The sequence below is a fragment of the Cricetulus griseus genome, chromosome 2 (genome assembly GCF_003668045.3).
Source record: "Cricetulus griseus strain 17A/GY chromosome 2, alternate assembly CriGri-PICRH-1.0, whole genome shotgun sequence".
NCBI classification, from domain to species: domain Eukaryota; kingdom Metazoa; phylum Chordata; class Mammalia; order Rodentia; family Cricetidae; genus Cricetulus; species Cricetulus griseus.
Window position 1 is genome coordinate 117,787 of NC_048595.1, and position 54,206 is coordinate 171,992.

The 54,206-nt window shown below is 49.0% G+C and overlaps 2 protein-coding genes, 1 long non-coding RNA gene and 1 pseudogene across 8 annotated transcripts; 3 read left to right on the forward strand and 1 right to left on the reverse strand.

Moving 5' to 3' along the window:
• Nucleotides 1–5,003: 5,003 nt before the first annotated feature.
• On the forward strand, nt 5,004–6,347 carry Isg15 (ISG15 ubiquitin like modifier). Its single transcript, XM_027398633.2, has 2 exons — nt 5,004–5,160; nt 5,807–6,347. Exons 1-2 carry the CDS (start codon nt 5,158–5,160, stop codon nt 6,296–6,298), a joined length of 495 nt encoding a protein of 164 aa, XP_027254434.1. The 5' UTR covers nt 5,004–5,157; the 3' UTR covers nt 6,299–6,347.
• Nucleotides 5,685–8,224, reverse strand: LOC118238266. The gene is made up of 2 exons (XR_004768068.1): nt 7,182–8,224; nt 5,685–6,469 (listed from the first exon to the last, which is right to left on the reverse strand). It is a non-coding gene; the product is annotated as an uncharacterized LOC118238266 (long non-coding RNA).
• Nucleotides 8,225–8,316: 92 nt separating this feature from the next.
• On the forward strand, nt 8,317–41,289 carry Agrn (agrin). Of its 6 annotated transcripts, XM_027398629.2 has the most exons (36): nt 8,317–8,614; nt 10,411–10,672; nt 20,529–20,576; nt 26,120–26,335; nt 26,404–26,628; nt 26,718–26,942; nt 27,110–27,316; nt 28,219–28,437; nt 28,510–28,704; nt 28,789–28,989; nt 29,072–29,220; nt 29,306–29,411; nt 30,992–31,108; nt 31,188–31,352; nt 31,490–31,633; nt 31,724–31,848; nt 31,925–32,030; nt 32,117–32,449; nt 32,554–32,691; nt 33,115–33,242; nt 33,358–33,472; nt 33,555–33,674; nt 33,790–34,113; nt 34,211–34,403; nt 34,799–35,014; nt 35,405–35,634; nt 35,726–35,860; nt 36,028–36,127; nt 36,212–36,376; nt 36,553–36,664; nt 37,112–37,228; nt 37,371–37,563; nt 37,647–37,734; nt 39,002–39,226; nt 39,503–39,606; nt 39,874–41,289. In XM_027398629.2, exons 1-36 carry the CDS (start codon nt 8,408–8,410, stop codon nt 40,029–40,031), a joined length of 6,111 nt encoding a protein of 2,036 aa, XP_027254430.1. In that variant the 5' UTR covers nt 8,317–8,407; the 3' UTR covers nt 40,032–41,289. The 6 variants fall into 6 exon arrangements, 5 of the variants coding, with proteins under 5 accessions (XP_027254430.1, XP_035295200.1, XP_035295201.1 ...); XM_035439309.1 differs by lacking the exon at nt 28,510–28,704; XM_035439310.1 differs by lacking the exon at nt 28,219–28,437.
• A 1,779-nt stretch (nt 41,290–43,068) lies between these two features.
• On the forward strand, nt 43,069–47,615 carry LOC100772876 (annotated as a pseudogene).
• The last annotated feature ends 6,591 nt before the right edge of the window (nt 47,616–54,206 follow it).

Below are 54,206 nucleotides of genomic sequence, written 5' to 3' on the forward strand. Positions count from 1 at the left end.
TCTCACTGGCCTGAAATTCACTATGCAGACCTTGCTGACCTCAAAATCACAGTGATCCACCTGCCTCTGCCTGCCTGTCGGTGGATTAAAGGCATGTGCCACCATGTCCAGTAGAACCAGGGCTAAGGATGGTTCAGTGAGTAAGACAGCTTGTTCTACAAGCAATGGGAACTGAGTCCAAACCCTAGCACCCATGTAAAAAGCCAGACATTACTGCACTGCCTAGAACCCCGGGGTGGCAGACAGAGTTTGACATATTCTAAGAGCTTGCAGGCCAGTCAGCCTAGCAAAGAGGACCACCTTTCAGTTCAATGAGAGATCCTCTCTTAAGGCAATAATCCAGAGAACCACAGAAGACAGCCAATGTCTTACTCTGTCTTCTCATGTGTGTCCATGGATACATACTAGCACAGTCACATGCATACACACACTTTTTTTTTTAATTAGAAAAAAAATGTCGTCTCCCCAGTCACCTTCCCTCACTGAGAAACATTCCGCAAAGCTTGGTGACTGTCACCTTCCTACCTGCCCTTCTTGGGGCACCTATTATATCTGAGTGTGGGTTGCAAACTCTACCACTAACCAAAGAAAACCAACCCTGGAGTACCAGGGGAACATCCATATATGCTCAGGCTGGCTGAAGAGCAGTCTTGCAGTGACTGGGGCCTGGGAAATGAGCTGGGTCAGGGCTGCTGGAGGCCGGAAGGGGTACTACAGAACCACAGCATTCACAAGATGAAACAAAACAAAACCACAACACAACTCTGTAAATATTCTCTGCTAACAGTCTAGGCCTCAAGCCTGCAGCCCTAGGACAGGCCACACTTCATTCAGCCACAATCTGGTGAAGGCACTCACCGGCTGGGATACGTCACAGCCAGTCAGGAAACAGTTCAAAGAGAAGCACTCTTTGAAAACAGCCCAATACTTGGTCAGGATCTCAGGGCTGGCACAGGGCCGCTGCTGCAGCACAGAAAGTGGAAATTGGTTCCTGCGGGGCGATCCTACTACACACCTCTCACCTCCACACAGTGTCACCCACACCCCACCTGTCACTGGGCCATGTAGGTTCTGCAGATGTCTCAAGGTCATCTCCAGGATGCCAGCTGTCTCAAGTTTTGTGTGCTGGGAGCTCTGGAGGCAGGAACGCAGGATGGATGGCAAGCTAGAGGTATCCTACATTCTGGATCTTAGGATCTGAGGGCAATAGTAAGCCCTGAGAACTGGAGACCCTTCGAGTGCTTCATCCCAGCCCGGCTCACATCCTTCCCATGCGCGCTCAGGATAACGGCCTGGAGCAGAACAAGGCTTATGTTGATGAACGCAAACCGCCACTTCTCCATGATCCGCTTGGAGGACTAATAGGTGGACCAGCGGTTGAATCCGGTGTTTCATTGTCCCTTTTAACCTTACGGTTTTCAGCTGCGTGGTCCGACTTGTCTGGAGTCCAGCTAGGGCTAGTCAGAACTCCTCCGAGTGGTGAAGCGCTCGGCTTCCCTGGAATGTCTACCGGCATAATGCACCAGGCGGGCTAGTGAGCGCAGAGTTGGTGCGCTCCTACAAACTTGAACCTCGAGCCCGTGCACTGAAAGCTTTAAAAAGGCAGTCCAACGGCGGGGCCTGTGAATCCTACTTGGCTACAGTTCCCACACTACTCTCAACCAATGGGAGGGCCAGCTTCCGGCCCGGCCTGCGGCCCGCCCTCTCTGACTGTTACTGTAGCCAACCACTCCTCACCTCTCCACTCCCTACCCCTCCCCTGCCTGACCAGTGACACTGCGAGGGCAGAGCACCAAAAGGAGCTCTCTAGTTAGAGGAGGGAAGTAAGCGAGTCCGGTGGAGGCTCCTGGCTTACTTCCCTTCGAAGAGGAAGCACCGGTGGATATGGGAGGCAGTTCATGATTTCTCCAAAGGCTAGAAGACAAATTCTCAGGTCTGCAAAGCCTGGACCCATTGCATCTCCTCGCGGTCCCACCCCTCAAGGCTTTTGTAGTTTAAAGTCTGCCCCTTGTCTGCACAGTTGAACACCATCTGCTCATGTGCAATGCAGTTTCTAACAAGGAGCCTGAAACAGGCCTAGGAACAAACTTTGGTAGAAAGATGAACTAACACCGGCCACTGAAACTAGAGGGAGGTCAGATGGTTCCTGTCAGCTATCTGATAGGTGGTATCAGCTGATACTGCAGGGCAAGTGGAAGGACAATTTCATGCAATGTAAGGATAAAGATGTCAGTGGTGATACAAACTAGATGGGATGATGTCACAGAGCTAATGATAATATTCTGCATTAGCCCACTGCTAACTAGGTTCAGGGGGGAAAAAAAGGCAAGGAGGGTGTAGTTGCACATGCCTTTAATCCCAGTATGAAGGAGACAGTGGTAAGGAGATCTCTGTGAGTCTGAGGCCAGCCTGATCTACACAGTAAGTTAATAAGTTTCCAGACAATCAGAGCTACATGGTAAGATCCTATCTCAAAACACCCACCCCCAAAATATGGCAAATTTAAAATCTGTGTTTTTCAAAGGAGAACAACAGGGCCGTGGGCTGAAGAGATGGCTCATCTAACTGCTCTTCTACAGGTCCTGAGTTCAATTCCCAGCAACCACATAGTAACTCACAACCAACTATAATGAGATCTGTTGCCCTCTTTTGGCCTGCAAGGACAAATGCAGGCAGCAAACTGTATACATAATAAATAAATATTTTAAAAATTAAAAAAAAGAAAAAAGGGCCATTATTATTTCATGGTTGCTATTGTTTTCATTCTGAGTTACACTGCAGGGCATACAGACATTACAATCACAGACTAGCACTGGCACTCTGTATTAACTCAATGGTGGTTCCCTGAGACCACAGTGGAGGCTAAATGTCCTAATTCTGTTTCAAATCTGTCTTAGTAAGCCACAGAAAGTAAGTGACTAGTTTGTTGGGTTAGAGAAAATGCCACTTCTTCACAATTGGTTCTTCAGAGAGAAGGAAGCTTTTAAGAGGCCAAGTAGAGGGAATGACACTCCCAGGGTATTCTAGAAAGGGAACTCAGTGAAGAAGGGAAGGGATACTCTAGGGACTGTAGGACAGAGGCTTCTGACCCCAGAAAGGGTCTGGGGAACTCTGAGGAGCTTTTCTAGATAACAGAGTAAGCCAGCTGGTTCTGGAAAAAGTCTTCATCCGCCTAGTGTGTGAGGTTGATGGCTGGAAGGTGGCCACTAATGAATGCCTGTTCCAGAATCCCTGAAAAGGACCATATCTAGGTACCTTCCCAGAAGTGGTCTCTCTTTCTCTGAGGCCAGTTCTAGTCTGGTCCTAGTTTATACCTAAAAGAATTCTGCTTCTCAGCTCTAGGAAGCTCCTTTATGATCCCAGTGCTGAACTATACCTCAAAAGCCACTCCTTCTAAGACTGGAGATAAGTGGAGAGCAGAAGTCCAACGTGCCCCCCACACACACACCCATGCCTTGGGGTTGACAGCAAGGCTGGGCTGTTATGTTCTCAGATGTGGCATTATGCTGAGCCCGAGGAAGGAGTCTATGTGGAATCCCCCTGCTCTCTGAAGACTGCAGAAACCAAACAAGAAACCCGGTGGTGGCGGCACATGCCTTTGATCCCAGCACTTGGGAGGCAGAGGCAGACAGATTTCTGTGAGTTGAAGGCCAATTCCAGATCCATCAGGGCTGTTACACAGAGAAACTCTGTCCAGAAAAACAAAGCAAAAAGAAAGAAAGAAAGGAAGGAAGGAAGGAAGGAAGGAAGGAAGGAAGGAAGGAAAAGAAAGAAAACCAGACAAGCAGGGGACATAGAAGGAAGAGGCCTCAGGAACTCCATCCCATCTCTGGTTGCCATACTGATGGTTAAGGTTAACTTGTGAAATGGGCTGTCTTCATTCATATAGTCATTGGAAAGAAAAATAAGATCCTACTCCTTTAAAAATGTTTGCTATTGGGCTGGGAAGATGGCTATGTGGAAAGTAATTGAAGAAGACACTCAACATTAATGTTGACCTCCACATGTACAAGCACACATATGCATACATACATGCAACATAAATACATAAACAAAATTTATATATCCGATTCCTTCTTCTAGACTCTAAGGGCATCTGTACTCACATATGCACATCTGAACCCACACCCCATATCCAATCTACATAATTAAAAATAAACCTTAGGAAAAAATCTGAGGAGTAAGTATATAACTCAGTAGTTAGAGTACTTACTTAGCATGCATGAAGCTCTGGGTTCCCCATCACTGCAGAAATTGGCATAGAACATGTGTAACTGTAATCTCAGGATTTGGACAGGAAAGAAAGGAGGATCAGTTTAAGGCCAGTTTCATAGTGAGTTTGAAGTCAGCACGGACTGCATAGAAGGACTAGCTCAAAAACCATCTGACTCAATTATTACCTCTTCATGTAAACAATAAGGTCTTAATAAATTGTCCTAGGATAGAAATACTTCCTACTGGCCAGATGGTGGTGGTGGCCGAAGTGCATGCCTTTAATCCCAGCACTCAGTGGGCAGATCTCTGTGAATTTGAGGCCAGTCTGGTCTACAGAGCAAGTTCTAGGACACCCAGGGCAACACAGAGAAGTCTGAAAACAACAACAAAATGCTTCCTATAACCCCCCCCAGTACATTCTAATAATTATTGTCCTAAACAAATAACCAATAGTTGTTGTCTTTGGGCAGTTTTGATTGTCACTACTTTGTGCAGTTTCTGAATTAATTATTGTGGCATTTTTCCAAGATAACTAATTTTCAAGCTGATAAATGAAAAATAAGTTTCCTATTATTAGTTCCTATTATGACTTTTACATGCCTTATAAAGGATCTGAAATGCTGGATATTTAGGGGGTTTCATAGTACACAGGTCTCAGTTGTGATCTTGACCCTGGAGAGCCAGTCCCTTTTCTTCTCAGCTACAGTTTCTTTTCCTTTGGCTTTGGTTTTGGTTTTCCCATTCATTTAAGGTATGCCTTGGGAAAATGAAACCGAAACAGAAGGCTGCTCTGACTCCGCCCCTTGACACCCACAGCTCATACACTTAAAAGAGCTGCCCTCTCACACATCTGTCTCTGGATGTGAGAGAGAGAGCAGCCAGAAGCCTCAACAAGCAAACTCCTCAGTTCCTGCAGGGGACCTAGTGATAAAGCCTACAGCCATGGTGAGTCCTATTTGGGGCAGGAGCAGATGGTTTCCATTCTAGTTGGCTTTCCTCCATTCCTTGAGAGGGTCTTCAAGAGGTAGAATAGTCACAGTGTGGAAACAGAATATAGTTGCTCAAAGATCACTATGAGGGAGGGATTTAGGTTCCTTGTCTGCTCAGCTACCAGCCCTAGATCCCTTAGGGCTGGACCCAGAAGGATATCTTGGTGGGTAAACTGAAATGTGATGGTTGTAGGAGTTTGGTCCTTTAGAACTGACTCCTCTGTATCATCCCCATACCTGGATGGTCCCCTCTGATGGAGGAGAGGATGGGGGTGGGTATGGGAACTGGTCCTGTGACCAGTGCTTCAGATGTAGTAACTACCAGTACTGGTGCCAGAGGAGTCTTTAAACCTTTAAAGTGGTTCTCAACCTGTGGGTGAAGACCCCATTGGGGTCAAATGACCCTTTCACAAGGGTTGCATATAGAATATCCTGTATATCAGATATTTAAATTATGATTCATAACAGTAGCAAAATTAATTATGAAGTAGCAATGAAAATAATTTTATGGTTGGGGGTCACCACAACATGAGGAACTGTATTAAAGAGTAGCAGCATTAGGAAGGTTGAGAATCATTGCTAAACCCATGTGATGCCTGCAGACCTGGAACCTGAAGGTGAAGATGCTGGGGGGTGACGAGTTCCTGGTGCCCCTGACTAACTCCATGACGTTATCGGGACTGAAGAGGCAGATTTTCCACAAGACTGGTGTTCCAGCTTTCCAGCAACGCTTGGCCCATGAAAGTGGCAACATGCTACAAGAGAACATTGCCCTCATCAGCCAGGGCCTGGGCCCTGACAGCATTGTCATGTTGATTGTACAGAATTGCAACAACCCTTTGAGCATCCTGGTTCGGAATGATCGGGGCCGAAGCAGTATCTATGAGGTCCGGCTGACACAGACCGTAGCAGAGCTTAAGAGGCAGGTGTCCCAGAAGGAGCACATACAGGAGGACCAATTCTGGCTGAGCTTTGAGGGAAGGCCCATGGAGGACCAACAGCCACTGGGGGAGTATGACCTAAAGCCCCAGTGCATAGTGTTCATGAATTTGCGCCTTCGGGGTGGGGGGGTAAGGAGGGTATGCTATGCCTGAGGCCTCTATCCATAGCCTATGTTGGTAATAAAAGGTGATCCAATGAGAAGTTCTGCCTCCTGTGCTTGTCCTTCAAAAATGTCCATCAGTTGCCTTCTCTTCTACATTCCTGCTGAGGTCAGGTGAAAGAACCCAAGTCCATCCATTGTGACAAGGCCTTATGTTGCCAAGCTAAGGGACAAGGATTTCACAGTTAGAGCCTAGTCAGAGAATTCCCCTTCCAAACCCTTTGGGTAGTTCACATCTAGAGAAAGACACTTTTTCTGGGACCCAGTTCTGAGACTCATCCAGCCCCTCAACAACTAGTCCTGATCTCTGTATCTGGCTTAGGGACAGGTCGGGGTAGGTCTGTAAGTAATAGGATGAGGCTCCTAATGGGACCAGTTGCTCCCCAGATCCTTTGGAAATAGTGAAGGAATGTTCTCGGACCTGCCTGGGTGGGTTGTGAAGGAGGGTGCTGTATTTTTCTGTGGGTGTTTCTAGTCCCACCAGCACTAGTCCACAGAAGGGTAGGGCAGGGCCTCCCTACTCACATCAACCAGTTGCTATTTAGGACATGGGTGTTTAGCAAGTACACCTCATCAGGGCTATAAAGAGGGCCATTACTGGCATGTAAGGGGGCACCTGGATTCGGGGCCTCACTTGTCCACAAAGGAAATCCTATCTCAGATAGGAGGCACCCAATTGGAAAGCCTTCATCCCCTTCCTGCCTGATATTCCTTTCTCTTGTCTTTTCCTACTCTAGTTACTTACTCATGCTTTGAGGCAGCCTAAGGCACAAGCAAGTCAGGACAAGTACCTTTATGGTCCTGGGGGACCATAACATTTCAACCTTCAGACTTTAATTTATTTGTTTTTGGTTTTTTGAGACAAGGTTACTTACTCTGTGTAGCTTTGGAGGCTGTCCTGGAACTCACTCAGTAGATCCACCTGCCTCTGCCTCCTGAGTGCTGGGATTAAAGACGTGGGCAACTACCGACCGGCTCAACCTTCAGACTTTTAAAGAGAATTTGAGTGGAGACTCAGAAGCCCCCACTTTTGGTTGGTGTGTTTGTGCATACCTGGGTCAGGTGACTCCAGATCTAGGGTGTTGGTGTCCACTGTATAGACGTGATACCAAACCTTCACTGACCACCCCCTTCCCTGAAGCCTGTCAGGGTCCTGGTGGTAGTACCTTTTTCAGGAGGAAACGCTTCTGCCACACACACTTTATTCTAGCTTCTGGTTCAAAGGCCTGTGGCCCAGGCACAGCAATCCCAGTATTGTGAAGACAGAGCTGTCTTCTGTTTTTCTTTCAACCTTCTGTAGATCCGGAGCTAGCTTAGCTCTCCTGGGCCTCAGTTTGTACCCTGTACCTAGCCAGGCGAAGCTGGATAAGCGCCGGTCCACAGAGGGGGAGGGGAAGGAGGAGGAGCTGTGGTAGGTTCCGCAGCAAGACAAGAGAAGGTAGCCATAGGTCGATAAGAAGCATCCCACCGTCCTACCAAGCTAGAGGGCTGGTAGGCGGGTCTGAGCGCAATTCAGGCCAGTCACCGCAGACCGGCCACCGGCAGGGGGCGTAGTCCCTCTAGTCCACCTTAGAGCCTATGGCGGGGCCCTAAGGCCGCGGGAGCTCTGAGCAATCCTGCTGTGGGGCCGAAACAAGGGGAAAGAGAGGTCCAGCTCCGGTAGCCTCTCCTATCCAGAGAACCCTGCCGCTCCCGGCGAGTCCCTTGGAAGTCCCGGCACGTCGTCCCTAGATTATACATTAACCTGATTTCAGCTGCATTTCCTGGTGGGAGGACAGTTTGGGCGGACGGGGGAAGGGCGCCTGGCGCCCCACCTTCCCCTCCCCCAAGGCGGCCTGCCACCCACCCAGCTGAGGCCCCCGCCTCAGCTCGGCGCCGCAGTCTCCGGGCTTTGTTCGCTGCCCGCGCTGGTCGTAGGGAGCGGAGGCGGGCCGAGCTCCCAGGGGGAGGGGCGGTGCTGCTCAGTTCCCGCCCCTGGCCCGCCCCCACGCCGTCCGCCCTCCCACCTCCTCCGCCTAGCTGCGGTCCAGTTCTGTCCTGCCCCCTGAACGGTCCATCCCGCGCGCTCTCCCGGCTGCCTTCCGCCGTTCTAGGCTGCGCCATGGCCAGCCTGCGGCTATGTTGCCCGGCCCCTCTGCTACCACTGCTGCTGCTCTTGGTGGTGGCCGAGCGCACTCTGCCCGGCGCCAGCGGGACGTGCCCGGAGCGCGCCCTGGAGCGGCGCGAGGAGGAGGCGAATGTGGTGCTCACCGGTACGGTGGAGGAGATTCTCAACGTGGACCCGGTGCAGCACACGTACTCGTGCAAGGTGGGCCCCGGCAAAACCCCACGAGACCCCAGCCCTCTGGAATCCCAGCCGGGGGCCCTATTCCCCCGTGGTTCCCAGCCCCGAGGCCCGCCCTTCGCGTGCTGGCCGCCCTGCTGGGACCCCGGCCCCAAGCCGTGGGAACGAGACCGGAACGCTTCTGTAGCTCCAGCTCGAGCTCCCTTGGCGACCGCCAAGCCTGCGGGTGGGGCACCAGGTCCCGGAAAACTCTGCAGCTCCGGGCGAAAGTTACTGCCGGGCCGCTGTGGTTGTTCTCGTGGTGCCCAGGCCCTAGTTGCAGTGGTGGCTGCCCCCAACCTTGTCCAAAGCCCCTCTTGTTGAAAACAAGTGTACACTCTCGTCAAAGGAAAGGAATAGGGTTTGGGGAGGTGTGAATTGGGGACGAACTCGGACTGTGGTGAGGCCCTCTACCAGGGCGAGAAGGGGTGGTCCGCGGAGAGGAAGGGTGCCTAGTCTAATCCACAAGTACAGGGAGCCTTCGTAAGGTGCTGCAGTGATTGGGTTTCGGTGAAGCAAGAGCAGAGAGATAGGCAGAGAACTATGGCTGAGTCTTCCGTGCACAGAGAGCAAGGGCAGGTGCTCAGTTCTCCTGGAAGAACTGGGTCTCCTCTACCATACAGTAGAAGAGTCGACTCTGCTTCAACTAAAGCTGGATTTGAAAGCACCTTGGAATAGGTATAGTGGGTAACCTCAGAATACCCGTTGCTGGTTCTCCTAGCTCCTCAAACCACTTCACTAGAAATAGGATCGTTCTTGCTCCTATGGGAAGGATGGTGACTTTCTGAGTAGCGTGTGTTCATGGGATCCCCTGGCTGGGCCCCCCTCCTCTCACTGCCAAGGCACTTTGCCAAGTCCCTGCAGGATTTTCCCGACTTCCTCCCCGCTGCTCCTGGGTGTGGCTGGGGTGGGGGAGGTGTGAAAACTGTGAGCTTCCCCCCGTTTGGATTATCTCCCTCAATAGTTTACTGTTGTGGGGGGCGGTGGCAGGCAGGTAAATGAGGTTCCTCAAATCCATAGGTGTTGCGCTTCTGAGGTGCCTAGCAGGAGCTCGGCAGGTGGACAAGCTGCCCATTGTCTTTTTGCTCCCTTCATTCCAAGAGCCTAAACCCCAAGAGCACCCAAAGAAGGGGCCCCTTCCAAGAACTCCTTTCCTAAAAGCGTCTGGGCTCCTGGATTTGTCCTGTGGGTGCTGCAGGCTACACCCTCCAACTATGTCTGTCAGAGGGGTTGCCCTCAGGGCCCCAAAGGAGAAGGTGGAGGGTGGGGCCGACTTGCATTGCCCCAACTTGACTTTGTGGTTCAGAGCTGCCTTGGCTGTACAGACTCGGGCAGACTGTGGAGCAAAGTGGGTCTATACTTCCTGGGGGAGGTGTCAGCCCACACACAGGGTTGTGAAGATTCCAGCTGGGTTCTTGCTCTTAAGTCCCTTCATCTAAAGTTTCTGGTCCTGAGTGGTAGTGAGCTAGGGGGTCTAGAATATTGGCACTGCATACCAGACAAGCCCTGACTGAGATGGACCCTTGTAGTTTGACTTGGGCTGGGAATATGCTTAGGTGGTATGCCTTCTTATTTATGTGTCATACAGTAGGTGGCTACTTCCCTGCAGCTTTTCCTGAGGGGCTGACTCACAGAATTTTGAACATCTCTGCCCAAGGCTGGAGTCCACTATGGACATTGGCTTGAGCAAGTGAGACCAAAAGAGGGGAAAGGACCCAGGTGTCCAGTCTGGCATCCTGTCCCTGTTAGACCAATACACTTTTACCTCCATGTCCACTCAGGTTCGAGTGTGGCGGTACTTGAAAGGCAAAGATGTAGTGGCCCAGGAGAGTCTGCTGGATGGTGGCAACAAGGTGGTGATTGGTGGCTTCGGAGACCCCCTTATCTGTGACAACCAGGTGTCTACTGGGGACACTAGAATCTTTTTTGTGAACCCAGCACCACCCTACCTGTGGCCAGCCCACAAGAATGAACTGATGCTCAACTCCAGCCTTATGCGGATCACTTTGAGGAACCTGGAAGAGGTGGAGTTCTGTGTAGAAGGTGCGTGCATGGTGAGGGTGTTCCTTTAAGGGCTATTGCCTTGCTGATGGTGACAAATTTTATGGGATGGGGGCAGGATACAGAGGAGAGCTTACCATGGGCAGAAGAATAACCATTCTGCTACCTACCTGTGATACAACATAATTGCTCTTGGCTACATCTCTAGCTACAAAGATTAGACACCCTAACCTCTGATATTAGCTGTCTTTGAGCCATAAACAAGGTGCTGCCCTGCAAAGAGACAGGTGTATCTGCTCTCTCTTTTTCAGCACTCTCCACATTACCCTTTGAAAGGCCCTTTGGTATGGGACAACCTGGGACCCACCTGTCTTATCCTTCCAGAAGTCCAAAAATCTGTCTTGATCTATACATTTGAGTAAACTCCTGTGACTAGGCATAGGGGTTTGGAAGGTAGAGACTGGCCTTTGTGTTCCAGAGGCCCACAGTTTGTAGAAGAGCAGCTTTGTGGGATTAGGATGCGATCCATCCTCTAGAAGGTGACTAGAATCACATGACCACCCAGGTCTCCCCTCTGTCCTCCTCAGGACAGCCCCTGTTGGTGACTGAGACCCTTGAGGGGAAATGTGGTAAAGAATGCTTTTTTTCTCTTGTTGCTGCTGCATCCTGTCTGTTCCCTCATGGCTGGCTGTAAAGGGATGTGGGGCTGGGGACAGAAACTTCCTTCTCAGAGCAGTGGCAAGGGTCATGACTTATGGTTCTCTGATGTGATGTGTTTGCCAGCTCTGAAGACTTCTCTCCTGTCTTTCTGCTTTGATGATGGTTGGGCTCTTGGGGGGGGGGTTGTCTCTAGAACCCTTCCTTGGGTGTAAGAGGGACAGGGCCAGAACAGAAAACCCTGTGACCTCTCAGTCAGATATAACCAGCTTCTGAGCTCTTGCCGCCGGGACCCTATCTAGAAAAGAACCAGAGGTTCTGGCACTAGTGTGGAAGTTTTGTGCTTTGGAAAATTAGGGAGCAGGAAAGGCAGGGAAGGATGTGAATGTGAGGCCAAAGGCAGATATGTCAACTTTGGATTAAGTAGGGGGCTGAGAAGATCAAGATAAAGAGGGTGAATCATTAATAGTTGGGTGAATCTAGTAGTCTGAGGGTCCATGACTCAGTAACTGAGGACATCCCTGAGATCAGAGGTCATGGTAGGGAGTAACAGAACAAGGTTTAGCATCACACCAAAGCCGGCTATCCCCATGCTGCACTCTGGCTTTGGTGCTAGCAGAGCCCAATTTGGAGGAGAACAGCTAGGAAGAAGAATCATGGAAAGAAGGCCTTCCTTCCTGTGCTCTTGTCTATGGCCGACACTTAGGAATACTTAGTTCCCAAGACTCAAAGACCAGCATTTTACCAGAGGAGAGCCCAGAAGTAGGTGTGTGTGTGGTGGGGGTGGAGGGGAGGGCAGATATAGGACCGAAGACTCATAGGTACAGCCAAGGAGGCTGAAGAGATGTCTTAAGGTTTGTGGAAGATGGGGTGGGGCAGAGCAAGGACCCTGGACATCACTGTAAGAAGCTTGAAATGGTGTCTTAGATCTGTTTGGAAAGCAGACCAGAATGCTAAGTTAAGACAAGGTCAGAACACCCAAAGAGCTTAGGTCTAGAATGGAAGTGAGGTATCTTCTTGCCCACCCCATTTCCTGATCTGTAAGTGATGAGGCTTTTGAGCCTCATCCTAGGTCCTCACACTTGGAAACCAGCCCATCCCTCCAGTCTTCCCAATCTGTCTCCAGGCCCTCTACACCTGTACCACTCACACTGGAAACTGGGTGAAATCTGGGCCACTTTCTGACCTCTTGTTCACTTTTGAAACACCCCTGAGCCAGCCAGCACCTCCCCCACCCCCCAGAAAGGCTCCTTTGGTCCTCTGCCTGGGGAGCCACATTCCTGGCATAACTGGGGCAGGTATGTGCCCCTCCCTTTGCATCACCTTTGGGCAAGAGTGGTTGTTGCTCCTTCTGGAAAGGGACCTCTCACTCTGACAAAGCTTTGTCAAGGAAGTGGAGAATCATCTTCACTGCCAGTTAAGGGTGCTGAACATAGGCCCACAACACTGTGTCTTTAGAGAAGGTTGGATTGGCACCTTCCTGAAGCCCCCAGGAGACACAAGCCTGACTGGGGATCTATAGTTCCTTGCAAAAAGCCAGGAGCAGAGAAAAGAAGTGTTGTCTGTTCCAGCCAGCACTTGGCACGAGGACAGGGCAGGGGGCCTGGGTTGAGTGAATCTGGCACCTGACCAGCCTGGCCCTTCTCAATTCTGAAGCTGGGGTCTTGGTGACTCCTTTGTCCTGGGCCGGCCAAATTGGTTCTGCCCTTTCTCTCTGCTAGGTCAGCTATCCAGGGCTTTCAGGAAGAGAATCCCCAGGTCCCAAGGCAGTGGATAGGAGCAGCCTGATCTATTAAGACTAACTTCTGGTACTGGGATTGCCTAGGATATTGTGAAGGTCCCTAGAGTGTTGGGAGGACTGCCCTCCAGGCTAAGATTAGACTCCCATTGCCATTTTCTTTCCCCTCACCTCCCCCACATTCCTTCTGCTGAGGGAGGAGGTGGCTCTCCCTTTGGACTCCAGGTTCTCTACCACTCTACAACCCCACCCACAGTCCTTTGAGGGCCCCTCCCCCAGACATGTCCAGGCTGGAGCCTGCTAGAGCTGGAGGGTTACTATCCCCACTGCCTTTTGCCCATAGAGAAGGGCCTGCCCAGGTAGGAGTTTGAGTGAGAAGTTGGCTGCAGGAATGGACATGTCTTATCTTTGGGCTCACAGAGGCAGCTTGGTGGGGTGGGCTTTGCTTGCTGGAATCAATGGGTGCTTACAGGTGGGTGACAGGCAGGTAATTGGTTCTGTGGAGATGGCCTCCCTTTAGGCAGTGAGTAGGCAAGATGGAGCTGGTGGAAGTTACTCTTGATTTTTTCCAGATCTATACTACTCTCCTATCCCTACCCAGAGAAGATGCCCCCCATCTCCCCTGTCAATTAGAAATGAGGACGGTGTGTCCAGAAGTGGTTACTTCTGTTACATGGATCTTTCTGGACAAAGCAAATTCTGTTCCCACCTGCTTGAGCACCCATGGTAATCCTACTGGCATGGGAACCCCTATTGCTGACCACAGGAATTGGGAGACCCAGGTCTAAGGCTACTCCCAACCCAGTTCAGGTCTATGGTTACTCATTAGTTCATACAAGCTAAAGTAGGAGAGAATAGGGTGGAGGTATTCAGAGAGGAAGTGGACACACTCAGGACCTCAGGTTCACTGATTGATAAGGACCCTTTATTGTTTCCTATGCCTGGTTGCTATGCATAAGAGGCTGGAGTCACAAAAGGGTAGAAAACAGCTGTCTTTTTTTCTCTTCCTGTGAGACTCAAGTCAGCTGTTTACCTCAGGGAGGAAATAAAGCCCTAAGCTATTGAAGCCTTGGTGGTCTGGACTAAGGGCTACCATAACAGTCCTTATCAGGGCAGACCAGCTAGAAGAGGACTCTATGGCCCCCTGTAACTCTAGGCCATATGTGAACCATATTGGAAGCTGAGAGAGCTGATAAGGTCTGTGGTGGAGGATGGGCATCAAGGGATCTCACCCCGCCCATCCTCAGCACAGATCCTGAGAATTTCCTCTGAGGAAGGCCCCCTGCAGGGGCAATTTAACCGGCAATAGAGATGGCTCCTCCCAGGCCTGGAGGAAGGGAAGACAGGGAGGCTCTATCCTCATAGGCTGGGCTGTTTCCAGCTGTGTGAACTTTATAGATGTGTATGCCTAGTTCTGCAACTTGGGGGTGGGATAGTTGTCACTATTTTGTTTTTTCTGGGTTTATGTCGAAGTGGTCAGGTCCTGGTTGCTGTCTTCACGTGCATGTGAATCTCAGCATCTGTTCACTATTAGTTCTGTTGGGTCCAGTTGTGCTGGAGGTCCAGGGGCACCTTTTGTGAGGGCTGCCTCTAGGAGTGACTGGAGTGTATTGCAAACATTAAAATGAGGGATGTGTGGGTCAGGAGACAAGGGAACTTAGTCACTGACCTTTACAAGCCTGTCAGACCCAGAGACTGACACACCCCTCTTCTTCCCCTCTGCCCTCTATCTTTTGCTAGCCTCAGGTAAGCCACCACATCCTAGATCCCAGAAAATATAGGCTCGCATTATGCTTGTGCAGGCCCCTGTACCCACAAGTGAGGTTCCAGCACATATAGAACAAAGCACAAACACTATATTGGTAGAAAGATTGAGATATCTGTCCCCTACTCTGGAAAGGAAGCCATCAGGTGTAAGGAGTGGCTTGTGATGCCTTCCATCATTCATTCCATCAGTTCCTTCTTGCACATGTCCAATCACCATTCTACAACCATTCCCTATAGGGTTTCATGGGGCAACTGCTGTTGCTGGTTCCCTCAACGGAGTCCGGATGGTGTTTTAGTGACTTCCTAAGGAGCAGTGAGTTGAGATAAAGGTAAATGAAAGGAACAGGTGGTTGCTGCTACCTGGGAAAGAGAGTGTGAGGAAAGGAGAGGACTACTCTCCAGTAGCCTGTCCCCTGGCTGAGAGAGCAACCTAATCTCTTTCTGGGCTGGCCTTCCTGCCTATCTGCTGATCCCAAGCACTACTCCAATAGGAAAGTTCCTCCTTGTTTGCCCTAGGCTCCTTACTCTCTGGATCTGTCTCTGCTCCCTCCTTCCTGCACCTCTAGTCAGTCCTCTGTCCCCCTTATTGTCTTTCCTTCTCATCCTAACAGCGGGCTGTCCACCATCTCCATGAAGCCCTCTGGAACTAAGCCTGTGTCTTTGGGCCATAGGACCCCTGCTGTATTCATCCCTCTCCTGTGTCTGATGTCTCGAACCTAACTCATCACAGCTGGAGTATTAAGCAGGGTACCAAGGTCTCCTGACTCACCAAGCATTGATCACATGTGGGTGTCACCTAGCTCCTTCCTTTTCTTCCTGGAGATAGGTAGGGCCTAACAAACAGGTACACCTAAGGAGCAGTAGGGACAGTATGAATGTCCCTACCCTCACTGCCTTTTCACCAGCTCAGCTGCTCTTGGTCATTCTAGAAAATGCCCAGGTCCATATGGAATTCCCCAAATCTGAAAGGTTTAGGATATGTATTAAAGACTCTGACCCTGTGACAGCTGTGACCCCACTCATCACTTGGACAATATGCAAATTTCACTTCACCCATCTGACCTTCTTTTGAAACTGCCAGGATGTCTTCTGGAAGTCAGACAGACACATACTTAGCTTCTCAGAGAGATATAGACCAGTTGATTAGTTTTTTTCCTTTGTTTGTTTGGTTTTGGTTTTTCGAGACAGGGTTTCTGTGTGGCTTTGGAGGCTGACCTGGTCTTGTAGACCAGGCTGGTCTTGAACTCAGAGATCCACCTGCCTCAGCCTCCCAAGTGCTGGGATTAAAGGCGTGCGCCACCACCGCCCAGCTCAGTTGATTGGTTTGTCAGCCTTAGGTTGAGGAGCCTAGCCAGCCAAGGAATGGAAAAGGGGCAATCTGGCAGCATATTGGCTACCCTAAAAGACAGTGCTATTGTATCCCAAATTGTAATTTAATCCAACCAACCTGTAAAGCAGGATAACTGTCCAGGTGGGTGGGTAGGTACAGTTCTGACCTAGGCCTGAAGCTGGCAAGAACTCTGGAGGCCACTCATGCTGGCAGTAGGGCTGAGTACCTCTGCCCTGCTGTGAGGTGCCTATTATCTAAGGCTGAGGGGAGGAGGGGAGAAAGAAAAAACAAGGTACAGTTTGAGGCTAGACATCAGAGGTCTAGGATGGTACTGCCCTGCCTCCACCGGAGCAGCCAGAACTGAGTCCATCAGGTACCTCCTCTATTAACGTGAGCAATGCATGCCTAGAAATCCCCAGCACCAAAGAGAGCAGGGAGCCTCACCCTGGCCTGACCAGAGGTCAGAGGGTGGGGCATGTCTACTTGCTGGGTGAGACCTATGCATTGGAGAATGAATGTGTGTGCTGAATGTCTGGGTAGGCAGCTTTTTCAATGGGCTCCTTTCAGTCATCCAACCTCTAACTCTTTACCTTCTTTTCTAAGGAAGTTGAAAGCTATCTAGAAAAAGAGGAGTTATCTGCATGAGAATGGGACCAGTGAGCTAACTGTGACTGGACTCTGTACCCTCTTGAGGCCCCATCCCCCAACCTCCTCTGGTCCTGAGAAGTACCAGAGCATAGGGCCACACCCATCATGAGGGAATGAGGGACAAGCTTTGTTACACAAAGAATGTCTAGTGTGTTTGTTGGCAGGTAGGGGACTCAATTCCTGCGAGTTTGAGTGACTGCTGGAAAGCAGAAGTACTAAGTGTCTTGGCTCATATGTGTGGTTGCATGTTAGTAGGGTGTGATCCCAGAGGGTTAAGTCTGGATCAGCATCCTGTTCATTGCTGGGGCAGTCTAGGCTGAATGATTTTGTCTAAAGATCCCAAAATAACTCCAGTAGCCTGTGCTCCCCTCCCCCCACTGGCCTAGAGCCTCAAAGGCTCTTTGTTTTTTGAAGGCATCCTGCCCCTGCAGGGGGCTCAGACACTGACTGGGGTTTGGTGCGGCCAGGCTGCCTGCCTAGTTAGTTCCCTTTCCCATGGCTAGGCCCATTAGACCTCAAGCCCCATTCCAGTGTTGCCCAGGACTGATGAGAGCCCCATATGAGCACTGAAAAAATTATTGAGACCTCTTCAGTGGCAGATCTCAGGGTTTCTGCTTGGTGAATGGGGGTAGGCAAAGGCTACAGCAAATTTCCCAAGATCAGTTGAGGCTTCTTCTGCCAGCTCTTACCTGGGGTTACTACTACTGGTGGGACCCAGCCCTCCAAGACCCTGGTTCCTGTGCTTCCTGTAGAGAGCACACTGGGAAATTCCAGGGCTGAAACAACATACCCAACACTTCCCTGTGGCCTGTTAGGTATTGCCTAAGGTACTTGTTCTCTGGTACTTTCTATGGGGCAGTGAAGCAAACAGGAGATGTATATGAGCTGTGCTGGGCTCTCCAATTCTAAGTTCTCTTGGCTTTCTAGACCTGTCCTGGGAGCTAAGAACTCAGACCCTGTTCCTGGTACTAGGGGAGCTAGCTACCTGTGTCACTGGCAGTGCCAAGGTTGAGTAGGAGGCATTCAGGGCCACAGCTCCCCTGAGGAGAAGGTGAGGCCATCTGGAAGTATAGTTTCCCAGTAGTTAGATCTGATGCTGTCCTAGACTGCATGCGTAGGGCTCAGAAACCCCCGCTTTATTTGGGGGTTTCATGCACAATTTCATTAGAAGACTGAGTTAGGGGCCACAAAAGATGGAAAGCCTCTTATCATGGTTGGCAAATGAATGACCCAGTGGAGGATTACAGTGTTAACAACTGGGGTAGAGAAACCTGTCTGACAGATCAAAAGGGAGTGGGCACAGTGGGGAAGCCAAGTGTCTGACCAGAGGGGTCTTGGAGAGGTTTCACCTGTAGGTAATATGGAAGTGGGGATATTTCCAGTTAACGCTCAGTGAATATAGGGTCTTAGTGCCCCAAGGAGGGCTAGTTGAAAGATGAAATAGAAGAGCCCCACAGACAGGCCAAGGGCACCTGGTATAAAGACATCTGGTTCTCTCAAGGTGAACTGGGATGAGGTTTGAAAGTAGCCATCATTGGCTACTTTCCTACTGAAAAGTGGGACTTGCTAATAGCAGATACAAAAGCCTGACTAGACTTGAGTTGTGGATACTGTAAACCTGTTAGTATAACCCAAGTGTGTGGTATGGGGGCTGTTAGTGTGATTTCAGCTGAGATGAAGACAGCAGGAGGGTGGCTATGTCAAGTGTGGATAGTGAGAACCTGCATACTCCACAAACTTGTGGAGTATGCAAAACTCCAAGAGAGGAGCCCTGTCACAGAACGTAGGTGGACTGTGCTTCTATCCCAAACCTTTTGCCCCAGGTGGCCCTGCTGGAGTCTGCAAAGTATCTTGAGGGTGGGGGTGTGCTCCAGAGTCAGATTCAAGAGATAGCAGGAGTTCAAAGCTATTTGCGTGGACTTACTTACATGTTTCCTCATTGCTGGGGAGTTGAGTGAATGGGTGGCTGAAGATGTTGTCAGTTACAAGGGGAAAGATAGGTGGGATGATTTCTGAACCCATCACCTCACTCTCTACCTGAGCACCTTATATGCCATTTGGGAATCCCACCTTCTCGCCAGGGCAGAGCCTACAGGATCAGGAACCACAGGCACTGGCACAATGCATGCATAAGCACAAGCAGACTGGATCCCAGAACTCAGTCCTTCCCTTAGGAGGACTGCTCTGCCCACACAGCAGCCTCAGCTGACCCTCCCATTTTGCTGCCTCCTCAATAGCCTTCATGGGGTGGGGGTCGGGCAACTGCCTCCTCTCCAGGCCCAACCTCTGCTCCGCTATGAAAACACTTAGCCCACTCTTACTTCTCCCTTGTTCTCCAATTTCCAGACCCATTGCCCTCCCATCACTCGCCCCTCCCTTGGTCCCTGCCCTCTTACCAGCATCACCACCAACCCTCCCCAAGCTTCTACCTCTACCCGGAGCTGCTCTGTCCCTTATGTACATCTTGCATCCTGGTCTTAATCCACCCCAAACCTCTTTGCTCCCAACTGCGACTCCCTGTGGACGCTAGAGTCCCCAGAGACATCTTCCTTTGTCTATGCTCACCGCCCCCGCCCTCTCGGCTTCCCTCGCCCCTCACTCACTGCCCCAGCCCGGCGAGGACAAGAAGAGCTGCATTGCCTGCCGTCCGCTGTTGCTGCCACCGCGCTGCCACTGCTACTGGAGGTGGGCAGGCGCCTCCGCGATTCTTTATTCTCTCTCCAAAGCCAAGCCGTTGCTCCTCCCGCTGCTGCCATCGTGCTCCCGCCTCTGCTAGGCAGGAGCAGACAGGCCTTACACCGGCACCCCTGCTCTCTGGGGCCTTCCCTGCATTTCAGACTCCAGGAGCTACAGAGGACAGCACTGGCTAGTGGGCAGAAGAATTGTAGCCAACAGGGGTTGCCTTGGCTCTCCATCATCGTTTGCCTGCTTCTAAGATCACATTTGGAATTTCTACTTGGAGAGAATTCTGCTTATCTCCCACCATGATCCTGGAGGGCTGGGGAGGGCCTGGTGCTCCCCCAGCCATAACTGGCTAAACTTTGAGATCACATCTGCTGCTCCAGGGAACCCAGCATGGGGGGAGTAGCTCCGAAGAGGCCTAAGGGCACTCCATAAGAACCCCCACACCCAGGAAGTGGGCTAGAACTGTATCATGCCTCCTCTGCCACTGGAATACAGACCCAGGCAGCAGCCTGGTGCCTCCCTGCTGGTTCGCTACTTCATGATCCCCTGCAACATCTGTTTGATCCTGTTGGCTACTTCAACGCTGGGCTTTGCGGTGCTGCTTTTCCTCAGCAACTGTACGTGGCTGCTGGCTATACCCCTGTCCTGCTTACTGAGCCCTTCATCTCAGTTACCAAGGGTTTCAGGGCAGACAGGATCATGTCAAATCCAGGGGTTGTTTTAGATGCAGCACCTTTTCCTTCTGGGTATTGAATTGATCACACTAAATTCCTGGTCCTCTTATAACCTATTCTTAGGCTTCTAATGGTGCTTCAGAAAACACTGTGGGAATTGGCAAGGGTGCATCAGTACTGGGTTTAGGAATGGGGGCAAGAACTGGATTTACCCAGAGAAAGCAGGTGGCTGTGAAGTTCAAGGGGCAGAGAAAAGGTCAGGACCTCTTCTGTCTGTTCTGCCTTGGTCAGTAGCCTTCCCAGCCTTGCTGATTAAACTGGAGCCTTGAGGAGTGGTTGTGAGTGAGCAATATACCTGCTCAAAGGAGCCTAATTTTTTTTTTTTTTTTTCTCTTCTAGACAAACCTGGAACCCACTTCACAGCAGCACCTCCTATGCCTCCTGATGGTGAGTGGCGGTGGTTGGGGTAGGTGGTTGGCACACTGATAGTTGGGGTGAAAATGGGACAGGGTTACTGGGATTAGGACTGTTTTGTAGTGTGTACACCAGGTGTATTTGGAGTAGGAAGCTGGACAAGGGGGCCTGGATCCTTTCCAGGGAGTCCACGGGGAGCTTTAGGTGCTGGCCAATGCTTCTGAACTGGACCAGTCGTAGAACCTACAAGTTGAGAGATGAAGTCAGAGGATTTGTGTGAGGTTTAGGTGGAACACTAACGTCTGTTTGTGGAGGGATTCCTTTTCTTTGTCTTTTTCCCTATTCAGGAAAGGGTGGGGCTGGAAACAGAAGCACAGAAGGGAAAGTGGGCTGGGTAGTGGGGGGAGGGCTCAGTAAAGCTAGTGACAGCTGTTTGAGGGCTAGAGGGCCTAGGTCTGCCCCTGTTGGGGAGGAAGCAAATGATGGAAGGGATAGGCTGACCTTTTTTATGGTATTGTGGGCTGGGGCCAACCCTCCCAGAGGGCCTGCTAATGTCTAGTCTTCTGTAACTAAGCTAATGATAAAGAGAAGAGGAACTTAAGGTGTTACAAAAAAAAAAACCCAAAAAAACAAACAAACAAACAAAAAATTGCTAAGACTAGTAGGGACAGACTTTATCTCAGCTAATCCGGCCTGGCTCCTTACATCAAGTAGGGGACAGTTCTAGGCTCTATTCTTGGTACCCACTACCCCATCAATTCTGCTGCCTGGGCACCTGACTAGTTTTATAGAAGTCCTATGTCTGGTGTTATCTTAGGAGTGACAAAGCCATGGTTTCTGGGTTTTTTTTCTTTGGGATCAGGGGTGAGACAGGCTCTCTATATAGCTTTGGCTGTACCTAGGATTCACTACCTAGGATTCACTATGTAGACCAGGCTGACCTCAAACTCAGAGGTCCTCTTGTCTGTGCTTCTCAAGAGCTGGAATTAAAGATGCATACCACCATGCCCAGTCATGGTTTCTGTTTTGACCAGGATATGGGTTGTGGGGACATCAGGGAATCCTAGGATTAAGGTTGTAGGTATCATTCTGAGAATAGACCCTGTCATTCTCTTTCTAGGAAGCAACTCTGGGTTACATAAATAGTTGGGGTTACTTCCTGGGTCTTGAGAGTAGAAGAGGCATCCTGGCACTGGCAAGGCCTCCCTCCTTCTATCCTATACTGGGAAGTCAGCGTTAAGGTAGGAGTCTTTGGGGGCCTCAGCAGTGTGTAAAACCAGGTAGGGACTTTCTTTAGGAACGAGAAGCCCAGACATTCAAAAGTAGGCACTTAATGAAGATGCAATATGTCACAGGGTCTCTCCTACCTTGTGATGGCCAAACGGGGAAAGGTCATCTATAACCAACTGCCCTTTATTCCCTGAGTCTGTAGTGCTAGAAGGCTGGCATATGTTTTTTTTGACACACTTGGCCAATAGGCTTTTGGTCCCAAGGGCTGCTAGTTGGGCAATGATGGGGTATAGGGGGAATGGAGTCTGATAGTGAGTGATAGGTGCTTCTGACCTAACCTTGGGCTCAGGTTTTATGGCTCCAAGTCTTGGTTCCTGACACTAGTGTCCTTCCTTGGGCTGCTCCCCCAGAGATCTGGAAGGCCCTTTAGAGACCTAAGCCCAGACTGGGTTGTGGTAAGTTGAGGCTATGCCCCCTCGTGCCTCTGCCTAGGAAGTTATTATTAAGGCAGTAGGACACCACTGTATGCTCTTTGACCTCCACTGTTACTAGAGTTGCAGAGACTATTAACTGGGTTGGTGGATGAGTAAGTAATCTGTCTGTTCGTCTGGGAAACTAGAGGAAGTGGCTATCACTTCTCCACATTTTTTAAAAAGGAACCAAAGCACTCCCAGTGGGGTAGGCTGTTAGTAGGTAGAATGTGTTCTTTGGTGTGGTGCATGTGGTTAGGTCTGAGTGTTTACAGACTAGGAGCAAGAGGCCTAGAGCTGTCTACCTATATTCAAGATAGGATCAGGGGGAAGAGGTCTTCCTTCTTGGTAATTTCTGCTCCTTCTGAAACTTTCAAAACTCCCAGATATCTTCTTTCCCTTATACACATTGCATTCCCCATAATTGTATATGCAGAGCCCTTACTGATATCCAACATTGACTTTGTACACTTTAGACACCGGCCATGGCCACCATACACACAAATAAATACTCATACCACACATAAGTGGACACAAACAGGCTCATGGGCATCCATCTGTTCCATCTCCAACCTACCAAAGACTAGGAAAGAAGTTAAATATACTCTCTACCACCGTGGTAGATATAAAAAGTACAGGATGCCTCCAACATCACATGAAAGATTGCATGGATAGGAAGCTAGGAGGCCATGGAGAAGTTCCACGGGGGCTAAAGAGGGCACTTATTGGGGGACCCAGATATGATCCATTAGAGACTGTTGACTTATAGGTGCCCAGGTGTGCCACCTATATTTATGAGAGGCAGTATGGGGAAGTGACCAGGAGCACAGATGGGGGCTAAGCTAAATTCTGATGTTTATTAGGGTTATGGCTTTGTCAGGAAACCTTACTGAACCTCTGCTTCCTGTGGGCATTCATAATGATACTTTAGTGGTGGTGCCTGAGGTCCAGAGCTATTAAAACAGCTCTGCTTGCTGTTGTAATGTGCATGTGTGTAATTACTTCATCCATACTTGTCTGCAGGTGGTCTCAGATTGGGCCTGTTCTAACATTTAGTTAAGAAACTTGTCTTGGAGCCAGGCGGTGGTGGCGCACACCTTTAATCCCAGCACTCTGAAGGCAGAGACAAGCAGATCTCCGAGTTCAAGGCCAGCATGGTCTATAGAGCGAAATTCCAGGACAGCCAAGGCTTCACAGAGAAACCCTGTCTCAAAAAAAAAAAAAAAAAGGAAAAAGAAAAACCTGTCTTGGCCATGTGTGGTGATGATGTGCACTTTTTAAAATTTTTTTATTTTTTTTGGTTTTCTGAGATAGGGTTTTTCTGCATAACACTCCTGACTGCCCTGAAACTTGCTCCGTAGACCAGGCTGGTCTCCCAAGTCACAGACAGAGGTATTCCTGCCTCTGCAATTTTAATCCCAGCACTCAAGAGACAAAGGCAGGTGCATCACTGAGCGTGAGACCAGCCTGGTCTACAAAGCAAGTTCCAGGACAGCCAGGGCTATAGAGAGGAAACCCTGTCTCAAAAAAAAAAAGGAAAGAAAGGGAAAAAAAATTGTCTTGAACTTTTGTGATCTCTTGGTCCTATGGGGAAGGGATCCACATAAATTTTAATAAAACAGGTATCACCGTGGTTTAAGGGATCATTCTTCTTATTGTTGTTTTGCTGAGACAGAATCTTATAATTATAGAGCTATGTGTGTGTCTCGGTGAGTGAAGGAATGAATAACTGCCTTTGGCTGTGGATTTGAGACCTGGGGGAGATTGGCTAGGCCAGATAATCAGATAGAGAGGCCCAAGAAGTACAGACACTATCAGTCAGCCAAGGAACTGAGTGCCAGGCACAGACCCAGAAACTGGACCACCTTGGTCAGCAGCCAGCAAGCATCAACTCTACCTCAGAAAGTACTTGTTGAATTTGGTATGAGACCTTTGGGGGGCTTAAGTAAGAGAAGGCCAAATGTGAGGATGGTACAACAGGGAGTGAAAATGCTAAGTGGGAGAGAGGTGTTGGCAAGGCATGAAAAGAGACCACTGGTGGACATAATATATGTTTATTTTGAGCCAAAACAGGGAAGGCTGTTTACTAACAACCCTATTATTGTATGCTCTTCCCAATACTTGTCCAAGGGCCTCTTCTCTTAAATTTTGTAGACATTGGCAAATCTATAGCTCTGATAAGTGCTTACTGTCTCCATTTACAGAAGGGGAAGGGGGTACCAAGGCACAGTGTGGGAACACCTGGCTCAAAGAGCTGAGGAGGGTAAACACAAACACAACGGGCCCTAGGGAAAGCAGGTAGAGGTTCCTATGATTTCACCCTTCTCTGGTGGAGGCAAAGCTCCCCAAACAAACAAGGGAGGCTGGGCAAGCCATTGCCATGGCAGTGGCTGGCTCCAGCCCCCAATGCACCCTGTCCTCCTAGGAGATATCCAAGACTGCTTCTGGTTCATTTCTGAGCATGATGTGAGGTGGTGATAATTGTACCCAATTAAACACTTAGTAGATCTAGGTAGCTGTAGCATTTAAGAGGCCTACCAAGCTCATGGTCATCTTCTCAGAGGGTGCTTCTCAGTCCCAGTGCTGTGCTTAGCAAGGCTTCCCCAATGGGTATCTGAACTTTGAATATATACCAGTGCCCACTTTACTTGTGGGCTTAGTGAACACCAGGCCCTTCCCCTGAGCCAGCTTCATAGGCTGCTGTAGAGATTCAGCAACAATGTGTGAGCTGGACATTCATGACACTGCGTTGGCAATGTTAGAAAACTCTTGGGTGAATGGGTGTGTGGGGCTGAATATAGGAAGTGGTTTCACTGGGACAAGACTCAGAACTTGAATGAGGACATTTTCTGAAGTAAGGACCCAGAAAGACAGAAGGGAGGTGCCTGTGTGATTCCAGAGAGACCTGTGCCACTGCCAACTTAAGTCTGAGTGGGAAATAAAGGATTATAAATGGGAGAAGCTGACTATGGGGGCCTTGGAAGACAAGGGAAGTAAACAGAGGAAAGAGTTTGAGGGAGAAAAGAGTAGAAACAGAGTACAGGTTGAGGCAGGGCAGGACATTGTACTTCTGGAGCTGAGAGAGAGAGACCTACTAGAGATGAGGGAGGGAGCAATGAAAGAAGGAAAGGGTACATGTGGTTCCAGACTCCCAGTAGTAAATAGTGCCCATCAGGCCTGGAGGGAAGTGAAAGAGGTTGGGGTCCTCAGAAGGTTGTGGAGGTGGTCCTTACTGAGAGGTAGCAGGAGTCAGGTAGATACAGAAGGGACCCCCCAAGAAAGAAACCTAATTGAGGTTAGTCAGAGTATTGTGGAGTAAAAACAGAGATGTAGTACTCACTGCCAGCTTCCTTCATTCACACCTCTCAATCTTCTCAAGCTAGCAGTGGCAAAGCTCTCTGAGATTTCATAGACACCTCAGTATATGTCCTCACCCAGATCCTTAAGGCCCTTCCAGCTCAACCTCAGGAACCCACCCACCCTGAAGTTGAGCACTGAAGCTTATGTGGGTAGAGCTAAGGCATCCATGGCTGGGGCCCTTCTGCTATGTGTATGGGTCCATGAAGATGTGCTGGGAGTAAATGTTTTATTCTTTTGTCAGTACATGAACTCTCTACAGTGGTAGAGTATAGGGTGAGGGAAACTGCTCTCCCAGGGGCTTTTCAGGGTAGGGTTGAGCATGTGAATTGCTGTCTGTCAGTTGTAGAATGTATGTGTGCTTATGTGTTCGGGGTGAGCTTAGTCATGTGAATACTTAAGTATGGATCTTTCCATGAGATTTGGGCACAAACAGAATATGATACAAGGGCTCATGGGTGTGTGGACCTAGGAACAATTCCTGGCCTCTTTAATACCCTTCCTCTGGTCTAAACTCAGTATGCAGGGGAATGTTATGTGGCTTTGGTGCTGTGTGTGAACCCAGTGTTGAGGATCCAGGCCAGGCCTCCTGTGTGTGCAAGAAGAATGTCTGCCCTGCTACGGTGGCTCCAGTGTGTGGCTCGGATGCCTCTACCTATAGCAATGAGTGTGAGCTACAGCGTGCACAGTGCAACCAGCAACGGCGCATCCGCCTACTTCGCCAAGGACCATGTGGTAAGTGAGTGTGGGTGGGGGAGGTGGGGCAGTGGAAAATAAGCATGACCTCACCTGTACATCCACAGGGTCCCGGGACCCCTGTGTCAATGTGACCTGCAGTTTCGGTAGCACCTGTGTGCCCTCAGCTGATGGACAGACTGCCTCATGCCTGTGTCCTACTACCTGCTTTGGGGCCACTGATGGCCCTGTGTGTGGCAGTGATGGTATTGACTATCCTAGTGAGTGCCAGCTGCTGCGTCATGCCTGTGACCACCAGGAGCACGTCTTCAAGAAGTTTGATGGCCCTTGTGGTAAGCAAAGCAATATACATTGCTTCTCACATACATGACTCTTTTATGCGCACTGGTGACAGCTCCTAATTTCTATCCTCGGACCCTAGACCCCTGCCAGGGCAGCATGTCAGACATGAATCATATCTGCCGTGTGAACCCACGTACACGACACCCAGAGATGCTTCTGCGGCCAGAGAACTGCCCTGCCAAGCATGCACCTGTCTGTGGAGATGATGGGGTCACTTACGAAAATGACTGTGTCATGGGCCGTATTGGTGCAACCCGTGGCCTGCTTCTCCAGAAAGTACGCTCTGGCCAGTGCCAGACTCGAGGTTGGTGCTCCCAGAGAACTGATCCAGCCCTGCCAGTGTGGCTCATTAGGCCCCACTCCTGTATACCTCATGTCTCTACTCACCATGTCAGGTGCCCATGAGTACTCTGTACAACGTAGACAGTTGGTGTGATAGTCTGACTTATCTAATCTCCTTCCTGTTCCCAGACCAGTGTCCGGATACCTGCCAGTTCAACTCTGTATGCCTGTCCCGTCGTGGCCGTCCCCACTGCTCCTGCGATCGTGTCATCTGTGATGGGACTTACAGGCCTGTGTGTGCCCAAGATGGGCACACATATGACAATGACTGTTGGCGCCAACAGGCTGAGTGTCGGCAACAGCATGCTATTCCCCCCAAGCACCAGGGCCCGTGTGGTGAGCAACTTGGGATCCAACTGGGAATAGCTGATCTTGCATCATTCCTTGTCCCTATCATACACCATTTCCATTCCTTGTCATGTATCTCCTGGGCTCCTGGGCTGGGGTGACTTGGGGAGGGTACTGGTATGTGGAGGCTATGAGGAGGGCAACTGGGGAACCTAGGAGATGAGACAAAGGCAGTGTGCACTTGGCCTTGCTACACCAGCAGGGGCCTTGTTCTAGGAACACAGTGCAGTCCCAAGCCTCTTAGAGGTTGATTGTAATTTGGGAATTAAGGGACCAGTGGAGAGGGTGGAGGAAATTGGGCAGTGGCCAGGAGGTCCCTTTGGGACTGTGGGCCTCTATGGCCCTGCCTGCCTCTGCTGTCTGTCTTGGTCAGTCCTCTGTCCATTTTTCTTTCTGCATCTGTCTCTTCTTGGTCCTTCCTTCCCTCTCGGCTCCGACTCTTGTGTCTTCCAGCCTGATCTGCTGGCAGGATGAGGTGACGCGCCTGCCCGCCAGGAGCCCACAGCCCGAGGTCTGCCCCTGGCGCGGCTGGGGGGAGTGGCTTGCTACTGCCTGGCCTTCTGGTCCTCAGAGCAAGTTGACAGACACCCTCTTCCCTGTGTAGTCTGTGATTGTAGGTTTTCCCATTCTTGGGGGAAAAGTTTCAACCCCCATGTGCATGATACCCCAGGGCTTGGCTGCTGGTGGTCCAGGGTCAGTGACCTGCTATGGACAGTCAGAAACTCATATGTCCCCATCCACCTCTGTTGTGTGTCTGTCCCTTTCTCTGCTGTGTCCTGTGCATCTAGCTATTCCTCCACCATTCCCACCCTGAAGAGGGGCTATTGCGTGGGAGTGGGCTTTGTCTACATTTGGAGGAGAATGTGGGCTGAGTGCCATATCCTCCCCAGACCAGACCCCATCCCCATGTCATGGAGTGCAGTGTTCATTTGGGGCAATATGCACAGTGAAGAATGGGGAAGCTGTGTGCGAGTGCCAGCAGGTGTGCTCGGGTATCTACGATCCTGTGTGTGGCACTGATGATGTCACTTACGGCAGCGTGTGCGAGCTGGAATCCATGGCCTGTGCTCTCAAGCGGGAAATTCGGGTGGCCCGCAAAGGACCCTGTGGTCAGTGGTGGGCAAGTGGATTGGGTTGGGAGGAGGCTTTGGATCAACATGGTGATAGAGCTTCCTCCCCAGATCGATGTGGGCAGTGCCTCTTTGGATCCCTGTGTGAGATGGAGACTGGACGCTGTGTGTGCCCCACTGAATGTGTGGCCTCAGCCCGGCCTGTATGTGGTTCTGATGGACGCACATATGCTAGTGAATGCGAGCTGCATGTCCATGCCTGCACACATCAGATCAGCCTACATGTGGCCTCAGCTGGACACTGCCGTGAGTAGGACAAGAAGGGATAGGCTTCCATGATTCTTCAACAAGGGAATCATACTTACTTCTCCTTTTTACCATCTCCTGTAGAGACCTGTGGAGACACAGTTTGTGCCTTTGGGGCTGTATGCTCAGCTGGACAGTGTGTATGTCCCCGTTGTGAACACCCCCCACCTGGCCCTGTGTGTGGCAGTGATGGTGTCACCTACACCAGTGCCTGTGAGCTACGAGAAGCTGCCTGTCAACAGCAGGTAGAAATTGAGGAGGCCCGTGCAGGGCCATGTGAGCAGGGTAAGCTCAGGTAACTTGTGTGAGCCCCTAGACTTCAGTCTCTGATGGAGACCTTATAGATGACTGTTCTCTTTTCCTGCAGCTGAGTGTGGCTCAGGGGGATCTGGTTCTGGGCAAGACAATGAGTGTGAGCAGGAGCTATGCCGGCAGCATGGTGGTGTCTGGGATGAGGACTCAGAGGATGGACCATGTGTCTGTGACTTCAGCTGCCAGAGTGTCCTTAGAAGCCCAGTAAGTACCACAGCTTTCCCATGGCTCAAGGGTGGGCACACAGAGGAGAGGGTCAAGGCTGCCCACATTGACCCCATTCCTCCAGGTGTGTGGCTCAGATGGAATCACCTATAACACTGAGTGTGACCTGAAGAAGGCTAGGTGTGAATCACAGCAAGAACTGTATGTTGCTGCTCAGGGAGCCTGCCGTGGTAAGTGCCTGCACAAAACACATCCAGCATGTGGTGGAATATTCTATGCATTGTGCTTCTGTTTCACTATGTGTGCCTGTTCTATGGTGCATGACAGAGACATAAGGCTATGGGAATATGTACATGCTATGGTGACTTTTATTGTTGATGATGATAGTAGCTTTGTCTTTTGTTTTTAATTTTATCTATTTTGGTTTTCTTTTTGTTGTTATTTTTATTTATTTATTTGTTTTGAGGTAGTCTTTCTACATAGCCCTAGTTCTAGAACTAGCTGTGTAAACCAGGCTGGCTTTAAATTCATAAATCTGCCTGCTTCCTGTCCCCTTGGGTACTGGGATGAAAGGTGTGCACCAAGCACTCTTTCTTTCTTTCTTTCTTTCTTTCTTTCTTTCTTTCTTTCTTTCTTTCTTTCTTTCTTTCGAGACAGGGCTTCTTGGTAGCTATGGAGCCAGTCCTGGAATTCGCTCTGTATAGACCAGGCTGGCCTTGGACTCACAGAGATCCGCCTGCCTCCTGAAAAGCACTCACTCTCTTTTCTTTTCTTTTTTTTCTTTTAAATTATGTATTTAACTTTATTTTATGTGCATTAGTGTGAAGGTGTCAGATCCCCTGGAATTGGAGTTACAGACAGTTGTAAGCTGCCATGTGGGTGCTGGGAATTGAACCAGGGTCCTCTGGAAGTACATCCAGTGCTCCTAACCCCTGAGCAATCTCTTCAGCCCAAAGCACTCACTTTCTATGAACCAGAGTAGGTTTCCAAATGGAGGCCACAGGGAGCAAGAGGGGCACCCACTAGGCACTTTTGCTGTTGTAGAAAAGAAATTGATGGCCAGGTGGTGGTGGCGCACGCCTTTAATCACAGCACTTGGGAGGCAGAGGCAGGTGGATCTCTGTGAGTTCAAGGCCAGCCTGGTCTAAAGAGATAGTTCCAGATAGCTAGGGCTACACAAAGCAAACCAAAAGAAAGAAGGAAAGAGAGAAAGAAAGAAAGAAAGAAAGAAAGAAAGAAAGAAAGAAAGAAAGAAAGAAAGAAAGAAAAAAGAAATTGACAGGCTGGGATTGTTGGCTCAGGCCTTTAATCTCAGAGGCAGGCAGATTTCTGAGTTCCAGGCCAGCCTACAGAGCAAGTTCTAAGAGCCAGGGCTACACAGAGAAACACTGTCTTGAAATGAAGGAAGGGAAGGAGGGAAGGAGATTGTGCTGATTTTATGTTTGTGCATATACACAGACATATATGCATAGGAATAAATAATGTTTTGGAGGAATGTAAATGTGTCTTCATTTATGTGTATGCTTGTATCTGTATGTATGTCTGTTTATGACTCCAGTAATTTATCTATACATGAGATGTGTATGTGGCTTCTTATGTTTTGTGGGTTTTGGGTTCTACATTTACTATATGTCTTTATATGTGATAGGCTGATTTCACATATGACAGCCCCAAATTTTCAGTTTTAAGTAGGAATTGATGTCAAGAGGGATGAGTCATGTGGCAGGAATCACTGAAACAGAATAATTGGGTTTAGGATAAACAAACATCTAGCATTTCATCAAATCTGAATTCCTTTGCCTCTCCTCAGGCCCTACCTTGGCTCCACTTCTACCAATGGCCCTCCCACACTGTGTCCAAACCCCCTATGGCTGCTGCCAAGACAATGTCACTGCTGCCCAGGGTGTAGGCTTCGCTGGCTGTCCCAGTGAGTACTTGAACCCAGCCCTGACCATGGTCTGACAGAGCTGTACAACTCCTGTGACCAGTGCTTTCTTCTCTTGTAGGCACCTGTCATTGTAACCCACATGGCTCCTACAGTGGTACCTGTGACCCAGCCACAGGCCAGTGCTCCTGCCGACCAGGTGTGGGAGGCCTCAGGTGTGATCGCTGTGAGCCTGGCTTCTGGAACTTCCGTGGCATTGTCACTGATGGTCATAGTGGTTGTACTCGTGAGTAACAGAGCTCCAAGCACTCCTGTCTGTCCACCCCATCACTGCTCATGTCTTGGCCTGACCAATACCTGGTAGGGCTCTTGGGCAGCATGGGAGCCTATCCAAACTATAGATTCTTCCTCCCACTCCCCTAGCCTGCAGCTGTGACCCTCGGGGTGCTGTGAGAGATGACTGTGAGCAGATGACTGGGCTGTGTTCCTGTAGGCCTGGTGTGTCTGGTCCCAAGTGTGGACAGTGTCCAGATGGTCAAGCCCTGGGTCAAATTGGCTGTGAAGCAGGTGAGGGCATGGACTAGTGTTGACCCCAGGACTCCTTATGCTGAGGGTGGGAATACCTGAGTTGGAAGGGATCTTTTATGCCTACTCCAGATTCCTTGACACCTATGACTTGTGTGGAGATACACTGTGAGTTTGGTGCCTCTTGCGTAGAGGAGGCTGGTTTTGCCCACTGTGTCTGCCCAACTCTCACGTGTCCAGAGGCTAACTCTACCAAGGTAAGAAGTGGAATATGTGGAGAGTGATGGGGGTGAGGAGGCTGCTTTTCCCAAGCATTTTTTCTCTGTACCTCAGGTTTGTGGATCAGATGGTGTCACATATGGCAATGAATGCCAGTTAAAGACTATTGCCTGTCGTCAGGGCTTGGACATCTCCACTCAGAGTCTTGGCCCATGCCAGGGTAAGGACCTGGAGCAACTACCTAGAACAAACCAGAAGGACTTGATCCTGTCCAGTCTCCAGCCCCTAACATCCCTCTTTTTGCAGAGATTGTTGCTCCTGGAGCTTCCCCAGCATCTGCATCTCTGACTACCCCAAGGCATGTCCTGAGCAAGGCGCTGCCATCCCCTAACAGTGGCCTTCCTCTGGCTCCCAGTAGTACCACCCATGGTTGGCCCACCCCACTACCCACATCACGACCGCAGACCACAGTCAGCATCCCCAGGAGCACTGCATGGCCTGTGCTGACTATGCCTCCAACAGCACCCACTGATATAACCAGTCTCACCACATCAGTCTTCAGCGAATCTGGCAGCACCAATGGGAGTGGCGATGAGGAGCTGAGCGGAGATGAGGAGGCCAGTGGGGGCGGGTCTGGGGGTGAGCAGGGCCTCAGGGTCATGTGGGCAGGTCTGAGGGTGATGTGGGGGTAGAGCCCATGGGTGGCTCCTACCCAGGGCTGTGCTTAGACTAAATTTCCCCAGGACTCGAGCCCCCTGTGGGCAACATTGTGGTGACCCATGGGCCACCCATTGAGAGGGCTTCCTGCTACAACTCACCTTTGGGCTGCTGTTCAGATGGCAAGACACCCTCACTGGACTCAGAAGGCTCCAACTGTCCTGGTAAGTAGACAACAGGGAAGGGGGTGAGCTTGAGGAACAGCATAAACATACCAGGAGTACTGTTTTCATCTTGTGGCAGCAGGTCGGTACAAGGTTATAGTATTCTGGCTCCAGTTGAGTGTGTGGGGGTTTGGAAATTTGGCACACACATGCACTCTGGTCTCAGCCACTGAATATGCATTTGTGCCAAGGACCCTATACCTAACCCATCTTTCTCCTTGCAAGCCGGCTTGGGGCACCTGCTCCTAGGAATTGCCTGGTAACTGACACCAGTCCTACTACCCTGGGGTCCCCACTCACTAACCCCATGATCATCTGACTAACATCCCTGCTCTGCACCCCACATGGCTTGCTGTAGGGCTTGCTTCTGTGGCTGCGTAGGCTAGATGGTATTGGCAGGGCCTCACTGCCCCTCCCCCACAGCTACCAAGGCATTCCAGGGAGTGCTGGAGCTTGAGGGGGTCGAGGGACAGGAGCTGTTCTACACACCTGAGATGGCTGACCCCAAGTCAGAGTTGTTTGGGGAGACTGCAAGGAGCATTGAAAGCACGGTATGAGGGTTTGTGGGGTGTCCAAATAGGACAGACCTAGATGACTGGCTCAAGTGAACCAATCTTAACTGGGTTTAGATAGTACCTACTGCCCTCACCCATTACTTGCCCACAGCTGGATGACCTATTCCGGAATTCAGACGCCAAGAAGGACTTCTGGAGTGTCCACCTACGGGACCTGGGGCCTGGCAAATTAGTCCGTGCTGTTGTGGATGTTCACTTTGACCCTGGTAAACCCCTGTTCTCCTCATGGGAGATGATGGGTATGGACTACATGGAGCCAGGTCATGCTCAGGACCCTCTCCTCCTTAGCCACAACCTTCCAGGCATCAGATGTGGGCCGGGCCCTGCTCCGACAGATCCAGGTATCCAGGCCATGGGCCCTGGCAGTAAGAAGGCCTCTGCAGGAGCATGTACGATTCTTGGACTTTGGTGAGTGCCAAGTTAGACCTGATTTGCCTGACCTCCCCTCTAGCCTCCATACCGCAACAATACTTTGCATGCCCAGTGCCCTTCATACCTACCTAACACCTATCTTTCCCTGCAGACTGGTTCCCCACTTTCTTTACGGGAGCTGCCACAGCCAGAGCCACCACTGTGAGCCAACTGCTTGCCTCTACTATCACCCCAAGAGTCTACCCCAGTCACACCAGCTGGCCTATTGGCAGAACCACAGCATCACTAACCACACGACGGCCACCTACAACTGTCCCCAGCACTGACCAGCGTCAGACCCCAGGCCCTCAACAGCCCCCAAAGTCCTGTGACTCTCAACCTTGCCTCCATGGAGGCACCTGCCAGGACCAGGATTCTGGCAAGGGCTTTACCTGCATTTGTACTGCAGGCAGGGGTGGCACTGTCTGTGAGGAGGGTAAGGTTACTCAATGTTAGAATGCTTGGGGATATAGCCAGAGGGTGAAGCAGAGTCTCAGGCACTCCTCTAGCTTAGCTCTATCTGTTCCCTGCAGTACAATTCCCCTCTGTGCCAGCTTTTGAAGGCCACTCCTTCTTGGCCTTCCCCACCCTCCGGGCTTACCACACACTACGTTTGGCACTGGAATTCCGGGCACTGGAGACTGAGGGACTGCTACTCTACAATGGCAATGCACATGGCAAGGACTTCCTGGCTCTAGCTCTGCTGGATGGGCATGTACAGTTCAGGTGGGCATGGTGGATGGGGAGTACATGGGCATAGTTTCATTTCTTTTTCCTTTTTTTTTTTTTTTATATTTATTAATTATGTACACAGTGTTCTGTTCTTCCTGCATGTACAGCTGCAGGCCAGAAGAGGGCACCAGATCCCATTTTAGATGGTTGAGAGCCATCATTTGGTTGCTGGGAATTGAACTCAGGTCCTCTGGAAGACCAGCTAGTGCTCTTAACCACTAAGCCATCTCTCCAGCCTGGGCATGATTTCTTTAGGTCAGATGGACTGTACAGTGGCAGAGACCAATTCAGACCTGAATCTATAGGGGGTGAAGTCTTGGGTAAGATGACATAGGCCAGGCTTGTGGTAGGCCTGGACCAACATCCTAAGCACCTGCTCTCATGTCCAGGTTTGACACAGGCTCAGGGCCAGCAGTACTAACCAGCTCAGTGCCAGTGGAACCAGGACGATGGCACCGCCTAGAATTGTCACGGCATTGGCGGCAGGGGACACTTTCTGTGGATGGCGAGATTCCTGTTGTGGGTGAAAGTCCCAGTGGCACTGATGGCCTCAACTTGGACACAAACCTCTTTGTGGGTGGTATCCCAGAAGAACAGGCTGCCATGTGAGCAGGAATAGGCTGGGACTGGCTGGGCTCCTGGTCTCTGACTCTGGGTAACAAATGATGGGTGCTAGAGGTATGGGTGTGGATGGTAGCTATGGCTTTGACCTCAACCCAGCCTTTGACCCTCCACCAGTTCCTGCTGTGCTATCTGTGGTAGTAAGCCTTTGATGGAACCTCTGAAGATGGCTATCCCTGACCTTCAGCCCTGACCCTTGACCCTCATCCCTATCTCCTGATTCTGTCTTGTTTATGGAACTGGCCACCCTGTGAACATAATAAGGAGAGTAGGCATAGGGGCATCCCTGGCCCCTAGCCCTCGTATATGGGGCATGTTAGTATCACAGCTGACTGTGAGATGACGCCTCTAATTGTGACCCCTCTTGGTGTCAGGGTGCTTGATCGGACCTCTGTGGGCAGCGGCCTGAAAGGATGCATTCGTATGCTGGACATCAACAACCAGCAGCTGGATCTTAGCAACTGGCAGGAGGCTGTGGTCCTAAGCTCTGGTGTGGGAAAATGTGGAGACCACCCCTGCTTGCCTAGCCCCTGCCATGGAGGGGCTCCGTGCCAGGCACTGGAGGCTGGCATGTTCCTCTGTCAATGCCCACCTGGCCGCTTTGGTGAGAACTAGTCTGGTGCCTGGGAAAGTTTCTAGGTGTTATGGGAAGAGTCTTCATGTTTCCCTGATACCCCTACCCAATCTCCCCTCAGGCCCAACTTGTGCAGATGAAAAGAGCCCCTGCCAGCCAAACCCCTGCCATGGGGCAGCCCCCTGCCGTGTGCTTTCCAGAGGTGGGGTCAAGTGTGAGTGCCCCCTGGGACGAGGAGGTACCTTTTGCCAGACAGGTAAGGTCAAAGAGATGCTGGGGAGCAATGAGGGGTTACAGTCAAATTCCTGGGTTGATTTGGGGTCTGAGGTACCATCAAGTTAGGGTTGTATTTGATCATTTAGACACTGTAGTAAGAAAACCAAGGCCTGCAATCCTGTTTGACATCTGTTTGGCCCTTCATAGTCCTGGAGACTGGTGCTGGCTCCCGACCCTTCCTGGCTGACTTTAGTGGCTTCTCCTACCTGGAACTGAAAGGCTTACACACCTTCGAGAGAGACCTGGGGTTAGTAGGACAGGAGGATTAAGGGACGGGAGCCAGCCTGATGAGGAAACAGTGATACACTCCCACAACCCCACATGATCCCAGGGAGAAGATGGCACTGGAGATGGTGTTCTTGGCTCGTGGGGCCAGTGGCTTACTCCTCTACAATGGGCAAAAGACAGATGGCAAGGGGGACTTTGTGTCCCTGGCTCTGCATAACCAGCACCTCGAGTTCCGCTATGACCTTGGCAAGGGGGCTGCAGTCATCAGGTGGGCATATGGGAACTAGACTGGGCATTAGCCAGGGTTGTCTCTGGACCATCTGCACAGATCACAAGGTGGACCTAAAGGGCTACATGAGGTTGGGATGTCAGTGTATAAATCAGGGATATATGACTGGGGCCCTGAGTGAACAAAGCCCAGAGCCTATTCATCCTTTTTTGCAGGAGCAAGGAGCCCATAGCCCTGGGTACCTGGATCCGGGTATCCCTGGAACGAAATGGCCGAAAGGGTGCCCTTCGAGTGGGTGATGGGCCCCGTGTACTAGGGGAGTCTCCGGTGAGTGTCCAGGGCTTGAGGAAGACCCAGACCTCCCCACACCCTATTCCCACCACTTCCCTTCCTCCTCCCTGGGGGCTTCATAGCCCCCGATAGCCACCTCTCACATAACTGTTTTCTCTGCCTTGTGCCTCGGTCTGTCTCCTTTCTGCCCCTACTGCTCTCTGGCTCTTGCTCTGCAACCCCCCCACCTGCTCTCCGGATGTCAGAAATCCCGAAAGGTACTGTTGACTCTTACCCAATTCACCATCTCTTGTACCCCCATTCCTAGAGTAGCCCTTTCCCACTAAGGTCCATGTCTGTCATTTCTGTGTTATTAATGCTGCCTCATAGATAGCGAAGGGTAGATGTGGGACATCAAGCAATTGGGCATATTGACCTGGGACTTGGCCTACTCCAGCCCATTGGGTGGATCATACATGACCTTTTACCCCATGTCTCCTATAGGTGCCTCACACCATGCTCAACCTTAAGGAGCCTCTCTATGTTGGAGGAGCGCCTGACTTCAGCAAGCTGGCCCGGGGAGCTGCAGTGTCCTCTGGCTTCGATGGTGCCATCCAGCTGGTATGGGAGTGGGTACCAGCCAGGGTTCCCCACAGTGGGATGGAAAAGGGCCATTGTATGTGTGGATTCTGTCCCGGGTGAGTGCTGTCTCACCAGAGAATGTAACAGATATGACAGAGGCACTCCCTGCTCTCCTCTTCAGGTGTCTCTAAGTGGCTACCAGCTGCTGACTCAGGAGCATGTGTTGCGGGCAGTGGACGTCTCACCTTTTGCAGACCACCCTTGTACCCAGGCCTCAGGCAACCCCTGCCTTAATGGGGGTTCATGTGTCCCGAGGGAAGCAACTTATGAATGCCTGTGTCCTGGGGGCTTCTCTGGGCTGCACTGCGAGAAGGGTGAGCACTGGCAGCCCAGGGCTGAGACTTGACATGGCCTGAAGTTCTCACCTGAGGCCCATTTCATCCCATCTGTCTCCCAGGGCTAGTTGAGAAGTCAGTGGGGGACCTAGAAACACTGGCTTTTGATGGGCGGACCTACATCGAATACCTCAATGCCGTGATTGAGAGGTAACATGCAGTCAAGTGCCCCACACTTCCTCCACACTCAGCTGTCTTGTCTGGTCCTGTCTGTGCATGCCATTCAGGGTAGAGGTGTTAGATTCTCCATACCCCTCTCAGCTCTGGCCAAGAGGGAAATTCAGAATCTACCCTACCTGCTTCATTCTCACTATCTCTGTCTCTTTGTTTGCAAGCGAGCTGACCAATGAGATTCCACCGTAAGTAGGTCCTTGGCTCTACTCATACATTGGCACTCACTCATATCCATGCTTTGCTCCTAGCATTACAATCTTGAGCCCCACTAAAGGTGGAATTTCTACCATGGATGGAGGATGGGATTGGGACCTGTTTATATCCTGTCAGGCCCAGCTTCCTACCTTGGAAATGGTCAGTCCTCTTCCCAGGATATACCTGCCAAGGGCCATCACCCACCACAGGCTCCAGTGCAAGTGTGATTTTGTTCTATGTGTAGTTATGTACTTGTGTGTGTATCTGATTTGTATGTATGTATGTATGTATGTATGTATGTATGTATATATTGTATCTACATTTGCCCATATCTGCATGCAATATGAAAGTGTGAATGTGAGTATGTATAGATGTGTGTACATAAATGCAAATGTGTATATTGAGTATGTGTGTGTTTGTATGCACAGACAAGGTCATGTATGTGCTAGGGCATCTCCACGGCTGCTGTCATCAGAAGAGCCTTTGTGTTCATTCCATATCACCAATGCCTTTCTCCTTGAACTACCCACTAGGGCATGTACCCAACATATGTATTACATAAGTGTCACTGCCAAAGCCCTTTGTGGGAAGGGCCCTTGATACCCTGGAGTTTTGCTTGCTCTTGCTCTCATCTGTACATGTTGACAAGGGGGATTTTGGCCTACATTCAGCCTGTCTTGTCTCCTGCTTACTGCTTCCCTCTCTTCCTGCTTCTAAGCCCTGAAACTCTGGATTCCGGGGCCCTTTTCAGGTAAGCACATGGCAGTACCTGAGAGACCCAGCACATTACCTTGCCATGTGCCTGCCTCGTGTCTGCCACCTCTCCGATCAGCTTTGTCTAGCTGACCATGTCTTCCCTCTCTTCTTTGTCCCACTGTTGGTGTCATCCCCCCCCCTGCCCACCCAGCTGCCTGGGTCTGATCACCAGCTTCTGGTCTCTATGGTAGTAGTAGCTCAAGATTTTGTGCTATAACAACACCCACACCTGTCCCACTTCCATTACCTACCACCCTCCTGGAAGCCCTTGACCCATCCTTTCACTTTTCAGTGAGAAGGCACTTCAGAGCAACCACTTTGAACTGAGCTTGCGCACTGAGGCCACTCAGGGGCTAGTACTGTGGAGTGGCAAAGCCACAGAACGTGCAGACTACGTGGCTCTGGCCATTGTGGATGGACACCTGCAGCTGAGCTATGACTTAGGTTCCCAGCCTGTTGTGCTGCGCTCCACTGTGAAGGTTAACACCAACCGCTGGCTTCGAGTCAGGGCTCACAGGTCAGTGGAGCCCACTGAGAATAACTTGCTTAGCTGGTTCATACCCAGTCTCTCATGGTCACTAGCAGCCTAACTCAAGGTCTGTTAGTGAAAAGGGGAGGAGGGAGCAACAAAAAGACACAGGAGAAGCAATGAATCACTGGCGCCCAGAAGAACATATAGTGTCATTCCCAGGGTATGGTATCAACAAGGCATGTGGTAGAGAAAATGTGGGGGGCTAGTCCTAGCAGAGGTAGGGAGGGAGCTCTTGACAACTTTGCCTCACCCATCCCCTAGGGAACAGAGAGAAGGTTCTCTTCAGGTGGGCAATGAGGCCCCTGTGACTGGCTCTTCCCCTTTGGGTGCCACACAACTGGACACAGATGGAGCCCTGTGGCTTGGTGAGTGTTTGGAGGTGGCCAGGGGAGGGGATACCCAAGAGTCTCAAACTATCTGAGGGATAGACTATCCTAGGGCTGACACCCAAATAAACCCCATCTGGATACCAGATGGGCTAGCCAGGGTAGGGCAGCACCCTTTTCTTCATTAACCCTGCAGATCTTAGGCCACAGGGATTTGTGTTCATTATAGTATCCCATTGGTATTCAAGTGCTGGTGGGCCACATATGTTGGCATTACTGCCTGCTGATCTACTATCTATCCTGTAGGAGGCTTGCAGAAGCTGCCTGTGGGACAGACTCTACCAAAGGCCTATGGCACAGGTTTTGTGGGCTGTCTACGGGATGTGGTAGTAGGCCATCGCCACCTGCACCTGCTGGAGGATGCTGTCACCAAGCCAGAGCTAAGGCCCTGCCCCACTCCCTGAGCTACCACCAGAGCTACCACCCTCCCTACTGTAATTAATTTTTTTTATTTTTGTAAACTTGTTGCTTTTTTTTATATATATATATATATGATTTTCTTGCCTGCACGTTGGCCAGGATTGCTGGCCTGGCCTCCTTTCCGTCCAGGCAGCTGTGCTGCAGAAACAAAGTGGTGCTGAGGGACTCATAAGTAGACCATGGCAACCTAGAGCCCTGGGTTTTGAAGGCAGCCTTAGGACACACTCCTCTGCCTAATGTACCATGCATAGCCCTTTGCACTGTATGTCCCTACCTGTCCATTTGTTTTGGTCTTTTGGGTCTCCTGGTAAGCCCTGTTTGTGTGTTATTAATGCTTTATGGGACAAGAACTGTGTCCCTGAGCAGGAGAGGGCTGCTGGGGCTGAAGGGGTCCTTTATTAGAGCAAGTACCATTGGGTCCTGTATAGGTTCTCACTTAAGCTGCTCTCCTGCATGTGTTGAGGTAGCCAACCTCATCCCAGGCTAGCCTGGACCCCTAGTGCTCCCTGTACCAATACTGTGATTTAGAAAAATTGTTAATATTGGGGTACCATTTTACTTACCCCAAATGTGTCTGCCTGTCCCAGGGTGCTGGAAACAAACCAAGCTCCATCTAAATTTTCTTGACTGGGCTCGGCTGACCCTACCTACCTACCCAGACACTCTGGACATGGCCATCCTTTCCCCAAACACCAGACTACTTAGCAGCCCCTAAGAGGGGGTGGGTGACTATGGAATATGATTGACTTCCATTGCTTACCTGCCTGAGCAGCCGATTGCATCTGTCTCTCAAAGGATATCTAAGCCAGACTTCTAACCATATTCTTCAAGCATTGTTTTACTTGATTTCTGATGTGGAAGCGTTGTCATTCCTGTTTTAACTTAACAGCAACCATTTATTGGTCCAATGTGAGGGAAACCTTCAGTCAGTCCGTTGTAAGGGTAGTCATCCTTGTCTTAGTGACAGTTATCTGCCCAGTTTCCAGCCATTGGCAAGTACAGGGGTAGCAGAGGTGGCTATAGAGCCAAAAATGCCTTAAACTGCAGCAACCCCCTGTTTCTCCACTTCCTGTCCTTAATGTCCCACACAATCAATCATCTTGGGAGAACAGATGGGGACAGCTTGACCTTTTTCCTGCTGTGGTGGTCCAAGGCTGGGGGAGCTACATGGTATCTTGTTACTAACTCCACTATGTGTCTATGTCAAATACCATAAAATAAAGTGTGAAAACTTTAAAATAAGGACTGTGTTTGTGCTTACCAGCCTGATGGCTTCTTACTTAGATTCATGAGGCACAGACTTCAAGCTCTCCTGTCTCTGAATGGAGAAAGTAGAACCTGAACTGGGAATCCATGGCTCCTTTTGGCTGAGGTGCCTTATATGGTGGGGACACATACTTCTGGAAGCAGGATGGGGGTATGAAAGCTAACTAAAAAGACACGATCCTCGGGCAACAAGGCTACGGTGTGTACATGTACTAATCTGAATATAAGGAAGGGAGCTAGTTATTGCACTGAGAACAAAACCAGGCATATGGGGTGAGAATGCCTTCGTGGACATATATGAGCTAGAATAGAAAGCAGGCAGCCCCTTTATCTGGCTCGAATGTATATTGTGGAAAACGCTAACTGGAAAGCCCTCCCTGAGAAGAAAATTTATAAAGAAATCACTGGCACCCCCCAAAAAAAGATATAAAGTAGGTATAGCATGATAAATAAAAGACCCACAGACAGTACTGGAGTTCAAGCTGACAATCAGAAAAGCAAAGCAGCCAAGCCAGTAGATCTCGCCTCTACTTGGCTGAAATGACAATCCTGTCCCACAAATCCTCAGAGGCAAAAGGCTCTGAATTCCTGTCTCCTCCTCTTATTCCTTTCTCCTTCTCCCAGCCATAACACTCCTGTCTCAACCTCCCTAGTGCTAGGATCAAAGGCAGGAACTCTGTTACTTTTCACTCTTGGCCTTGAACTGAGAGATCCATCTGGCCATCTTCTGAGTCCTGGGATTAAAGGTGTATGCCCACCACTGCCTCGTGTCTATAGCTAACTAGTGTGGCTGGCTTTGCAAACTGATCTCCAGTGGCTTTATTAGATCATAAACAATATATCACCACAAGTAGGAACTCTCCAAAGTATTGAGGATCCCCCTAAGATCAGGAAGAAAAAAGGTTGTGCAGCTGGCTCAGTGGTTCATTGAACTCGTGACTTTAAAGTAAGCTATTCTGATTTTGTGTTAATAGAAGAATATCCCCTGGCCTAGTCAGTGTTCTATTGCCGTAAAAAAAAAAAAAAAAAAAAAAACAAAAAACAAAAAAAACCATCATGACCACAGCAACTCTTATTTGTTTGTTTATTGAAGACAGGGTGTCTCTGTGTCACCCTGGCTATCCTGGAACTCACTCTGTAGACCATACTGGCTTCAAACTCAAGAGATTTGCCTCCCTAGTGCTGGGACAAAACACATGCGCCACCACCACCCAGCCACTGCAACTCTTAGAGAAAGCATTTATTTGGGGCTTGTTTACAGTTTCAGGGGTTTAGTCCATTATCATCATGGCAGGAAGTTTGGAAGCATGCAGGTGGACAGGGTGCTGGAGAAGTATCTGAGAGTTCTACATCTGGATCTACAGGCATCAGGAAGGGAGAGAGAGACACTGGTCTAGGCGTGGGCTTTTGAAACCTAAAAGTCCATCCCCAGTAACATACTTCCTCCAACAAGGCCACGCCAATCCTCCAAGAGTGCCATTCCCTAGTGACTAAGCATTCAACTGTATACAGAGCCTATGGAGGCCATTCTTATTCAAACTGCCACTTCATGAGGAGAGGCAAGGTAGAGCACAGGCCACATAAGGTGGTGAGCAGGTTGGTAGCAGGGGTAAAAATAGGCAAGTAGCATTTGGATGGGGGACCTCTGATGGTCTGGATGGGAGAGCTTGAGACCCTGTAGAGAGCTGAAGAGTATACACTACTCTATTAAAAAAAAAAAAAAAAAAAAAAGGAGGTAGGTGGAAAGATGAATCAATGGTCAATGGTTACGAGCACTTGCTGCTCTTCCGAGGACCAGAGCTGTGTTCCGTACCCATGTCAGAAGGCTCACAGCTGCCTCTAAGTAACTACAGCTCCAGAGAACATCTAGTAGCAGCACCTACACACACCGTATAAAACATCAAACTTATACAAGTCCCACAGTTTTTAAAAGTTCCATCTCTAAATATCCAAAATCTCTTAAAACTCTTAACATCCCTGTAAAACTAACACTTAGGAAAAAAAAAAATCTCCCTTTAATCCCAGCACATAGGCCAGCCTGGTCTACAGAGCAAGTTCCAGGACAGCCAGGGCTACACAGAGAAACCCTGTCTCAACTGCCCTCTACCAAAAAAAAATCTTTAAAAGCTCAAAGTCTAGTCAGCTGGTGGTGGTGCATGCCTGGTCTACAAAGTTGAGTTCCAGGACAGCCAAGACTACATAGAGAAACCCTGTCTTGAAAAAAAAAAAAAAAAAAAAAAAAAAAAAAAAGTCTCAAACTGTCAATAGTGTAGAGTTCAGTGCTTGACATCTGAGTCCCACTCAGGATCCTCTGGGCTGAGCAGCTAGCTCCACGTCTCGGGCCTGCTATCTGCAGCACACTGACTCCACTCCATGCCTGCTGTTGTTCTTGGTGGACATCCTGAGATACTGGCATCTCCAAAATACCAGGGTTTTCTGCTGCAACTAGGCTGTACTTGCACCAATAGCCTCTCTCTGATATTCCCTCTTCTGGGATTCCAGCCCTGTCACACAATGCCAAGCCTTTATTGCTCTCCATGATCCTTTCATGCCTTCAAAATCAATGCCACCTTACATATTACCAACATAAGATACAGCTTTGGCTGCCTCTGGATCACAGTCTCCATATGCTGACCCTGAGGATACACTTCCAAGAAGATTCAGCCTCAGTTATGGTGTCTTGTTAAAATCACAGTTGATTCTCCAGTCCCAACTGACCAGCAAGGATTTATACTCTAGTGGTCTTGGTCTCTTGTTAATCGAAGATGATTCGTCAGTCCCAACTGACCAGAATCACAAACTTTTTTTTTATTAGTTCAAATTACGAACAAGCTTGCTTCACATGTCAATCCCTTCTCCCTCTTCCTCCCTTTTCCCCCCAGCCCCCACCAGCCCCCTCCCCCCTCTGCTCCCCATGGAGTGTAGGGCCCTCCACAGGGGCTCCCCAAATTCCACAGCATCATCCTGGGCAGAGCCAAGGCCCTCCCCCATGCGACCAGGCATCCCTTCACGTGGGATGGGCTCTCAAAGTCCCTTCTTACACCAGGGAAAAATACTGATCCACTACCAGAGGCCCCATAGAGTGTGGAGGCCTCATTGTTGACATCCACATTCAGAGGTCTGGATCAATGCTGTGATGGCCTCCCAGACAGCAGTCTGGGGTCCATGTGCTCCCCCTTGTTCAGGCCAGCTGTTTCTGTGGGATTCACCAGCCTGGTCCCGACCCCTTTGATCTTCATACCTCCCTCTCTGCAACTGGGTTCCAGAGTTCAGTTCAGTGTATAGCTGTGGGTGTCTGCCCCTACTTCCATTAGCCACTGGATGAGGGCTCTAAGATTGCATATAAAGTAGTCATCAGTCTCATTATAGGGGAAGGGCATTTATCTCCACCATTGCCTAGATTGTCAGTTGGTATCATCCTTGTAGATCTCTGGAAATCTCCCTAGTGCCAGATCTCTCATCTGTTATGATATCTCTCATCCTGATCTCCTCTGTTCTTCCTCCGACTCAACCTTTCTGCTCCTCCATTTCCTTCTCTCCCATCCTCTTCTCCTCTCATTCTGCCAGCTCCCTCTCCCCTACCCTCATGCTCCCCAATTAGCTCAGGAGATCCTGCCCCTTCCCATTTTCCAGGGTCCATGCATTTTTCTCTTAGAGTCCTTCTTGTTTCCTACTTCCTTTGGTGAAGGTGATTGTAGGCTGGTAATCCTTTGCCTTATGTCTAAAATTCATATATGAGTGAGTACATACCATGGTTGTCTTTTTGTGAATGGGTTACCCCACTCAGGATGGTTTCTTCTAGTTCCATCCATTTGTCTGCAAATTTTAAGAGTCCATTGCTTTTTTTCCCGCTGAGTAGTTCTCCATTGTGTAAATGTACCACATTTTCTCTATCCATTCTTCAGTTGAGGGACATCTAGATTGCTTCCAGGTTCTGGCTATTACAAACAATACTGCCATGAACATGGTTGAACATATGTCCTTGTTGTATGAATGTGCATTATTTGGATTTATGCCCAAGAGAGGAATTGCTGGATCTTGAGGTAGACTGATTCCCATTTTCCTGAGGAGACGCCATTCTGATTTCCAAAGTGGTCCCAAGTTTGTACTCCCACCAGCAATGGAGGAGTGTTCCTTTTTCTCCACATCCTCTCCAGCATAGATTGTCATTGGTGCTTTTGATTTTAGCCATTCTGGCCAGTGTAAGATGGTATCTCAGAGTTGTTTTGAGTTGCATTTCTCTGATGGCTAAGGATTTTGAGTACTTTCTTAAATGTCTTTCAGCCATTTTAGATTCCTCTGTTGAGAATTCTCTATTTAGTTCTGCACCCCACTTTTTAATTTCATTGATGGGTGTTTTGGTGGCTAGCTTCTTGAGTTCATTGTATATTTTGGAAATCAGCCCTCTGTTAGATGTGGGGTTGGTGAATATCTTTTCCCATTCTGTGGGCTGTCGTTTTGTCTTACTGACTGTGTCCTTTGCCTTGCAGAAGCTTCTCGGTTTCAGGAGGTCCCATTTATTAATTGTACATCTCAATGTCTGTGCTACTGGTGTTATGTTCAGAAAGCAGTCTCCTGTACCAATACATTCAAGGGTATCTCCCACTTTCTCTTCTAGAAGATTCAGTGTGGCTGAGTTTATGTTGAGATCTTTGATCCATTTGGACTTAAGTTTTGTGCATGGTGATAGATATGGATCTATCTGCAATCCTCTGCATGTCTGAATCCAGTTGTGCCAGCACCATTTGTTGAAGATGCTATCTTAGCATCTTTGTCAAAAATCAGGTGTTCATAGGTGTGTGGGTTAATATCAGGGTTTTCAATTCGATAGAACCACAAATTCTTAATTCAAAACACCACTTGACAAATCTCCATCATCTGCACTACTGTCAGCATTTTCTAAGATCCCACAACAAATCATTGAATTTTGAACTTAATTGCTTTTCCAGAAGTCCACAATCCTTCCCAAAACATGATCAGGTCTATCACAGCAATACACCACAATTCTGGTACCAATTTCTGTGTTAGGGTTTCTATTACAGCCATCATTTCAGCCAGCACATCTGTGGGCATCAAAGGGATCTGGAAAGGTAATGGTAGACAGAGACATAAGACTCTGGGTTCACATCAAGAATTAACAAGGGTAGGCTGTGATGGTTGGACAGATGAGTGACAGTGGAAGCTGCTCTTTGCCCAAGCATGTACAGCAAAGACAAGTGACATCAGTGCCATCCCACCCAATAGTCAGGCCTCATATTGACATTCATATATGTATATGAATATCTGCTCCATGCAGGAGCTCAGAAATTGGCCCATATATTTTAATCAGAGATAAGATGGGAGGGAAAACACCACATTAAGAGAACCACCAGGATTATTATATTCTTGGTGGTATATAACTTAGGATCTCTACTTACGCAGCTCCAGAAACTGCTGTCAACACTCAAGCAAAGCAAAAGCCTTCTATGATTATAGTGCTGCAGCAGCTTCCAGCCCTGTGCTAGAAAACATTTCCCCAGGAGACGTCATACTAGGAGGTCCTATGCCACCAGGGTTTTTTCAACCTTTTATGTCATCTTGGTACCCTGGAGGTCCAAGGCCTCCTTTCAGGGTACTTAATCAGGTACTTGGAGGTGTCCCAGGAAGTCAACCATCACTTCCCCAGCAGAATGGACCCACAAGACAAAGACATCCAAACATGGATGGGCCAATGAGAGAATGACTCCAAGAGGAATGTTGCCTTTGGGACCATAGAACTATGGAGATGTTCTATAGAGACCCTTACTGAATACTTTAGGTAACCCTGGAATGCATGGAATGAACATGGGTCCAGATGGTAGTAGACCTTGGCCAAACTCAACAAATGCCAATTTAATACGATATTCCTCAGTGTCTCCTGGGAATTAAGTAGGTCTTCTAGGCTGTAGAGGGCCACCAGGAACACCCGTCATGCCTAGTACAGAACAATCAACCAACTCTAGAGATAACATGTATACTTTAATGAATGCAGTACCTTCTGGGCCTAACAGACTTAATTTTCCAATAGGCCCTGGGTGAGATGGTCCCATGGTAAATTAGGAGGAATGGAGTCCCATCACATGAATGGCTCTTTAGCCTCAGGAGATATGGACAGTATTTCTAAGAATTTTCCCAATAATATGAGCCTGAGTAACCAGCTGGGCACTCCAAGGCATGATAGCAAAATGGGGGGGGGGTTCTTAAATTGTTTTCAGAGTAAGAGTTACTCCCCCAGCATGACACTAATGTGTAATACATTATCAAATCTCAAGAAAACCACCTGAGTCAGCCTTCACAGAAATACTACAGAAGAAAACTACTCATCAGTGCTCAGTTAAAAGGAATATCTCAGTTATACCAAACCAACCTTTTTAGTTCCTGCTCTCTCCCCTGTTTTGTGAAGAGTCCAAACAACTGAATGGGGGTGGGAGGGCTAGAGAGATGGCTCGGAGGTTGGGAGCACTGACTATTCTTCCAGAGGTCCTGAGTTCAATTCCCAGCAACCACATGGTGGCTCACAACCATCTATAATGAGATCTGGTGCCCTCTTCCGGCCTGCAGGCATACATGCAGGCTTCTGTATACATTGTATACATAGTAAATAAAATCTTAAAAAAAATAAACTGAACAGGTTGGCACACAACTTTAATTCCAGCACTCAGGAGGCAGAGACAGGCAGATCTCTGTGAGTTCCAGACCAGCCTGGTCTACAAGAGCTAGTTCCAGGACAGCCTCCAAAGCCACAGAGAAGCCCTGTCTCGAAAAACCAAAAACCAACCAACCAAACAAACAAAACTAAATTGAACTGCAAATAATTTTGTGTATGTATATATGTGGGATATGTGTCATATATGTAGACCACAAGGTATTGTAAGATGCTACATGACATTTTTGTTTTTCAAGACAGAATCTCACTATGTAGCCTTGGATGTCCTGGGACTCACTATGTAGATCAAGCTGCCCTGCCTGTGCCTCCCAAGTGCTGGGATTAAAGGCGTGTACCATGTTCTTTCTGCTCTCTCCCACTCTCTTTTCCTTCTCTTTTTCCTGCTATTCCCATGGGACAGACAGGACTTTCCCTGTCTCCCTCTTCTCTTTTGTCCTCTCCCTGTCTCTTTCCCTCTTTTCTCTTTCCTTCTCCCCCTCCTGTTTCTAATAAAACTTCTCACAAAAAAAAAAAAAAAAAAAAGGCATGCACCACTATGCTTGGTGCCTGACTCCATAATGCCTTAAGTAGAAGTAAGTTGGAAATTTAAATTTGGCTCCATTTTTTTTTTTTTTTTGGTTTTTTCAAGACAGGGTTTCTCTGTGTAGCTTTGGAGCCTATCCTGGCACTCGCTCTGGAGACCAGGCTGGCCTCGAACTCACAGAGATCTGCCTGCCTCTGCCTCCCGAGTGCTGGGATTAAAGGCGTGTGCCACCAATGACCGGCTTGGCTCCATTCTTTTATTTCACATTTCCATTTTGATTATTAAAGGTTGCTCCTGAAACTCCCTGAATGATTTTGTGCTGTGTCATTGCTTTATAACTTTATATGCTTGCTTTGGTTTTTCAAGACAAAGGTTCTCTGCATAGCTCTGGCTGACCTGGAACTCACTCTGTAGACCAGATGGTCTCAGATCCACTGCCTCTGCCTCCCAGTTCCACTGCTGGGATTAAAGGCGTGCGCCACCACACCCAATACATATATATTTATATTTTAAAAAGATTTTATTTATTATGTATACAGTGTTCTGCCAGTATGCCAGAAGAGGGCACCAGATCTCATTATAGATGGTCATGAGCCACCACATGGTTGCTGGAAATTGAACTCAGGACCTCTGGAAGAACAGTCAGTGCTCTTAAACTCTGAGCCATTTCTCCAGCGCCTTATATGTTATTTTTTAAGGTAAATTCATGTTATGGTTTTGTAAATGTCTGTGATAATGGACAGGAATAAAGTCACTTATTTGAGAGCTTAAAAAATGAACAATTTTCATTATTCTCATTACTCTCTTTTTATATATTGTTTAGCTAGTTACTAGAGATAGCCTTGCAAGCAGAGCCTGAGAAGTTTCTTTGACCCTTGAGTTCTTCCACAAATCCTGCCATTGTGGTCTTATTTTATTCTGGAAGACCATCTGTCTCTGACATCTGCCCCTTCTGATTTTGTTGTGTTATGTTTACATAGTAGTTTTTTCTTGTATAGCCAATCCTCTATGGATTCTTTGAATAACTAGGCAACATATTGAAAACAATAAAAGAATAAAGCAGCTATTTATCAGGATTTTAGTAACTTGAACATGTAAAATATTAAAGGGACTGAGATGTTGTAAGGCAATTTGCAATTTCATCTGCAAACTGTTAGCCAGAAACTGTTGACAGATGAGAGTGTTATAATGAATGTATTTCTTCTTTCCCCACCTCTCAATGAATTTATTTCTTATTTTTATTTATTTGTTTATTTATTTCTGGGTTTTGGAGCAAGGGTTTCTCTGTATATCCCTGACTGTCCTGGAACTCACTCTGTAGCCCAGGCTGACCTTGAACTTGGAGATCTTCCTACATCTGCCTCCTGAGTACTGGGATTAAAGGAGTGTGCCAATACCACCCAGCTATGAATATATTTATATTTTTAGACTACTTATTTATTTATGCCTGCACTCCAGAAGAAGGCACCAAATATTACAGATTGTTGTAAGCCACCATGTGGTTGCTGGGAATTGAACTCAGAACCTCTGGAAAAGCTGCCAGTGCGCGTAACCTCTGAGCCATCTCTCCAGCCCCTGAATATATTTCCTTTCTGTTTCTTTCTTTCTTTCTTTCTCTCTCTCTCTCTCTCTCTCTCTCTCTCTCTCTCTCTCTCTCTCTCAATCTCTCTCTCTCTTTTTCTCTCTCTCTCTTTTCCAAGACAGGGTTTCTCTGTATTGCTTTGGAGGTTGCCCATTTACCAAACTTCTTTTCACTACACTAACACCCTGTACCATATTTCATGTATTTTTGTCACATTACTCAATGCATTAATAATGTAAGCAGAGGCACATTGAAACCACTGAACTGGGCTGCTCCATTGGTAAAAAGAAAAGTTTATAGGGGGAACAAACTGCCAGGCTGTGTCTGAGAATAGGGAGCAGCAATTTGGCAGGGAAAAAAAGTGCATTTTATATGACAGTCAGTAGGGTGGGTGTCTTTGAACTGATTCAGAATATATATATATATATATATATATATATATATATATATATATATATGACTTTAATGGCTTTCCTGGTAAACAGAAACACATCTTTCAAGATCCCTGAGAAACAAGCCAGGTGTTGGTGGTGCATGCTTTAATTCCAGAACTTGGGAGGCAGAGGCAGGCGGATCTCTGTGAGTTTGAGGCCAGCCTGGTCTACAGAGTTTCAGGACAGCTAGGGCTACACAGATAAACCCTGTCTTGGGGGGTGGATAATATGAAGTTTACATGCAGTTGAAATTCAGGATAGTGTCCCTCTTTTGTTGTCTTCTGGTATCAGTTCACAATATGGCTTTACCAGTCCTATTGGGATCCAGAGAAAGCACAAATGTCTGGGCTCCAATTTATGAAGGGAATGGGACTTAGACATTGTCTAGGTATTTGGGTGAGTTTACATAAAACCATGAGGTTGAATAAAACTTTTTTTCCTTGTGATGTTCTTCTTCTTCATTCTTCCTCTTCCTCCTCCCCCTCTTCTTTCTGTAAAGGGTTAGTAAAAGAACAATCTTAGTAACAACAGCATGGTAGTTTTGAGTTTGCTTTTTCACTGAGACCTATTTGTGAGTTTACATATTTCAGTAGGAAGCCTATTAATTCTAAGAAAAGGCAAGGCCTGATTTTACATTTGAAATATTTAGAGGCCTTATCAGAATTTGTATTTCTGTCACTGAAAGAAATAAAGTGGTAGCAATCTCTTTATTACCTTATTACCTTATGTAAGTTCCCAAGCAAAAGTGGGCAAGGAATGGCTGTTCCAGAGGACTAGAAGCCGTCTAAGACAAAGTAACATTCCAGTTTCTTCACAGTACTGCAGTTTTAATCCTCAGTCTCTACAGACACAGCGTCTTCCCAGAAGTTCTCATTCACAGTCACTTCTTGTCCTGGATTGCAGCAATGAGCAGCATATGGACCTGGAAAGGAGAGTAATGGTAGACAAACACAGGATTCTGAGTTCACCTCAGGGTTTAACAACTTTTATTTTTCCCATTGCTATGGAGGGTTCTTCCTAGATTGCACAGTCTCTCCCTGCTAGCCTCCTAAGGCCATGGGGTATGAGGGAGCTCCATCAGCCTAAGGACCCTAGTGGGAAGGCCCCATGGGGCTTCTGAGAAAAACTGGAGATGGTCCTTCACCAGTGCCCACCTTGGACTCTTATCCTCTGGGGCTGGGACAGGGGCCCAAGGATGTTGGATAAGAGGAGATGAAATATCAGTGGGGCCATCCTGAAGACTCCATCTGTTTAGACACTATGGCAGCAAGAATGCCAGCTCCCTTCCTCCTTGCTTCTTGGGATAAAGGAGGTCCCTGAGAAATGGTGATTATATATGTATGTGTAGCTTTATAAAACATATGGGCAAGTCAATGTAAAACACTGTCTCCTAGAACAAGTGCTTCCAATAATGGCCAGAACTGCAGCTTGCAGTTGAAGGTGCATGTACAACATGGCTGAGTACCAAATCCAGGGATCAGAAGGAACTGAGGTATAGTGATGATCAAGTGAGCCTGGTGGGTAACAGTTATAGGTCAGTGTGGTCAGAGTCTTCAAGTCTATGCTGAGAATAAAGAAGCCCTAAGCTAACAGTCACCAATCCAACTCCACTAGATTTGGTGACTTCCATGTCCCTTAACATATTTAGCACAATCTAATCCTAGGCTCTTCTCAGTTCACAGAAGCCATATATGCTGGCTATCTTTTTTTTTTTCTTCTTCTGTCAATTGACACAAGCTACATTCATTTGGGAGGAAGGATCCTCAATTGAGTAAATGCTCAAATGCTCCTGTAAGTATTATAGCTCTGAGGGGGAAAGATTTATTGGGCAGGAAAATTACAGGAGAGTGCCTGCCTCTGCTCCAGTGAGAAGCAGCATCGAACTGAGCATAAGGCAGGCTTTATATAGGGTTTCTGGGAGAAGGGCAGAGCTTTCCAGGTTACGTTGGGATTGGTGGGATTTTTGTGGCCTAATCTTGGGGTAAGCTCAGGAATTGGTGAGATTCTTTTTCTTGGCCCTGATCTCTGGCTTGGGGTCAAGTCAGGATTAGGGTGTTCTTTCCTTGTCTCTTTTATCCTACAGCTCCCCACCAAATTCACCAGTAGGTAAGACTGTGGGAACATTTTCCTGATTAATGATTGATGTGAGAGGGCCTTGGTCACTATGGGTGGTGCTGTTCCTGGACAGGTGGTCCAGAGTGACATAGGAAAGCAAGCTGATGGCTGGATGGTGGTGGCACATGCCTTTAATCCCAGCACTTGGGAGGCAGAGGTAGGTGGACCTCTGAGTTCCAGGATAGCCAAGGCTACACAAAGAAACTGTCTTGGAGAAAAAAAAAAAAAGAAAAGAAAAAGAAAAAGAAAAAGAAAAGAAAGGAAAGGGAAGACAGGAAGGCAGGAAGGAAGAAAAAGTTGAGCAAGCAAGTACACCATAAACTATAAACTGAAATAAACCCTTTCCTCCCTAAGTTGCTTTTTGTCATGGTGTTTGATCACCGAAACAGAAGCCAAAATAAGACACCCACGTTCTCAGACCTAGGCCTCCCTCCGTAGCTTCAGAGCAGTTTCACCTACACTCCCACTCATGTCCTTCATGGCCCAAATCAGCTTTGGTATCCTTTCTGTATTCAGTGGCACCTATTTCTTTCCCAGGCACAAATTCTTGTGCAGCTTGGGTGGACGCAGAGGAAAGTGCAGTTCCTTAGAAGTCCCTAAGAATGGCGTTTACCAAATAGAACTCCATGTTACCACCGATCTTGCCCTTCCTTTCTTTCCTGGCTACCTAAAACAATTGGGATCTGTCCCACTCTGAGAATTTCCTTGCCTCTCGTGTTTGACTCTGGTCCATCATCAGTCCCTCTAAGTGATCACTTCTGGCTCATCTCCGTGTCCACCACGACGCTCCCAGCAATGCGTATTTTTCATCCATGAACTCCACAACCAAGCGCGGGGCTCCAGCTCACTGCCCTGGTCAAAAAAGCACCGGTAGTAGTACTTCAGCGGAGAAGTCTAGCTGGAACCCGCCGATGTCCTAAACTTCCTGGAGGAGATGCACCTGGTTCAGAGGGGTGAGCCGAAGCCAGAAGTAGTGTGTAGTGTATCTCAGGTGTGACCGGGGGAATGGGCAATCGGGATCCATATAGGTCCAACAAGCTGCCAGTGGCCCTCATTGGACGAGTTCCGGACGCACCAACAGCATCATCTAATACGCAGACTCGTGAACTGCACAGCGTAACCCTCACTAATCAGAGGCCTCTCCCCCCTTCCGCCCTACGAATCCACCTCCGGACTCACCTTTGTCCGCTGGGTACTTCCCCAAAAAACCACCTTTCTCTCTAGGTTCCGCCTCCTCCCCGACCCTACCCCCCGCCCCCCCCCCCGCACCCCGTTGCTCCTTGCCTTTCTTTGAGTCACCATTTAGGCCACACCCACCTCACCTGCCCTTGCCACCCCCACCCCCCAAGCTCTCTAGTCCCCCTGGTTGGACTGAGACATTGACTTCTGGAATAACGATCCAGTTGGTGCCGAGCAACGACCACCACTACCAGTTGGGCGGGAGCTAGCCACCGGTTCAGATTTAGGCTGACTCAGGAAGGCCAGAAGCTGTGACTGCGAGAATAGGTCCAGAGGGGAGGCGCCAGCATACAAAGGTGAACTGGCACCAGGTCC

Bases quoted from the DNA above. Each gene is read 5' to 3' on its own strand.
- Agrn (XM_027398629.2), top strand. From the start codon at position 8,408: ATGGCCAGCCTGCGGCTATGTTGCCCGGCCCCTCTGCTACCACTGCTG. The intron at 20,577-26,119 runs GTGAGTGGCGGT...GTCTAAACTCAG, and splicing joins ACCTCCTATGCCTCCTGATG to TATGCAGGGGAATGTTATGT. The intron at 32,692-33,114 runs GTAAGTAGACAA...CCTCCCCCACAG, and splicing joins AGAAGGCTCCAACTGTCCTG to CTACCAAGGCATTCCAGGGA.